The sequence below is a fragment of the Impatiens glandulifera genome, chromosome 3 (assembly GCF_907164915.1).
Source record: "Impatiens glandulifera chromosome 3, dImpGla2.1, whole genome shotgun sequence".
Lineage (NCBI taxonomy): Eukaryota > Viridiplantae > Streptophyta > Magnoliopsida > Ericales > Balsaminaceae > Impatiens > Impatiens glandulifera.
In genome coordinates, this window is record NC_061864.1 from 55,164,321 (window position 1) to 55,236,409 (window position 72,089).

General features: G+C 31.5%; 5 protein-coding genes and 1 non-coding gene across 8 annotated transcripts; 2 read left to right on the forward strand and 4 right to left on the reverse strand.

The window, feature by feature from the left end:
• Positions 1 to 402: 402 nt before the first annotated feature.
• On the reverse strand, positions 403 to 866 carry LOC124932863 (protein NIM1-INTERACTING 1). Its single transcript, XM_047473574.1, has one exon. It carries the CDS (start codon positions 806 to 808, stop codon positions 449 to 451), a length of 360 nt encoding a protein of 119 aa, XP_047329530.1. The 5' UTR covers positions 809 to 866; the 3' UTR covers positions 403 to 448.
• Positions 867 to 20,102: 19,236 nt separating this feature from the next.
• On the forward strand, positions 20,103 to 23,074 carry LOC124932431 (pyrrolidone-carboxylate peptidase). 3 transcript variants are annotated; one of them, XM_047473056.1, is made up of 6 exons: positions 20,103 to 20,261; positions 20,997 to 21,000; positions 21,321 to 21,662; positions 22,388 to 22,492; positions 22,576 to 22,623; positions 22,705 to 23,074. In XM_047473056.1, the coding sequence occupies exons 3-6, from the start codon at positions 21,393 to 21,395 to the stop codon at positions 22,939 to 22,941; spliced, it is 660 nt and encodes a 219-aa protein (XP_047329012.1). In that variant the 5' UTR covers positions 20,103 to 20,261; positions 20,997 to 21,000; positions 21,321 to 21,392; the 3' UTR covers positions 22,942 to 23,074. The 3 variants fall into 3 exon arrangements, with proteins under 3 accessions (XP_047329012.1, XP_047329013.1, XP_047329014.1); XM_047473057.1 differs by lacking the exon at positions 20,997 to 21,000 and having other exon boundaries at positions 21,323 to 21,662; XM_047473058.1 differs by lacking the exons at positions 20,103 to 20,261; positions 20,997 to 21,000 and adding an exon at positions 20,726 to 20,790 and having other exon boundaries at positions 21,323 to 21,662.
• A 1,896-nt stretch (positions 23,075 to 24,970) lies between these two features.
• LOC124932432 (zinc finger CCCH domain-containing protein 3) lies at positions 24,971 to 26,983 on the reverse strand. Its single transcript, XM_047473059.1, has 4 exons — positions 26,754 to 26,983; positions 26,595 to 26,659; positions 26,246 to 26,330; positions 24,971 to 25,281 (listed from the first exon to the last, which is right to left on the reverse strand). The coding sequence occupies exons 1-4, from the start codon at positions 26,881 to 26,883 to the stop codon at positions 25,148 to 25,150; spliced, it is 414 nt and encodes a 137-aa protein (XP_047329015.1). The 5' UTR covers positions 26,884 to 26,983; the 3' UTR covers positions 24,971 to 25,147.
• Positions 26,984 to 28,203: 1,220 nt separating this feature from the next.
• On the reverse strand, positions 28,204 to 33,382 carry LOC124929266 (shaggy-related protein kinase alpha-like). Its single transcript, XM_047469592.1, has 13 exons — positions 33,239 to 33,382; positions 32,787 to 32,939; positions 32,595 to 32,687; positions 31,320 to 31,379; positions 30,963 to 31,235; positions 30,080 to 30,154; positions 29,944 to 30,000; positions 29,703 to 29,843; positions 29,385 to 29,435; positions 29,000 to 29,095; positions 28,798 to 28,881; positions 28,556 to 28,658; positions 28,204 to 28,481 (listed from the first exon to the last, which is right to left on the reverse strand). Exons 2-13 carry the CDS (start codon positions 32,901 to 32,903, stop codon positions 28,396 to 28,398), a joined length of 1,236 nt encoding a protein of 411 aa, XP_047325548.1. The 5' UTR covers positions 32,904 to 32,939; positions 33,239 to 33,382; the 3' UTR covers positions 28,204 to 28,395.
• A 15,475-nt stretch (positions 33,383 to 48,857) lies between these two features.
• On the forward strand, positions 48,858 to 48,931 carry TRNAI-UAU. The gene has a single exon. It is a non-coding gene; the product is annotated as a tRNA-Ile (tRNA).
• A 5,220-nt stretch (positions 48,932 to 54,151) lies between these two features.
• On the reverse strand, positions 54,152 to 56,296 carry LOC124930411. The gene is made up of 4 exons (XM_047470757.1): positions 56,135 to 56,296; positions 55,660 to 55,792; positions 55,076 to 55,503; positions 54,152 to 54,826 (listed from the first exon to the last, which is right to left on the reverse strand). The coding sequence occupies exons 1-4, from the start codon at positions 56,294 to 56,296 to the stop codon at positions 54,152 to 54,154; spliced, it is 1,398 nt and encodes a 465-aa protein (XP_047326713.1).
• Positions 56,297 to 72,089: the final 15,793 nt, after the last annotated feature.

Genomic DNA, 72,089 nt, shown 5'->3' on the forward strand with positions numbered 1-72,089 from the left:
AATAATTTTCTTAGATTGGACTTTAACCTAATATTGCTCCTATGTGTCCTATTTTTTTTTTTTAATTTTCAAAAATGGGAAAAAAACCAGAGTTTAAGAGATTATTCTAGACAGGCCTAGAATGATTTTGAAGTCGTAACATTCTGAGTAAAAGCTAAAAAGTTAAAAACGTAAATTAATTTTCATAATAGTGATCTTCTGCCCTTAATCTTTTAGTTATTTAGAGTTTTGATTTTTGATATTTTTAATTTAAAAAGCTAACCCTCTAATATCATCTATAAAAATGATGATCAATTTCAATTTAAAGTGTTTATTAGTGAAAATAATTTTCAATTTCATATAAAATTATTAAAACAATTGAAGAATTTGAAATGAAGAACTATATTGAACACCTTATTTTTCCTTGAAAAGAGAAAATTATCATTGATGCTCATAAATCTAAATAAAATTACAAAGAAAGATTAAGATCTAGTCCTGCATGATGATTGTCTTCATCTTCTTTAGGTTCTTTCTTCCTTTTGGAAGGTCCTGGAGATTTAGCATTAATGGCAGCCATTAATATTCCTTCTTCTTTAAGCTTTTGATGATCGGTATCTCCTTCAATGAAATCCTGAGGTTCAAATGCTGGTTTCCAAGGTTTGATCTTGTTCCTTTCTTGTTCGTTTGTTTTGATAATGTGTTTACGTGCTTCTCCTGCTTTCTTTATCAATGCAAAGAACTTCTTCACTTTTTCTTCTTCATCTTCTTCTTCTTCCTCTTCTTCTTTGATATCATTTATCATCTTCCTCTTTTTGTTCTCTCCATCCATATTGCATTAGAGAGAGATGAGAGAAAGAAGATAAAGAAGGAATGTTATTATTATTGATTGAAGGTGGGTACTCTATGTACTCTATTTAAGGTGTGACAATATATAATGGTTGTGACCCACCTATTCATTTATAAGATTTCAAATAAGAATTGACTCCATTGTGAAATTAAGACTCTTTATTTGAAAGCCAATTGAGATTTTCATACATTTTGTTTAAACCTCACAATTTGATACTCTCTAGGATTAAAGTTATTCGAAATTAGATTTTGTTTTAGAATTATTAAACGCCGTCAATTTAATATCAACGTAACATTTATAAATAAATAAAGAATCATGTCAATAATCTAACTAATAAATTTCAGCGATTCGAGAGTTTTGACCATCGATTCTCTGAGATTCGGTAATCAAAATACTCAATTCGTTTAAATTCGATAGTTAAATTAGTAATATTGATATTTTATTTATTTATAAATGTCACATAATAATAAGTTAACGATTTTTAAAATCGTTAACTCATTTTTTTTTATATATAACATTAACCATAAGAATAAGAAGCCTAGATTTGAAAAAGATGTCTAAAATCACAATTTATTCAAATAAGGAGTCATAATTTGACAAAACGGACTATATGAATTTTGGCTTCAATTCTAACCTATATTAAAGTGAAAGTTTATAACATTAGGTGGAAGTAAAAAATTTAAAGGGAATGAAACATTGAAATGATGTATTATTGTATAAGTCACTTAAGTAATAGAACGGTAGTAATTTCTTTTTCTTTAATTATAATCTGTACATATCATCATAAAAAATGTAATATTTTCTCACCCATCAAAATTTTAATATTTTTTTTAATTCATCTATTTTTAATCTTTTATTATTAAACTATTATAAATAACATTTTAAAACTATTAATATATATATATATATTATATATAATTTTTATAATTTTAAATGTATTATAAATCATTTTTGTTATTATTTGTTTTATTTATAAATTGAACCATGAGACAAATTCTTAATTATTAAGATGATCCAACTCATATCATAAAATATTAATATTCAAGATAAATATAACTCAATAAACAATTAATATTTAACATTCATAAAAAGAAAAAACACTTAGAGATTCTAAGAGTTAATATAATATGACAGTATAAGAGAGAATATATAACGACATTATGAATTAGTTAACCATAATTGATTCAGTTTATAATACATTTGATAAGAAAATGAAATATGAGAAATAATTTTAAAAAAAAACTTTATAGATAGTTGAGTAAAAATATATATATATTTAAAATTATATATTTATATATTTTATTAATTTGATTTATTTATTTTCTCTATTATTATTCATTTAAAAAAATATTATTATTAAGCACAAATATATATATTAACAATAATGAGTAATAATTAATGAAAAATACAATTAAGAATTTTATATTTAATTTTTTATTCTTTTCAATATATATTTTAAAACATATATACTTATATATTTTGTTATTTGATTGAATATTGTACTTATTATTACTCTAAAAATTATATAAATAAACATATATTTATAAATTAACAAATAAAAAAGATAAATTATTAATTATAGAAAGATAAAAAATAAATTATAAATATATAAAATTAATAAAGAGAAAATAAATAAACATTTTAAATTATATTTACTCATAGTCACCCTTCTGCATCATTCTATACAAATCTTTAACTCCCTTTATTATTAATCATAATATATATACCACCATTATTTATTTGTCTTTTTGTTTAGAGAACTAAGCTTCTTTGATTAGTGAGAAGATTGAATTTATTATTATTGAGGAATATTCAATTTGATGTCTTTTTATTCTCTTTTAAAGTATATATATATATGCTATCTAGCTGTATTAGAAAAAGAAATGATTATTATATGTTAAAAGCAGTTATTCAAATTGAAGCTAAACAGTGAAACATAAAAGTTTTATAGTGTTATAAACTAATTAAGATGTTCATGAAAATGAAAAAGATAATCTTAAGATTAGGAGGACTATATGATCAACTTTGATTTCACTTCCACTAATTTGTTTTGATTTGATTATTTTTATTTGTTAAACTTTTCACAACTCATCTCATGTTATAATTTGATTTGTATTGGTTTAATATTGACTCACTAGTAGAAGGATTAAAATTTTCTCACTATTTAAAAGGAAAATAAAAGAAATATTTTTAGATGTATTTTATTGTTGTAATTAATTTTTAGTAATCTCGCATTTTTACATGTGCAGGGGTTACTAATTATATGGGTTAGTAATTATATAATTTATTATGATAGTTCAAATATAAAAGTCGATGTCCAACCCATTAAAAGTTTAAGTTTGATTTTCACTGGATGAAGTGAACCTCGTTTTGAAATATGTATATGTTTGTATTATTGTATATTGTCGGTACGTATAACATATCTTTAATTAATTTTTGTAATTTTTTCTTTGTCCATATTCACCTCATTTATGTGAGGTCCATATCTTATGTTTGAAATATGTATATGTTTGTTTATTGTTAGTATAACATATCTTTAATTAAATTTTTAATTTTTTTCCCATATTTATCTTTTAAAGATTAGGGAAATGATTAAGTCATTTAATATATGATTTTTTTTTCAATTATTTACATGCATTTGTTAAACAATTTAGAATATAAATAAGTTTTAGATTCCATCTACCTTACAAAAAAAGTTTAATAACATTTGATTTTGCAACTATAAGGGTACAGATGACCTTGGAAATGAATAATGGCCTCTAGTTTAAGTAATCAACTAGGTGCAATGAATGTTGGTAATGTTGTTGTATCAAAACAGGATTCTTCATTGATCCATCATATATTTATTTGACTTGTCTTCCAAATTCATTGAAATGTTTTGAAAAATTATTATCAAATTAAAACAAATATGTTTTATTTTAAATAGTCTATTTATAGACTGAATTCATATATTTCAAACTATATGTTATATTACCTAATCAAGTCTTATTTACCTATTATATAATATATATTATATATCATATATGGCCTTCAGAGTTTGGTGGTTTGAAAATAACTATTATGAGATAACTCATTTTTTTTTTTTACTAGAGTTCAATTTTTTTAAGGGAGTAATATATTTACATAATGAAAATCAAATCTTAAGTCATTTGATTTCTTAGCTATTAATATTTTTAATTGAGTTACTCAGGTGGTATATTTCTGTAAATTGAAATACAATAAAATTAAAATGAATAACTGCTCGTTTCTATTCTGATCAATTTTATGGCCAACTATATTCTACCAAATATAATATATAATTAGATGTCTATCATTATCAATAGTTAGATTTCTACTTTTTAACTCTTTCTTTAACAAATTATATAATTGGGAATGATAACCTAATAATGATCCTTCCCTCAAACTTAAAACCTTTTTTATTGAGATATTCAAAATTTTAATTTCTGTAAAATTTTAATCAGTTAGTTATTCTTTAAAGATGTATTATCATGATAATAAACTTAATTAAGTAAATCTGAAAATTAGTGTTAAAAATCATGTTATTTAATTTGTTACTAAACAAATCGTGAAATAAATTAAAATTTTTTAAAAATTATGGGCAATTTAACATTTTTATCGTAAAAAAAATCCTTCGGCCCACCGATCCTTTAAATAGATTCGCCTGCCCCTAGCTTTAGGCTATAACCACACTCTCGCATGGGCATCGAATTCAAGCGCAAGAACATGCACACTAGAGCTTGGGATCTAGATTTAGAGAAGAAGGCTCTTCCTCGCTAGGGACTTTGAAATCCAATCTTCCTGATTCTTTGTGAAAACGTATTCATTTTCACATAACAATAAGGGTGCGACTATTTGGAAGAGAGTAAAAAAATCTGAAATTCTAGGAGCTTATCCACTTATTCTATTGATCGATCATAGGAGAAATGCATATTTATTGTTAAAATAATGGGTTAATATTGTATAATATTTATATATCTAGGGTGTTATGTATTAAGGCATATATATATTAAGGCCTAGATACATTAAGTTTTAAGCCTCTTATCTCTATATATAATCTCCATCTATTAGAGAGGCTGAAATATATGAAAAACCATATTATTGAATCCTTTCATTCGTAACATGGTATCAGAGCTATGGAATTAGGGTTAGGGATTCTTTTTCGATTTTCCCTTCCTCTCTAATTACTATTGGGTTTGTTCTTGAGGATTGCTTGCATTTATTCGCCATATCGGAAGAAGGTAAACCTAGTTCCAAAAATAGCGACGGTGGTGCTAGTCGGGGATATCATTTAAACTCGTCCCTTGTTCTTAGCCTCGTGAAATTGGATGGGTCGAACTATCTTGCATGGTCGCAAGCTTGTTTACTTTCGATTCAAGCCAGTAGAATGCAGAAATTCATTAATGGAAAGTCTAAGAAACCCAAGGATGATGATCTAAGATTGGATGATTGGGAATCGGACAATGCCATGGTGAAAACGTGGCTCTTTAATTCTATGGAACCAAATATTCGGAAGAGCTATCTATTTCTTGCCACTACTCAAGAAATTTGGAGCATGATAGCTAAGACGTACTCCCATTCTGGAAATTGTTTGAAGGTTTATGAGATTCGAAAGAGAGTTCGGGAGTTATGGACGGAGTTAGATCATTATCGTATCTTTAGAATAGAATGTACGAAAGATGTAGAAGCCTATCAAAGGATTGTAGAAGAAGATCGTCTGATTGACTTCCTAGTTGGGCTAGATATCTACTATGATCCCATTAAGGCAGAATTGGTCGGGAAAGTTCCACTCCCTAATGTTTCGACTGCCCATGCTCATATTCAGGGGGAGGAGACTCGACGACATATTATGGTTCCTCAATCGGAACACTCTGATCGTTCTACTCTTGTTGCTACCCATATTCCTATTACCGCCCCGTCAGTATCACGTCCCGTTGTTGATGTAAGTCCACCTCTGTGTGATCACTGCCAGAAGACGGGGAATACTCGTGAAAGGTGTTTTCTCCTACATCCTCACATTCGTGGCCGTGGTCGTGGTCGCGGCCGAGGTCGTGACTCTGGAGGACATCGTCAGTATAATGCTCACCTTTTAGTGGAGACACAAATTTATGGTATGGATACTCCTCCACCTATAGCGGAGGTTCCTTTGACAGTTTCAGAGACGAGTTCTATTCGCAACTTGCTAGCCAACTCTTCTGCTCCTTTCACATCCTATCATCTTGCCCATTCTGGTATGGCTTCTGCCTTAACAACCTCACAGTCTTCTTCTAACTCTTGGATCATAGATTCAGGAGCCTCTAACCATATGACAAATTCTTCTAGCTTGTTTAGCTCTTATTTATCTCAACAAAATACAGTTCGGGTTACAAATAGATCCCGTATACTTATTCTAGGAAAAGTGTCTATTCAGCTTTCTTCTAAGTTACCTTTAAACTCTATCTTACATGTTCCATCATTCACTTCAAATTTGTTATCTGTTAAACGTATTACAGAGTCTCTAAATTGCTCAGTAACATTCTTCCCTTCTCACTGTGTTTTTCAAGATATAACAATCGGTTAGACGATTGGTGGGGGTAAAGTTTGCAATGACTTATATGTCTTAGAGGATGTGCCTACTTCTTCCCCGATGGTCCCCAAGTATCAACTAACTCTCCGTTAGAGTTTTGCATTCATGGCATAGACGTTGTGGTCATCCCTCATTTGGTGTATTAGAACATCTTTTTCCTACTTTAACTAAGAAATGTAGTAGGTCTGACTTTATGTGTGAACTATGTGAACTTGCGAAACACAAATGTTCTAGTTACCCTATTAGTAATCAAAGGAGCATGATTCCATTTTCTGTCATTCATTCTGATGTTTGGGGCCCATCTCGGGTTACTGGTCGTTCCGGTTATAGATGGTTTGTCACTTTTATTGATTTTCATACGCGTCTCACATGGATTTACTTACTTCGTCACAAAAATGAAGTATTTGAATGCTTTAAATTATTTCATGTTATGATTCATGCACAATTTTAAGTTGTTATACAAATCTTACGGACCGACAATGGTACAGAGTATACTAATGGGGATTTTGAGTCTTACTTATCTTCTCATGGCATTGTGCATCTTACTACATCTGTCAAAACTTCTGAGCAAAATGGGATAGAAGAGAGAAAGAATGGTCATCTTTAAAGGTTACTAGGTCTCTTATGTTTACTATGCATGTTCCTAGTTTCCTATGGGGAGATGCAGTTTTAACTGCATCATATTTAATTAACCGTATTCCCTCTACTATTCTTAAGTTCAAGACTCCAATATCATTTCTCCCACATACTTCAAAACATCCTCTCCCACTTCTTGTCTTTGGATGTGTCTATTTTGGTTATAACTCTACTCCATCGCGTGAAAAGTTAGATCCCCGGACTCTAAAATGTGTCTTTATCGGTTATTCTCCAACTCAGAAAGGGTACAAATTCTATCATCCTCCTACTAAACGAGTGTTTGTTAGTCATGATGTCACTTTCTGGGAGTCAACTCCTTATTACACCTTTAGCTCATGTTTACCTCTTTAGGGGGAGAGTTTAGAAAAAGAATAAATAAACATGGAGTCTTCTTCCACTCCCATCGACCCTCTTATTTTTCCAAGACAGGAGAAGAGGGAAGCACCTTCTAGTGGAGAATCATGTTTACAGGAGGAAAGGGAATCACCTTCTAGTGGAGAACCATGTTTGAAACCTAGTAGACTGGATGGACCGAATTTGGTGACATACTCACGCAGACAACATGGAGATGCTATATTACCCCCTAAATTGTTTAATCTGGAAGTTAGTCCTACAGTTGCTCCTTCTTTCTATACAAACGGTAATCCTTCTCTTTCTAACCTTGATCTTCCCAAAGCTGCTAGAAAAGGTTCTAGAAAATGTACTTAGCATCCTAATTCTAACTTCGTTTCTTATGATTCTGTATTTCCTTCCTATTGTGCATTTGTTTCCACTATGTCTTCTATTCCTATTCCTTAGCGTTAGCATGATTCTATACTTGAACCAAAGTGGGAATGTGCTATGGGTGAAGAGATGAATGCTCTTAAGAAGAGTGGCACATGGGATCTTGTGACTCTTCCTTTTGGCAAAAAAACAGTTGGATGCAAATGGGTGTTCACTATAAAATATAAGCCAGATGGGTAAGTTGAAAGGTACAAGGCAAGACTGGTTGCGAAGGGGTACACACAGACACTTGGGATTGACTATCAGGAGACGTTCGCTCCCGTCGCGAAGATGAACTCTATTCGGATCCTAATTTCTTGTGCTGCCAATCTAGGATGGAATCTTCAGTAGCTTGATATGAAGAATGCCTTTTTGCATGGCAACCTAAAGGAAGAAGTTTATATGGATGTCCCTCCTGGCTTCTCATCTCACATTATAGAAGAGAAAGTGTGTAAACTCAAGAAAACTTTGTACGGGCTAAAACAATCTCCTAGAGCATGGTTTGAGAGATTTCATAGTGCTATGATAAAGTTTGGGTTCAAGTAGACCAACTCAGACCATACAATGTTTGTTAAGAGACAAGGAGGAAAGATCACAATATTGATTGTGTATGTCGATGACATCATTGTAACGGGTGATGATGAAGATGAGATTAACTTAATCAAACAAAGGTTGGCGACCGAGTTTGAGGTCAAAGACTTGGGGTTCGTTGCGATACTTTCTTAGGATTGAGATAGCTAGATCGTCTTGTGGGATCTTTCTCTCCCAACGGAAGTATGTCCTTGATCTCCTATCTGATACTAGGATGTTAGGATGCAAACCTGCATACTCACCTTTTGAAGCTAATCATAAGCTCTTCGGAGGTGTTGGTACCGAGGTGGATAAGGAGAGATATCAACGGTTAGTCGGGAGACTTATATACCTTGTGTTAGATTTATTGGACTAATAAATATAAATAATGTGTTTGGGCTATTTTTATTTGGAATTCAATAAAAAGAAAGTGATCATTAAGTATTTATTATTTTTTATTGAATAAGTCACATAATTAATATAATTAATATTACGTAACGGTTATGTGTAGAAACCGTCAAATTTATTTATTATTTATGATGGTTAAATAATAAATAAATAAATAAATATAATATAAAAGGGTTGTGGTTCCCGATTCAAAATAGCCAGTTTTCTTTCATCGTAAGAGAGAAGAAGGGAGAAAACCGCTTGTAGAATCGGAAGAGCAAACCCAAACTCAAAGATCTTCATCATGAATTCAGGTACGCTTCCGCTTGTTTAATCAACTTATGGACTTAGAGAAATTTATGTATTAGGATTGTGATTCATCCATGTTAGATATCATGTTAGATATTATCGATATATAAGATTATAGATTAAAGCCTGAAAAAAGGAAATCTAATATGTATTTGTTTAGAATCATGAATTTAGGAGTAAAGAAAATTCCTACAGTTGGTATCAGAGCATGTTAATTTGTTGATATTAAGATTTTTTTATGATATCATATTATGATTAAATCATGAATTCAGATATCGTAGATGATTTGAAGAAGAATGATTTTTAGGGTTTGCTATTCTGTTTATTAATTTTTTTTTAAATAAATAATTAATTAAGGACTAAGTCTAACCGTTATTATTTAAATAATAAATTAAAGATTAAGTTTTGAAAAGTTCATAAATTTAATTATTTATTTAATAAATAAAGATTTTATTATAAATAAATCACGTAACCTATAATTAAGTAAGGATATATATATTATTAAATATATGTATTTACAGAAAACTGTAACCGAAATATATATTATTGAATATATATAAAATAGTTAATTATTATGTGATATATATTTATTTATTTGGAAAATAAAAAAAATATAATTAAAGAATTATATATATATTTTTTTTAAAGAATTATATTTAAAATATATATACAGGTTATGTATCTCTTTCATAATATTATAACGTAAATAAAATAATATTAAGAAAATAATTAAGAATTTAAGGAATTAAGAATTTAATTAATAAATTCAATTCGGGTTTTTTGAGATTTAAGGAGTTTATTATTCTAACCAATCAATTGAAACAACATATTACCAAAGTAATCTATCTTGTGAATGTTGATTCGGTATATAGATTTTAAATGATTAGTACGTCTGTAATTCATGCGGATATTATATCGGTCCAAAGATAGATTAATATTGTCGGGCCGAATTACAGAAGTACCTGTGATGATGAATATGTGACGATTATTCGGTTCCATGTGAACAATAATTCAATCCAAAGATAGAATCATTGTTTGACAGGATTTATTGTCAGTATTTGATCATTGCACAAAATATCACTTACAAGTTAATATTTTTGTTCAAAGACTAAATATTAATGTTGTGCTAGATATTTTTTTTTGTTGATGGAAAAATCTCAATGTGAATTTATTAATCAAGATGTGAAAAATGTGTTCATAGTATTTTTTTTTTTGTTTAATTTCAGTTAATGCTTCCGCATCTACAATATCTGCCAATGTCAATTCTATTCATATACTGAATGGAAATAACTTTAAAGATTGGAAGGATAATGTTTTGATTATCCTCGGATGTTTGGATCTATACCTTGCGCTTCGGATTGATCGACCCATTATTACGGATCAAGGTTCCCTTGTTGAAAAACAGGACCTTGAAAAATGGGAAAGATCAAATCGCATGTGTCTAATGATCATTAAGCGAGGAATTCCAGAAACATTTAGGGGTGATATCTCTGAAGTCACTAATGCTAAGGAATTCATTGAGGAAATTGAGAAACGTTTTGCAAAAAACGATAAGGCTGAAACAAGCACGCTTCTTGCGAGTTTGACCTCAATGAAGTATAAGGGAAAAGGAAACATAAGGGAGTACATAATAGAAATGTCTCACCTTGCTTCGAAACTAAAAGCACTAAAGTTAGAGCTTTCTGATGAATTGCTCGTGCATTTGGTTTTGATCTCTCTTCCTGCACAATTTAATCAGTTTAAGGTCAGTTATAACTGTCAGAAGGAGAAATGGACTCTTAATGAGTTAATTTCATATTGTGTGCAAGAAGAAGAGAGATTGAAGCAAGATCGGACTGAAAGTGCTCATTTGGCTTCATGAAGTAATTTCAGAGATAAAAAAAATAAAAGGAAGAACCCTAAAGAAGCTGCAGGTGGTCCCGTGCAAAAGAAACAACAAACTAAAGAAAATGAGGAATTTAGTTGTTTCTTTTGTCGGCAATCCACACACTTGAAGAGGGACTGCACCAAATATCACGCATGGCGTGCAAAGAAAGGTGAATCTCTTACTTTAGTTTGCTCTGAGGTTAATTTAACTTCAGTACCGAGTCACACTTGGTGGGTAGATTCTGGTGCTACTACTCACATTAGTGTTTCTATGCAGGGTTGCCTGAGCTGCCGAAAGCCAAGTGATGATGAAAGATTCATTTTTGTGGGCAATGGCAAATCAGTTGAAGTTGAGGCTATTGGGAATTTTAGATTATTATTAAGAACTGGTTTTTATTTGGATTTGAAAGACACTTTTGTTGTACCGTCTTTTAGACGGAATTTGGTTTCTATTTCTGTTTTGGACAAATTTGGCTATTATTGTTCATTTGGAAATGGTCAGTTTAGTCTTTCTTTAAATTCAAATATTATTGCAAATGGTTCTTTGTCGGTTTATGATAATATATATTTACTTGATACAATTGCCTCATATAATGAAACTTTGCATACAAGTAATCGCGGTACTAAAAGAAAATTAACAACTGAAAATTCTGCATCAATTTGGCACAAGCGTTTAGGTCATATATCTAAACAAAGAATTGAAAGGCTTGTAAATGATGGAATTCTTGATTCTCTTGATTTTTCCAATTTTGAGGTTTGTATTGGATGTATTAAGGGAAAGCAAACAAACGTAAGGAAATTGGGTGCCAACAGAACTACAGACGTCTTAGAACTCATTCATACTGATATTTGTGGGTCATTCCCTACGGCTTCTTGGAATGATCAACGATATTTTATTTTGTTCATAGATGATTATTCAAGATATGGCTACCTTTATCTCATTAGTGAGAAGTCCCAAGCACTGGACGTGTTTAAGGCATACAAAGCTGAAGTAGAAAATTAGCTTGGTAAAAGAATTAAAGCTATCAGATCTGACCGTGGTGGTGAATACTATGGTCGATATGATGGATCAAGAGAACAACGTCCAGGACCATTTGCTAAATTCCTAGAGGAATGTGGAATTGTACCTCAATACACTATGCCAGGTTCTCCTCGCATGAATGGTGTATCTGAGAGACGAAACAGAACTCTTAAAGATATGGTAAGAAGCATGATTTCTCATTCTACTTTACCGGAATCTCTCTGGGGAGAAGCAATAAAGACTGCAGCATATATTCTCAATAGAGTTCCAACTAAAGCAACAACTAAAACTCCTTATGAGCTTTGGACCGGTAAAAAGCCAGTCCTCGAGCATTTTCATATTTGGGGATGTCCAGCAGAAGCAAGGCCTTATAAGCCTCATGAAAAGAAATTGGACTCCAAAACAGTTAGTTGTTACTTTATTGGATGTTCTGAGAAATCAAGGGGTTATAAGTTTTTTGTTCCCACGAACAGAACTATTTTTGAGACGGGAAATGCAGTGTTCTTTGAGGATATTGAGTTTTAGGGGAGAAATACTAAGGAATTTGTATTTGAAGAGGAATTTGTTCAAATTCCTATAATTGCTATTGATAATAATCATGAATTTATTTATGATATTAATCAAGAAGCAATTCCAGAACTTCAAGACAATAATATAAATCTTCCCATTGAAAATGAGGTAAACATTCCTGAAGAACAAACTCAACAACCTCAAGAACAAATGCCATTACGGAGATCCACGAGAGAAAGGAGAAATGCTATTTCGGATGACTATATTGTATTTCTCCAAGAACATGATGATAGCGTTGAAATGATGGAAGATGATCCTATCAACTTACATCAAGCAATGCATAGTTCTAATTCTCATAAATGGATTATTGCCATGAATGAAGAAATTAAGTCTATGGAAGACAATGACGTTTGGGATCTAGTCTCATTACCTGAAGGTGCGAAACCTATTGGTTGTAAATGAATATTTAAAACCAAAAGGGATTCAAAGGGTGATGTAGAAAGATATAAGGCACGTCTTGTTGCAAAGGGTTTCACTCAAAGGGAAGGTATTGATTTTACAGAAACCTTTTCCCCTGTTTCGACAAAGGACTCTTTTAGGACGATCATGGCATTAGTGGCGCATTTTGATCTTGAGCTACACCAAATGGATGTTAAGACTGCGTATCTAAATGGAAACATTGATGAAACAATTTTTATGAACCAACCAGAAAATTTTGTGGTGGGAGATCCAAACAAAATGGTTTGTAAACTAAAGAAATCCATATATGGTCTCAAGCAAGCTTCTCGTTAATGATATCACAAATTTCATGAAATTATTATCTCGTTTGGTTTTGAGAGTAATTTAATTGATGATTGTGTATACCACAAATTTAGTGGGAGCAGACATATTTTTCTGATTTTATATGTTGATGATATATTGCTCGCTAGCAATGATACAGGCTTACTACATGAAACTAAAAGATTTATTTCAACTAAGTTTGAAATGAAAGATCTTGGTGATGCCTCTTTTGTATTAGGAATTCAGATACATCGAGATCGTTCTCGAGGTATACTTGGATTGTCACAAAAGAGTTACATTGAAAATGTACTAAAGAGATATGGCATGCAGGATTGTAAATCAGGAAACACCCCCGTTGTTAAAGGAGACAAATTTTGTCTTCAACAATGTCCTAAGAATGATCTTGAAGTTAAAGAAATGCAGAAAATTCCTTATGCATCTGCAGTAGGAAGTTTGATGTATGCACAAGTCTGTACTCGACCAGATTTGGCATACATTGTCGGAATGTTAGGCAGATATCTGAGTAACCCTGGTATGGATCACTGGGTAGCAGTCAGGCGGGTTATGCGTTATTTGAAAAAACTAAAGACTACATGCTCACATATAAGAAATCGGACCAACTGGAGATCGTTGGATATTCAGATTCGGATTTTGCTGGATGCCAAGACAGTCGGAGATCCACTTCAGGTTATATCTTCATGCTTGCTGGAGGAGCAATCTCATGAAAAAGTGTTAAACAAACACTCATTGCTTCTTCCACTATGGGCGCTGAATTTATAGCATGTCATGAGGCATCCAATCATGGAATGTGGCTGCGGAATTTTGTCACTGGGCTAAAGATTGTGAAAGGAATTGAAAGACCACTAAAGTTATTCTGTGACAATAAATCAGCAGTCATGTATTCGAACAACAATAGGAGTTCAACTAAGTCAAAGCAAATTGACATCAAGTTCCTAGTTGTTAAAGAAAGAGTTCAGAGTGGTCATTTATATATAGAACATATTGGTACAAACTCTATGATTGCGGATCCGCTAACTAAGGGATTACCACCCAAGGTCTTTTTGGAGCATACTGCTTAAATGGGTGTTATGTTATTTGAAGATATTCAGATTTAGTGGGAGTTTGTTTCTATATATATGTATGTTATAAAGACTTATTGATTACTGCAGTTTATGGATAATAAAGAATTTTGTTACACTCTGTTTATAGAAAATTTTGATCTCATTAGGGACCAGTTATAAGTTGATATGATGGATCACACTGGATGTCATTTCTATGCTACACATCCGTACTATGATCTATGTCATTTAATTATATTGATATTCGTGATCATTGATGGGTTGAATTACGAACTAATGTAATTAAACCGCTTTGGTTCAATGTTGATATGATTAATGGACGAGATTGATTTGGAGTAACTTTAAATTATGATAGCCACATTATTTGGGCATAAAGATGAACACATGTAATTATATATATTGTCCAAGTGGGAGATTGTTAGATTTATTGGACTAATAAATATAAATAATGTGTTTGGGCTATTTTTATTTGGAATTCAATAAAAATAAAGTGATCATTAAGTATTTTTTATTTTTTATTAAATAAGTCACATAATTAATATAATTAATAGTACGGAACGGTTATGTATAGAAACCGTCAATTTATTTATTATTTATGATGGTTAAATAATAAATAAATATAATATAAAAGGGTTGTGGTTCCCCGATTCACAAGTCGCCAGTTTTCATTTTCTCATTAACCTTCATCGTAAGAGAGAAGAAGGGAGAAAACCGCTTGTAGAATCGGAAGAGCAAACCCAAACTCAAAGATATTCATCATGAATTCAGGTACGCTTCCGCTTGTTTAATCAACTTATGGACATAGAGAAATTTATGTATTAGGATTGTGATTCATCCATGTTAGATATTATCGATCTATAAGATTATAGATTAAAGCCTGAAAGAAAGGAAATCTAATATGTATTTGTTTAGAATCATGAATTTAGGAATAAAGAAAATTCCTACACCTTGCTCATACTAGACCTAACATTACATATGTTGATGGTGTTGTGAGTCAATACATGCAAGATCCTCGCGAGACTCATATGGATGTAGTCTATCGCATTCTGAGATACTTGAAGACAACATCGGGTAAGGGCTTGTTGTTTAAGCCTCAAGGTCACCTAGATGTTCAAGGATATACCGACTCAGATTGGGATGGCTCTTTAGATGATAGACGTTTTACCTCAGGTTATTGTTCCTTTGTTGGAGGTAACCAGGTAACTTAGCGCAGCAAGTAACAAGCGGTGGTAGAAAGGTCTAGTGTCGAGGCAAAGTACAGAGTTATGGCTCTTGGCGTTAGTGAGCTCTTGTGGACTCGGTCACTTCTTGTAGAACATGGTTTCACACCAATTGGTCCTATGAAGATATTTTGTGATAACAAGGTTTCTATCTCTATTGCTCATGATCCGGTTCAACACAATCGAACCAAGCATATTGAGATTGGCCGACACTTCATCAAGGAGAAGATTTCCAGCGGTCCCTTTGTACCCCGTATGTAAAAACTAGCGATCAACTAGCCGATATTTTAACTAAGGGTCTTAGTAGTAGAGATTTTGTTCCCATTATAAGCAAGTTAGGCATGATGAATATATTCGCTCCAACTTGAGGGGGAGTGTTAAAATAATGGGTTAATATTGTATATTATTTATATATCTAGGGTGTTATGTATTAAGGCCCAGATACATTAGGTTTTAAACCTCTTATCTCTATATATAATCTACATCTATTGGAGAGACTAAAATATATGAAAAACTCTATTATTGAATCCTTTCGTTCGTAACATTTATCGACATTTAGCTTTCATCCAAGCTTTCATCCCTCGTTAAGTGTCGCATATCTTAATCCTAACGAGTTATTTTAGAAAGTCCCAAGATCCGAAATGGAGGAATTATTTCTTTATCCAGGATAAAGAAAAAAGAAGGAGAACACGAGAGGAAAAGCAAATATCACGGTTTAACCCAACCCGATTTCGGCTCAGTAATGTTTGCCTGCCTATTTTACTTCTTTGTTTCTTTTTTTTTAAATTTTTATTTGATTTTCTAAAAATAAATAAATACCTATACAAATAAAATTTAAAATTTCAATTAGGGCATGCTTCGTTTAAATTTTTTATTTATTTTATATTCTTGTTCTTATGTATAACTCAGAGTTTTACAACTTCAAATATTACAAAAATAAATTCATGGAAAAATCTTATACATGATTCTAACATATAATGTGCTAACATTGAATTTTGAAATTCTTTCAAGTTTTGCCATAGTCTGTTCACTCGTCTAAAATAGGTTTAACTTTGACTCTTTTTTAGCATTTTCTTACCTTGCACCATAAATAAATTAGAAGTATGATTAGGAACATATTGGATGTCTGTCTTTTATAAATAGACTAAAAATAAGCTCTTATTTACCATAAAGTAGGACAGGGTTTTATTATTAATTAAAGTGTACAATTATCTTATGTTTTTGAAAGACCAATAGTTTAGTTGTAAAGATGTCTTTTCAAAGTTTCCAGTCCTTTTTTTTTTTTTTTTTTTTTTTTAAGTAACAACTCTAAAGAAAATTTCTGAAACATTTTTATTTCATAATTTCTCAAATAAATAAATTAGGTGACGACTCTAAAACAACCAATATACGTCCATTCTACGTCGAGGCGAGACTGACTAGATCCGAGTCAGTCTCTCGGCGTCGATTTATTTAACATTTTAGAAATAAACTCAAATCCAAGTATGCTATTTTAATTCCTCGTTACCGAGATATGAGAAAAAGATAAATCATGAAGCAAAATGCAATTCGAGTAGATTTTTCGACGAACTAATTTGTAGGCATATAAAAATTAAATTATCTTAATCATAGTCAATCTACAGCTGAAGATTTATTAATCATAACTACGTGTATTTGAAAAATTGATGAATGATTAGGTGAAAAGACCAAGTTAATCAATCGCATGCTCCATGAATGAGTATACTGTCTATATATTTATATTTTAAATTTAAATTATATTGGAGAATTCTTATTTTAGTTTAAAAATAGTTATTATAGATATCAAATCATGATTGTTATTATTTCGGAAAGATTATTCTTGTTATTATTGGATTAAGACATTGTCCACCAATGCTAACTCCAATATTAATTATTAATAAATTAATCCAATATTCTTTACATATGAACAATCAATATTATTATATCATCACCCCCATTGTTAAATCACAATTAATTTGTAAAATATTCAATTAATCTCTTGAAGTTTAAAGTTGACTTGTCATCTAAATATAAATAGTATTTAATCATTTTATTTTTGAGGTGGAAATATTCCATCTGTCTATAAAAGATGCTACAGACAAATTAGTTTATTAAAAAATATCATTGAGTTATTCTAAACTAAAATTTGATCTAATCCTTATCTAAATCTTGAACAAATAAATAGAAAATTACAAATAAGTTTGTTAATATTAGGAATAAAAGTTGAAATTCACACCAAGTGAATGTTTGAAAATCGATTAACTGAATAATCAAATTTTATTTTTTAATAAATTCTTCTGAAGATAAATTCTAACTTAAAAATAAAAAATTAAAATTAAAATTTATGACATAGAGAGTTGTTTGATGTTGATTTTTAGGATTTTTATGAATTTTGTGGAGAAAACTTTATTTGATAAAAAAAATGTGTTATTTGAGAATTTTTAAGATAAATTATTAAAATATCATTTTATATTTAAAATTTAAAATTTATTAAAATTATTTTAATATTTTAATTGATAATTTAAGTGATTTTAAGGTTAAAATTATATTTGATATAATAGAGAATTGTTTTTAATAAAAAAATGTCATATCAAATGAACAAATCTAATTCTAGACCAAAACAAAAGAACGAATTTAAGTTTTCTCCACCCCAATTAACATTTTCATTGGAATTAAGAATGAAAATTTGAAACTCTCTTACGATAATCTAATCGAGTACAAATTTGATCTTTTCACCTTTAACATTTAAAGAGCTTCAATTTGTTTATATATCAAACAAAGTTTGTTTTCATCCTTTGTAGTGTCACTAAGTAAAATTTATTAAATCAATTTTATCTTTTAAAATAATAATAATATAACTAAGTAAAAAAAAAAAAACTTAACTAATAAATTACATATCTAATATTAACCATATTTTATTGTTCAATTCTTACCATGACTAATTGAGTTGGTTGCAATTTAACTTCACGGTTAATTTGATATTAGTTTATAACTTATTTTTGTCAAATGTATATTATGTTAATTGACCTCATGTTAATTAGCGTGGTTTTGAGTTTTTCTTTATAAAATTATCATAATTATTATTAAAATTATTAAAATAAAATAAAAAATTATATATATTATATATTTTTCTAATATAAAATAAGTTAAAATTAAGTCACTAAGATAATTCGAGGGACAAGTAAATAGTTTATAAGAGATAAAGATTGTGTTTTATTCTCACTAGTTATAACCACCTCTTAGGCCTTTTTAGATAGGATTATTTAAATAACTTAATTTATTTAAAAAATAATAATATGGGATAATCTTGAAGAGATATAAAATTTTTTCATATAAATGAGTTAAAAGTATTGATATATAATGATAAAATAAAAATATAAAATAAAAATATTTTTATATTTTAATTAATATATTAAGTAATTTGAAAAAGAGATTAATGTTTTTTTATTTAAGTGAAATAACTCAAACCGAATAAGACTTGAATAAGGCTTTGTATCAAATCATATTACAAATTTTATTTAGATCACACATTTTCTATCAAATTTTTTTTTTAATAGGACAAAAATTTAATAAAAACAAAATTTTGACAATTCCCACCTTGGAGAGCCGATTACTAACTTCAAGCTGAAGTACCTATTTTTTTTAAATTTTATTAATTTATTTATATTTAAATTCATTATTATTATTATATATATATTTAAATTACATTTTTATAAATGTGATATATTTAAATTATTGTTTTTATAAATTAAATTATTTATATTTTGATATATATTTTAAATTATTATTTTAATAAATTTGAATTTTTATATTTTAATATATATATATATATATAAATTATTAATTTATAAAACTTTTTAATAAAAAAATCAATAAATTCACCAACATCTAAACTTATATTTTAGAAAAAGATATTCTTTATTGTTATAACAATATATTTAAATTATTATCTTTCATAAATATTTACTTAATACAATTTTTTTTATTATTAGTAGTATAATTTAACATTTTGATTATGTTATTTATTCATAATTATGAAGTATTCTAATTAATTTTTTATTATATTGTCTCTTCACAATTAATTTTATTAGTATCTATTATATTTTTTTTATAAAATAATAATTTAAAATATATCAAAAATTAAATAATTAAATTTATAAAAATAATAATTTAAAATATAAATAGTTTAATTTATACAAATAATAATTTAAATAATTTAAATATATTAAATTTATATAATTTAAAATAATAAAAAAATTAATTTTTAAATAATAAATTATGTTAGTTTAGAAATGAATTAATAAAATAAGTTAGGTGAAAAATTAAATAAAAAAAAGTGGGAGAGAAAATAAATGAAGTCTATCCAACAAAATTTTTAACTTATATTTATAACAATTTATTTCGTTCAAACTATTATATATTATTTGTATTTGGTGCAAGTTGTTATTAAAAATAAATAAACTTGATGATCACTATTATTTGAGCACGATTTAATTGGTTATTTTCTCTCTCTTAAGTTTTTTTTTTTTTAATTTTTTTTATTAAAAGCAATGAAGAACAAAATGCATACTATTATCGGGAGGCATCTTTGAGACTCTCTTGTTTGTCGTCTGTATAAGAGAGAGAAAGTGAAAAGAGAGATAAGACTGGTGGTGGTGGGTGAGACTGAACCCTTCTTTTTCTTCTGCTCGGTGGCTGCCTCAAACTCTCTCGACGACCCACAAAGAAGAAAAAGGTTCATTCATCAGATTAGTAGTTTCTTTCTTCAGATCGTCAAATTTCTCTCATACCCTTTTCTCCAATTTCATTTTTTTATTATTAATCATCGATTCTTCTTAGAGAATCTACAAGGGTTTTTAAAATCCATATCAGATCATCACTTATTTTCGGATTCCAAGTCTCCGATTTTGTTTATTGAATCTGAATTTTGATCTCTCAACATCATAAACTTTAAACTTAGCATATATGAATCTGTTTGCATGTCAATTATCCATTACAGAGAAACCAAATTGAGCTGATTGTTGAGAATTAGGGGTAAAGATGAATTCTGATGAGTGTTTTTAATATATTTATATTCTCTTGTGTATATCACTTCAAACCCTCTTTTCAATTCTATAACTTGGAGAGATCTGTTGTTTCTTTTTCTGTTTCTTGTTTAAATGAATTTACATGTTGATGCTTTATTGCTTTTGATTTCAGTAATTATTTGAATTTGGAGGAACTATTAACTCAATTAGGTCCTTTCATAGCTACCCCAGCTCTAGGTTAGTTCTTACATGTCTCTAATTATATTAATTAGGTATTTAGGTTTAATTTGGCTATGTATTTGCATTATATTTGACTAGGTTAGTTTAATTAGGTTTGTTTGTTTTGGTTTAATTTAGTTGTTTTTTGCTATTTGTATTATGATGGTATGGTTGCTTATCGAATTTTGTTGACTATACTGTTTACAATTGTTGTTTCGTGGGAGAAAAGTTTTTCTAAGTTGAAATTGATGAAAACATTACTCATGAAATACCATGTCACACAAGAGATTAAGTGGATTGACTATGATTTCAATTGAAAATGAATACTTGGATAAGTAAGAGTACGATGACTTGTTGAAAATTTTATTTGAATCGGAATGTTACATTTTGATTTTCTTATGTAATTCATGCTTAAATACCATTTTGATATTGTGAGAATTTATTTTGAAATGAAATTGGCTTAGGAGAGCAATCTAAACAGGGCATTAGGGCTGGCCCTGTTAGGGGTAGAGATGAATTCTGAATAGTATTTTTTTGTTGTTTGATGCAGGAAGTTGTTAGATATTTATATTCCAATTAGATTCATAGTTGAATCGATTGATTGACTGAATAGTTCATAGATGGGATCAGAAGCGCCTCCTGCAGTTACAGTTCACGTGACGGGTTTTAAGAAATTTCATGGAGTTTCAGATAATCCAACAGAAACAATTGCTAATAATTTAAAGGAATATATGAAGAAGAAAGGGTTTCCAAAAGGTTTAATTCTGGGAAGTTGTAGTATTCTTGAGACTGCTGGACAAGGAGCCGTCGTACCATTGTACCAGACGCTTCGATCTTCTGTTAGCACAACGAAGGAATCTGAATCGTCGAACCAACAGAGAATCATTTGGGTGAGTTTTTTTATCCATGATTCCAAAAAAAATGAAGTTTTCTATAATGGATAATGCATTCTTTTGTTAGAAGTGTTACATTAGCATTGAGAAATGACCAGATTAGTTCAGTACAAGTCATGACATGTATCATGAAAACACAATATCACAAAGTGTCTGAAATATCCTCAACAATACACAATTCCAAATACAACAAAAGAATTATTTAAATAATCTTGTTTGATATGAGTTATGAAAAGTTGAATTATTGAGGGAAAAGACTTCAAACATATTAATAAATGAAAATTAATTTTTTAATTGGTTGATAAATTGATTGATGAATGGATATGTGTAAGGACGGTGAGTTATTTAAGATTATTTAAATAACCCTTACCAAACAAAATGGAAGTAAAAAAACAATCTTTACACCTAAAATAGATCCCTTTTGTAATTCAACCAATTTATGCTCAAATATGGAATAACCCATCAAAGCAACATATAGATGCTTGAGTTAGGGTAAGACAAGACACAAATAACTGCACTTTTGATTTAGCAATCTTCAATTCTTTCTTCTCCACACTCCGGTGGTGAAACTCGCTAAGATTGATGTTTTTTTTCAATTGCTAAAGATTGAATATTGTTTGTTTGTTTGTTAAAACGGAGCTGAATAGAAGTAATTTGTTGTGTTCTTGATTTAGCACTTTTGATGGTTATTGATCCTAGTGTTTTTGATATATATCTTTCAGATACACTTTGGAGTTAATAGTGGGGCTACAAGGTTTGCCATAGAAAAACAAGCTGTCAATGAGGCCACTTTCCGTTGCCCAGATGAGATGGGATGGAAACCTCAAGTATGTCGTTCAATTTTCTTTTTACATGCTGCTTGTAAAATGTTATATGATTTTAAAATTTAATCATAAACATATTATTGCAGAAAGTAGCCATTGTACCTGCGGATGGTGCGATAACAGTAAAACGAGAGGTAACAACATTCGATGAAGATGGATAAAAGAGTTTTAACTATGAATGTCTTTTCAATGAATTTACGATTTTATAAATGCAGACTACACTTCCTGTCGAGGAAATGACAAAGTCATTGGCGAAAATGGGTTATGAGGTAGTTACATCGGATGATGCGGGCAGATTCGTTTGCAACTATGTGTACTATCACTCGCTCCGATTTGCAGAGCAAAACGGGGTAAAATCTCTGTTTGTACATGTTCCTCTGTTCTCGACGATTGATGAAGAGACACAAATGCAATTTACTGCTTCACTGTTGGAGGTATTGGCTGCTTATTAATATTAAGTATAATTGTAAGTAAATCTTTACTTCTTCTTCATTTATGTTTGATGACTGTGTGCCCAATAATATAGTAAACCTGTTGCAAGATGAATGGAAACAGTGTGTTATATATAAAGTATCTTTATTTGCATTTTTGTTGATTGTCAATAATGGTTAACTTTTTCGATTTAACTCTTAAAAATCGTAAAAAAATTACGATTTTCAAAAGATTATAATGATTTTAGTTTTAGGTAAACTTTTAAATCAGATAAATTCTTAAAAATTTAAATTTAGAATATGATTTTATAAGTTTATAAATTATTTTAACTTTATTATTTCATACAAATTACAATGTTACATAAAGTTCAAACAAAATTTAATTAATTTTAGTGTTATTTTATTTATTATTATTTTTAATTAATTATATTGTATAAATAATATTAATATATAACTAATATATTTTTAAAATAAACACTTATGCTTAATTAAATTTTTTATTTTACTAATTTAGAAATTTTTTTTATTTTACAAGTTTATAAATATTCAACTATTTGAGTGAAATTAAATATATTGTACATTAAATTTTTATAATTTTAAATTTATGTTTTCAAGAGTTTATTAACTATTTCAATTTTATTTTCAATTGAAAAAAAATTTATTAGAACAACGTTATTACTTATTCACGTGGAATAATTGATTTTATAATTATATATATATATATTTAATATTATTAAGATTAATTTTATACTTAATTACAGATAATAATAACATATAATTAAATGACAACTATTTTAAGAAAATTCTTAGAATTTTAATTATAGCTGCAAGTTATTATTTGTTTATCTCTCTGGTCCTTTTTAGGCTGTATTGTTATCATTATTTTTTTTCATCTTTAAAACAATCATAATTATTTTAAAAATAATCTAAAAGAATAATTTGATTATGATGAAAAAGTAATTCTTATATACTAATTTAGATCACATTCAAAAAGTAATTTGATACCAAATACGCTATTAATATAAATCATAATTTAAAAAATAATCTAATCTTGTTTCTAAAATATTCTTTCAAAAAAAAAAGAATACTTTGTTCTAACTTGTGTAATTTTCAATTAGATTGTGTTATTTCTTATAAAAATAACAACTTTTCAATTAGCTATGCAATGTAATTTTATATATTCCAACTTTTTAATTTTTAAATCATTGGTTTATTTCTTATAAAAATTATTACAACCCACATTTCCTTTAGGCTTTCTTTGCTGAATTTTTGTAACACAATAAAATAAATCTCATTACAACTAGACATACCTACCTAGAAATAAAAAAAAAATAGCGACCAATTCTTTTTAGTTTATATGATAAAATCTTTAATATTCTATTTTAATAATTTAAACATAAATTCTTTTTAATATTATTATATTATTTTTTCTTAGGAAACCAAACATAATAGTATGAACTAATACATTTTTTTTGTGTTTTCCAAATTTTGTTTTTTTTATTTGGTTAATATATACCATCTTATTTAAAATATTAATTAAAAAATAAAACAAACGAATCTTTATAAAAAAAATGATAGTTTATAAGCCAAACGATCCTTTATAAATTCAATTCAAATTTATAAAACAAACTTGACCTAAAATAATTGTAATTATACGGGTTGGATCCGCTAACTGTCTGTCCAAAACCGATAATTTCGGGTCACTTAGACACCTGATTTTCCGGGGAAGATTCAAGTCTGGTTCGAGTCACTCGAGACCCAAAATTTTGCCATATGCCCATTTACATTCTGAGCTTGTTCTTAAGTTTGAATTTTTTTTAAATTGTTTGATAATGAAAAAATAAGTTATTTAAGTTCTAAATTTGGTTGTCAATTATTGAAATGTTGTTTTGTATTTAAAAATTTTATTTAATAAAAAATAAAATAATTTTTTTTTTAATATTTTAGTTGATTAATAGTTAGAATGACAGTGATTTGGTAAAAAAAAAATTGTAAAAACTGTTTGATAAAAGAAAATAAAAAGCTGGATTAATTGAGATCAACAAGTAAACAGATTTAACAAAAGACTAGAAACATTACAGAAGTTAAAAAAAACCCACATATTTAAGCCACAACGAGAGACTAATAAGTACAAAAATGTGTCTGCACTAAGTAAGTTGTTTATTAAAATCTCAAAAATGACCTAAAATTATAATAATATAAACTTGACAACATATATAATATTTGATCATCCCCAATCAACTAAAGGAAGAGATGAATACCCATTTTCAGGTAGTGGTGGTTTAAGAGATGGAGGTAAATTGCCCCATGAAACTCCTAATTTCTCTACCATAACATCTCCTTCTCTAGATGATCCTTCACCTTAATCAACATACATTCAAAATTGTTACCAAAACTACAAAACTTATAATATTGATTGAATCGAAGGTCATGATAAATATTTACCCGCAACAACAAGATTAATCAAAAAGAGTTATCAATCAATGAATAGAATGAAATTTCAGCATTTCTTAGGATTTGGGCAAAGATAAGGAAATAGAAGAAGCTTGGACCAAATGGTCTTACCAATTCTCGTTTAAATCACCTTAATTGAAGTGGGTAAACACAGATATGAAGTTTCAGAAATAGCACATCCATTTTTTTACTATATGAAATCAAGGTGTTTTAAGTGAAAATTAAAGTTGAGACCTTAACAAAGTGATAAACTTTATATTTCTGATTCATTGCAGCTCTAAGGGTAACTTCACTATCATTTGTCCGGTTCATAATAAAAGTAAATCTAACAATTAGAGTCCAATAGGATAAAATGAAGCTAGTTCTAGGAATCTTTCATGAAAAAGGGGTAACTTCAAAAAGCACTATGGAATTTCAGCATTTCTTAGGATTTGGGCAAAGATAAGGAAATAGAAGAAGCTTGGACCAAAGGAGCTTACCAATTCTCATTTAAATCACCTTAATTGAAGTGGGTAAGCACAAATATGAAATTACACATATAACCCATATCTCTTTTTACTATATGAAATCAAGATGTTTTAAGTGAAAATTGAACTTGAGATCTTAACAAAAGGTTAAACTTTATATTTCTTATTCGTTGCAGCCCTATGGATAGTTTCACTATCTTTTGCCTAGTATCATAATAAAAGTGAATCTAACTATTGGTTTAATCTTTTATGAAAAGGGGTAACTTCAAAAATCACTATGGAATTTCAATACTAGTTATTTTCCTCACAAAGTTCCATAAAGTATAACCTAAACCCATGAGAGATCATCAATAAATATAAAAAACATGACTAAACAGAGAGTAGATCCAGACATAAGCATTTACCTTGAGAAACTGAAGTAGGATTCATAGTTTGCAGGTTCTGCTTTGGATGATAATACTTGCATAAGTCTCCATACTGGCATGATCCCTTTTATCCATAAGAATAACACATATCAATAAGCTCATGTGACATGTTTCTGATAATAATGATACTTTTTTTCTTGCATCTAGTTGTTCTTCATTAGGTCACTAAGCAATCAATAAAAGAAATGAGAGGAAACGCAAGGAAACAGGTTCACCTAAACCTAGCTATTGATGGAAAAATCAGTTCTTTTCATGAATAATTCTGCTGAAAGTTGAATTTAAGGAGAAAGAATCATGTTTGTAACAAGGGTAAGTGGGTATTTATTACTGTTCTCATAAAACGGTGGCAGACTGCATTTCCGATGGATGTTTCTGGATTGACGAGATTCGGATCTGAAAAGGGAAAGTGTAATTAGTAAGGAATGTTGAGTATGAAGATTTGTGAATCAGAAGGAAGGTGGAGAGGATGAAGGAGAAAGAGCCAAACCTCGGAATGAATCGAACCAAAATGCTTTAGCACGCTTGTGCTGGATGCCTTGAAGATGTCGTTTGCGAGCAGAGGGAGTGTCTTGGAATTGCTTGTCGCAGTAATCACAGTGGTATTTACCTAACGGCATTGATGCTTCTGTGATTTCTCCGGCTCCGATCGAAAGAGAAAGCAATTGGGAACAGCAAAATTATACCTATTTGATATTTCTCTCAATTCAATTTGGCGGTAACCATGGCTATGTTTTATTGGGTTTTGGTGGTGAGAATAAGAATAAATATGATTTTTGTTTTTAGGTAAATTAATAAATATATAATTCTTTTTAATGTTCAATTATTATTTGATTTGATAAAAAAAAATTGTGTTATATAGAATTTGAGTTATTACAATTTTAAACATAATTTAGTAATATATATATATTTTTTTTTAGATTTATGTATTTTTCAAATTTTAAAAAGTAAAAATTACCTCCAAATAAGGGGAGAAAGGGTGATATAATCGATGGTTGAAGTAGTGTGAGAATTGGGTGTCCATGGTAACAAAATTATAATAATAATATTTTCATTTTGTTACATAAATATAATAAGTTTTTATTATTTTAACAAGGAGAACAAATATTAGATTTTTTATTTTATTACAAACAATGAGAACAAATATCTGATTTTTATTTTATTACCGACTCCGAATCCGATATTTATCTATACTTCTATCATCATCTTCGATTTATTGGGTACCCGATCTCTAACAGATACCTTATTACCCGAACTAATATGTATAACAGATACATTATTACCCGAACTAATATGTATAACAATGTTATCCCCTCTTTTAGCCTAACGGCAACAAAATGTGGATATCCCCGGGCTTTTATAAGATCCTGAGTTCGAGCCTATCAGAGATATATGCTTAACTTGCAATGTAATTGCAAATGTTAAAAAAGAAGAAATATAATTATATTAAATGATAAATAGTTTTACCATTAGTAATATTAAAATTTTATAAAATAAATAAAAACATTATTTATCTAATTGTGAGATTAAAATGGATAACAAATTTATTTTTACTAGATTAATGAAGAAATTATAAAATGTATATTAAAAAATAGTTAAAAAGTAAAGAGAAAAAATTAATAGTAAGAAATGAGAAAATATTTATTTATTAAAAAAATTACAGAGTAACTTGTTTACAGTTAAAAAGATGAAATTTAATTAGAATGGGATAAAAATAAAATAAATAATATATTTATTGGGATAATCTTATAACATGAAAAATCTTATTAAGCCTCAACTAAAAAAAATACATTTTTTTTTATATTAACATAATCACACTCCCATCCCGAGTACCCATTGGAATAAACAAACAATATATACACACAAAAATATTACATGATGGGATAAATTTAATAATTTTAGATATTTTTTGAACAAAAATAATTTAAGTATAGATTAGGTGATACATAATATCAAGCCAACATTTCAAATAAACAGTTATACAAACAACAATTTGACTTCAGGTTCCATTTTTATTTCCTGAATCTATTTTTACACACACAGTAACAATCAGCAAAATGACCTCAGTGAGATATTACATATAATAATAAAATTAGGATAATAAAATACAAACAAAAGAACTAGCAAGCAAATTATAACCCAAACAAGGAAGCACATTGCTTTCTAGCATGTCCTGGAATCAACTTTACCAACATGTCAACTGGTACTCCTTTCAGTTCTGTTGCAAAAAAAAAAAACATTCATCATGAACATGCTTGGAACAAAAAAAATAAAATAATGATAAGCTCGTACCGCTGGGTTTAAAGTTAAATAAAGGCGGAAGGAAGCTTCCGTTAGGCAGGCGAGTGTTTGGATCTCGTAGCTCGTCGTAGAATGGATGAGTTAACACATCCAACTGCCAGAGATAGAGGAAAAGTATTTGTCATATCTTTTCTTCAACTACGAAACCACTTTGATATAGAAAATAGTTGTTGAAGTGGTGAATAGTTTGAAAATAAAAATTATGTTTACAAAGAGAGCCAAAGTTTACTTACAGCTGTAGACCGGAGGTTAGGAGAGTATTGCAACACTCGTGAAACAAGGTCAACAGCTTCGGGAGGCATTCGTTTATGGAATATCTAAAAAGTCCAAATAAGAATAAACCATGTATCGGCCTTAGGATGGAAATATATATCTGAAGTGAACTATTTTTTTTAAATAAAAATGGGGAAATCTGTTTGGACGATATAGATATACCTTGTGCCATGGATGAGCTTTAATCTGGGGAAATTTGAATTCTGTATAGTTAGGATTCATGCATTTGATTTCCTCCCGAGTTGGAGTACCCAATATCTGTAAAATATTTAAAATATGACATACAACAATAAAAAATAAATAAATCTTCAATTTACCTAACAATAACAACTATCATTCAAAAGTAACTGGGTCATAAAACATAAATATTTTAGTGAAGAATTAAGATTAAGGAGGTGCACAATAACTAATTTAAGTCATTTTTAAAAGTAAGAGCACAAGACAAATTGAGGAAACATATATGGCAGGTTCATGAAGTAAAATGAACTTGTATCCAAAAATAATAATAATTCTGCATTAAGAAACTCATAGAGAAAGATATATTTACCTTTATAATTTCAACAAGCTGATCAACCCCACTCTCACCTGGAAACAAAGGCTAAAACAACAAAAAGGAAAAGGATTTTTAGGCTATGTTTGCTTAGGGTTGGAGAGGATTGAGGGTCCAATTTACAACATATTATTTGTAAACTACTTAAAATATAAGGAATTGAAAATGGAAATATAGTTTCAATGGAAATATGAATTCCATCATTTCTACTTCAGAAATGCAATTTACGATTTTTCCATATATAAGAATTGAATTGCTTTCCAAATTCAAACATAGCCTTATTTTGCTTCCAAGGTCCCTGCAAATTTCTAATACCTGTCCAAGAAGTAATTCAGCGAGAACACAACCAGCCGACCAGACATCAATTGCTGTAGAATACTCGGTTGCTCCAAATATAAGTTCGGGTGCTCGATAATACCTAGAACAGATGTAGGAAATATTGGGCTCTCCTTTTACCTGAAAGGTCAAGGTAGTATTGTATTAGCTCATACTACTACAATCAGAGACATACATAAGACGGAGATGTAAAAATATAAATTTTTCAAAAGAAAATTACCAGAACTTTAGCACTACCAAAATCACATATCTTTAGCTGGTGACTATGAGGATTAACCTATAACAATATAACTTGAAACATTAAGACTCTACATTGAAATAATACATATATGAATGTAAAACATAAATGCACATACAAGAAGATTTTGAGGCTTAATATCCCGATGGCACACTCCAATACCGCGATGAATGTAAGATAGAGCCCTGAATATCTGCACAATACAATCAAACAAATTATAATCTCTCTATAATGAACTTGGTACCAACAACAAGGCCTTGTTTAACCAGCATCTCAACCTGAGTCACTTCTTCCATCAAATCATCTACTAAAATATTCTTATGCTACATTGAGTTAAAACATATTTGGAATTGAAAATAGGGGGTCCAATTTCAATTATGTTGTTTGTTTAAGGAATTTAAAAGAGGAATTGGAATTAGTATTGGAATTCTCATAAATGCAAATGTGTATAATTTGTTTAGGAACAATTCCACTCTAATAATCTGCAAATTCCAATTCAAGTACCCTAGCGCGATTCAAGCCAAGGCCATTCTTCCAATTATTTGTTAATTAGTTGGAAAAGGGGTTTAAATGCAGCTAGATGCTTATAGACACTTAAAAGACGAAAATTAAGGAAAAAATTAAATAAATCTCTTAAGAATTACAATTCAATGATTTCTCCATATATAGGGAATTGTCCAAACATAGCCTTACATCTTTCTTCAAAATATTAAATGCTAAGTATATTTTGTTCATTTAACCCAAATAACCCTTTTTTTTTTATCAAATAAGAATTTTTCCAAACCAACTAGGCCCTAGTCTTCAACATTTTTTCTCAGCTTCTCAAGGTCAGTTAACAGTTATGTCAATGTATGCCATGAACTCAACATTAGAACATCCAGAAACATTAATACTAATAAAAGTGAAATTGGAGATTCATGATAAGACAGAAAATAATTATTACAATTTATTGCATCACAAAGAACTAGGTTACATAGAGAAGAAAAAGAAGAAGAACGAACCTGATATGAGTAGAGTTTCACATAAAGAAGTGGCATCCGTTGACTCAGCTTCTTGTAGTGCTTAATTACACGATGAACCGTCTCAGGAACATACTCTAACACGAGATTAAGATACAACTCCTCCTTGTTCGTTGTAGAAAAGAAACAATGCTTCAAGGACACCACATTAGGGTGATCAAGATTACGCATGGTCTGCAACTCTCGGTTCTTATATCTTTTATCTTGTAGAACTTTCTTTATAGCCACGGTTTCACCAGTTTCTAAGCATTTAGCCTGTATGCATAAAATGTTTAAGACACTAAATACTTTTCGATCACTATGTTATAATAAGTTAAAGTAATCCAATTAAATCCCTACCTGAAAAACAACTCCAAATGTTCCCTGTCCAACTGCACGCTCAGCCATGTAGCTAATTGTCTATAAATTTTAAGCAAACAATCAAGTTAAAGAATGTAATAGAAAAAAATACATGTACAAACTGACTTTTTTTGGGTACTTTTAGGCTTTAGCTAGTAATAACTGTAGGGATTGAGGAGGAGAATGTCGTAGAAAAAGAGGACAGCGACGATGTTTAGAGACAAGACAATGTAGACTGAATCAAAGGTAGCAAGTGTTTTAAGAGGATAGCTTTGACCTTTTGATAAGGAATGAATATGATTTTTTTCTAGAAAAAATGACTAAATAAAACTTGAAAATGAACAATATAGGTCCCAATATGATATAAATCAGGTAAGAGGAGAATTGTAAGGAGAAACCATAATAGGGAAGAGGTGATCGAGAATCAGTGGAATTGGCGGTAAAAGGTTCCAGTTCGGCGAATTAAGATTGAGACTTGACAATTTAGATTGGGTTGATTTTTTTTGAGTAGAATTGATATTATGTGATCATCATTGCTGTCCTCCTTAGAGGTTATCTCAACAATTGTTTAGTCATTTCTCTTTTTATCTTTCCCGTTTTTCTTTTCTTAGACCAAGTTTTTTTCTTCCATGAATGAGACTAGAACAACATCTCATTGCCATGACACACTACTATCAATGTACTTTAAGTAAGAATCAAACTTGAGACATCTACCTGACAAGTTTAAAACTCTCACCACTTGTTTTCATGTTCTTTTACTTTATCATTGTTTGGATTACAAGACACGTCTTTGCAGGTTCGCGACATCTTTGTTAATACAAACTTTAAATAAATAAAAAATTAGTAGGAAAAATATGCAAAACATTAAGGTAACATATATATACTAACCAATTAATTATATAATATCACTAAAAAACAAATCCAATTGGCCGTCAGTCATGGCCAATTCCCAATTTGTCGAAGACTTGTTGATGAACACTTACTCTACATGATGAAGCATCTTTTATGCTTCTTTGTCGAAATATTGTAGATTTGAAGATATAAGTTGGTTGAATTACAAAGAGATCTAGTTTCGTGAAAGATTGTTATATACTTTCAATTTTACACTGTCTTTGTATTTGCATTTGTTGATTGTGTGTGTTTGTTCTCCATTACCCAGTCTATAATTTTTGTATCAATTATATATTTACTTCTCTTTGTAACTCCTTTGAGTATAATGAATGAAGGACTCAACCAATTGGCTGAGCCATGAATAATAAATAAATAAAAAGATACCTGCTTGGGCTGGCCATTTCTTCCACCAATAGTAGTTACTATTATATGTCCAGTCTCTGCCCCATTACCATCAACAACAGCAGGTTCCATTTCCTAGATTTCGAAACAGATAGCTAGAGCCAAATCAATAACAGATTCAACATACCAATTCAGTTCCTAGAAAAGATGAAAATAACAACAAATACAACATACCTTGTCATCTCTAATATTCAGGTCATTCATCTCATCTGGTAGTTGATCTGTTGCAACAGTACGAACACTAGAATCTCTCATAAGAGAGGACGGTGCAACAACACCCACTGAAGCCATTAACCAAAATAAACTATCTTACCGACGACCTCTTATCTGAAAAGAATCAATAATTATATTCTGATGGTTCTGGGTATAATGAATTAATGAAGTATGAACATAAATGGAAACTAATAAAGAGAAACCAACATGCAAACATAACAGATCCAAATGTCTATAAATGAACATGATAAAATAAACACCTGAGGATCAATCTCTTGGAAAATCACCTCTCTACCCCAAAAAGAAAGGGGAGAGGGAAGACGCACAAATCCCAATCAAGAATTCTCGATTCAGAACCAAAAACCCTAGAACGAAAATCAGTAAAAATGAGCACCGGGAGAAAGAAATAATACCTATCCACAGACCGCCGTCAGTAAAACGGCAGTCGTCGGTTTCCGATCGTGACGGTGATTTGTGGAGCTTGTAAGACCATCTGTAATCACGAGAGAGATAGAGAGAGAGAACCCAAATGATTACAGGCATACAGAGAACATCTTTTCCGGTATTTGTTATACTAATATAAATAAAATATAAAAATAATACTTTTTTAATATATATCTTTATATTTTTCTTTTTAGTGTCCCGTTTTTCTTTTTATTACTCAAATTTGAGTTGGTGTTATATTTTGTTCGGTATAATTTTATTCTGAATTTTTATGATTCAAATAATACTAATTTGATGTTCATACCCTTTGAATGTGTTGGTGATGTTTTTTTGAGTTTATGTCGGTTTCTTTAGCGGCAAAGTAGATGAAATTATCGATTTTTGAGTTATTTTTAATATTTTCAATAAAATGTTAGTTGATTTGATCTTTTATATGAACTCTCGTATAGGTAGGGACGGATCTAAAATTTAGAGTTAGAGTGTGCTTAAATTTTATATAAAAAAATTATATATATAAACGTAATATAATGTTTAAATAAGTTGATATCTACCAGATTTTAAAAATAAAATAATTTATAATAAAATATATTTCTATATTTTTAACTAAATCTCGTTCAATGTAGAGTGTATAACAGCCAACAAGAAAATCATTGTCCATTTTATTGAGAAGTTCGTCTTCATTTTCTACATTATTGAAAATGTTTGCTAATAGTAGTGGTAGAAATAAGTAATGTTAAAACAAGATGAATCGTAACATAAATTTATGATTGTCCACTTTTGATCAATTGTTGATACAACTCAACAAGTGTAAAAACTTTCAAATTTTACATCACATCAACTTTATAATGTATCAATTTTTATTTTAAAGTAACGATGTCTTTATCTATGAAATTTTCAAGATAAACTTCGTTGCAATCTTGCAAATATCATCACTATTAAATGAGTTGAATTATTTTTTTTAGTCTAAAAATTAACAGTGATGCTAAAATGAAAAGTTTTCATGCTTATACATTTAATCAAACATACACACCTCTTTTGGGAATTAGAAAAATAAATACTTGAAAGAAATAAAATTAAAAAACTGGAAATCAATGCAATAAAAATTAATGAAAATACAATTTAGAATAATTATTTATAAATTACTTTGGAAAAAAGTTAAGAGGGAAACAATAGTATGGTTGTAGAATAAAGGAAGTTATATATATCAAATATAATTTTTTATTATATATATATATATATATATATATATATATATATATATATATATATATATATATATATATATATATATATATATATATATATATATATATATATATATATATATATATATATATATATATATCATATAATTTAACATTGTTAGGGTTCGCTTAATCCTACCTCGGTTCATGCTTCAATCTCTCTGTCTATTAGTATTCTCATAATTTGTATTAGCTTCTTATTATTTCATCATATATATATATATATATTTATATAATCAATTATAATTTGGAGAACTTTTTTCAGTGTTGTTTATTAACCATTAACTAAGGATAATTTTAATTGTCATTTAGAATATTTAATAAAAATTTTCCCAATACATTTTCATTGATTCATTCGGTTTGCTCTATTTCAACACTTATGGTTTAGAAACTCAAATGAGTTCGTTTTTGAATTGACCTTTAAAATTACAAGATTGTTGGATTTTATCGAAAATTTTAATTTTGTAAATTGTTTCTACAATTTAATATATCATAAATTTTACTTTGTAGTTTTATTTTGTATTATTTACTAATTTTTTTTTATATGTAACTCCTCATGAATAAAATTAGAATTAATTCCTTATAAATATATATTGAATTATTAAATAAAATTATATTAAAAAAATAAATTTAAATACTAAATTTTAATTAAATCATTTAAAGATTAATAGTTATGAAAAAAAATTAAATTAAAAACAAAATGCATCTATCACTTTTATTTTTTTAATGTAGAAAACTAACCTGATACTTCATAATTATGAATTTCACTCTCCTTAAAAGATGGTCTAAGTAAGAATCGAACCGTGACATTTGATCTCTTAAGAATCATTTTTTACTACAATTACCTTTGTTTAGTGGGTAAACATCTATATTAAATTTCAGAATCAAGTGAAGTAACTTAGTGATTGAGTAATGCTTCTAAATGTGAAAATAAGAATTGAAAAAACGTAATGATGATATGAGGTCATTTCCCGATCTTATTAACTAGAACAATATTTATTTACATAATACAAAATAGTCATTAAACTATTAAAATAATAAAAAAAATAGAAATAACTCTATAACTAAAACTATTTTTTTTATAAGTTATCTAATATAACTTATTAAAATTCATACACATTCTAATATGTGAACATAATTTATACTTTTTTTTAATACACCTCCTTCAAAATGATTTAAGGTTCATCTTGAACAATAAAATCAGAAAACAATTAGGATATAATTTTTTTTTTTAATTAATTGGGTGAGTTGGTTTAGGTGTATAACTGAAAAGTTGGGTAAGGTTGGGTAAGGAAAAGATTAAGTTTTGGTACAGCTTGATCTTGTATGTAGACATTCTTAAGAAAAATAAAACTATTTTTGAATTTATCTTCAACAATATGGCAATTAATCTCCAAATTTTTGTTCTTTCATGGAAGATTGAATTTTCAGTGATGTGTATAGAAGACATATTATCACACCCCAAGTTGATCGACAAAGAGATAATTTGTTAAAGATCGTTTAAAATATATGAAATCCATAGCAATTCACATATAGTAGAACCAATACTTTTATATTATACTCCAGTGCTTGATCTCGAAACAATCGCTTGCTTTTTTGTTTTTTATGAGATGAGTGAATTCCTAGTATGATGCAAAATCCTGTAAGGGACTTTCTCTGCTTATTTTACAAATTCTTCAATCTGCATATAAAAAAGCCTAACTCCAAACACAAGTTATTATTGAAAGAATAAAAAATGTCTAACGATGGTGAACCTTTTAGGCATTGAATCTAAGGGATGTTTGCTAGTGAACAATGATTGGATCATTTATGAATTTCCTGAGTTGTTGTACATTGTATGTCAAATTAGGTATAGTAAAATGGATGCTTGCTAGTGAACAATGATTGGATCATTTATGAATTTCTGAGTTGTTATACATTGTATGTCAAATTAGGTATAGTAAAATTCATATATATAAGATGTCCAACTAACCATCTATATTTCTCAGGAACTTGGAACTTTCAACAACTCACAACATTTTTCTTAAAGTTTAACACCTTTAATCATAGGATTCTTTTATTGTTTATAACATATATTCTTTGATTAAAAAATAATCTATCAGTCCTAACAATTTCAAAACCAAGCATTTTTTTTTGGCTTTTTTAAGATCTTTAATTGAAAATTTATTATTAAAAGTCTTAATATTCTCAATATCATTTAATTCATTTTCACATGTCAATATATCATATGCATACATCACTAACACAATAATTTCTTTAACAATATGAATGATAATAAAACATTGATCATTTTGAGATTGTTTGAAACTAAATTCAATTATTTGGTTTGTACATTTCAGGTTCCATTGTCTTGAATTTGTTTCAAATCACTTAACAAATTTACAAACTTTTCCTTTTTCTAATGATTTATAAACATCTTCATTAATTTGGAGGGTTTATATAAATATCTTCATTAATGTGTCCATTAAGAAAAATATTATTGACATCTACATCGCCAATTATTTGTTCCGACTAAAGATATTATAAGTCTAACCGTTGCTATTTTAACAACTAGTACATACACATCATGATAACTAATCCTTTTTTTTTTTTTTGACTAAAATCCTTAACAACAAGTCTAGTTTTTAGTTTATTAAGTGAACCATCTTAGTTAAGTTTAGTTTTATAAACTTATTTTGACCCAAATATTTTTTTTTCTGTTAGAAATTTAATAATCATCCAAGTTCCTTTTTATTAAGTGCTTTCCGTTCATTAGGTCAAAAATGTTGTTTGTTAACTTCTACAAAATATTTAGACTTAATTGCTTTTTAATTGTTTTTATAAATTATTAATAAACTTAAAAGTATTAGAAGGATAATGATACTTAGAAATCTGCATGATGTAATCTTTACTCCATGCTGGTTTTGTCCTAACTCTCTCACTTTTTTTAACTTGATTAAGTTCATTGTTTTTCTAAATTATCACTAGGACTTTCTGTATTGAAATCACCTTCTAAATTTGAAGAAAGAAGATTCTCAATCTAATTTGTATACTGAGATATTGAAGTTTCATTTCTTTCCGTCATTGTTTTGTTTTCAAATACTGAGATGTTGGTTTTTTTGACTCCATCATACTTTCCGCTTCATCTTCATAAAACTGTATCATCATAAAAAGATATATAATTATCAATATTTGTTTTTTACCTTTAAGAATTTTTAAAGGACTATTGAAGGCAACTTGTTAATCAGGTGAGTTGCCATAAAAATAGAATAATGTTAAAACTGTAATGGAAGATGTACATGAAACATAAGATGAAACATAAGAGACCTAGCAACCTAAAAAAGATGCTTATGTTTTCTTTCTACCACCCTATTTTATTGGGGTGCGTTGAAACATGTCTTTTGATGAAAAATACATAAAAATTTAAACAAGTTCATCCATCTAATATTAACAAATTCAGAACTATTATCTATTCTAAAAGTTTTAACAATGATATTATAATAATTTGTGAGTAGTCCACGAAAATTTTAAGTGTTGACATATAAGATTTTTACCTTTTAAAAGAAAGGTCCAAGTACATCTACTAAAATCATCAACAAAAGTCAACATATATGTACAATTAATATATGAATCCTCTTTGTATGGACTTATCCATCAACATGAATTAATGCGAAAATGAATTACTTTGGTATTACTATTGTCAAAAGATAAACGACGAGTCTTAGATTTATTGCAAATATTGCACTGTTTAGAATTAAAAACAATTCCAAGAAAATATGTTTTATTACTTAATTAGTCGATGTCCCATTCTAACATTAATTATTCCAGAATCAACAACAATATTACAAGTAGAACTATCAACATTATTATTTCTATCATTAATGATAATATTAATTTCTAAGAGGTTCATATTATTATGTAAAAATCATGTTTGGATCGGGATCGCCGAAATAGACTATGGTCTCGCAACGTTGAACGTTTACACACACACCGTTCGATAATAACCTTGTTAGAGGTTGATTATCTCGTTTCTACTCTACACAAACCATCACAAACTCTTGAACCAAGTTCAAGTGCATAATTGTTTGTTTCGATTTGAAGCAACAAATAATCGGTTTAGAGGATAATAAGGAAAAAGAGACACAACACAAGGTTTATGGATGTTCGGAATAAAACTCCTACGGCACCCCTTCTTCTCAAACTTTGAGAATGATATCCACTAGAAGATTTGATTGAATACAACACTCGTATACAACCCAATCAGACAAGTAGGACTTAGACACTACATGTTTCTAAACTCCTAACACACACTCTTTGTTGAACATAAACGAATTCTGTCATTTTACAATGCTAACAAACTCACACAGAATATGTAGTATTGTAATACAGTTTTGAGACTCTAACACACTTGAAGACTAATTAAACTTTTAGAGCTTGAGAGAGTTGATCGGTTGTGATTGCTTAAGGTTGGTGCAAGGATTGATCAAGAACTCCATAAGCCAAAAGTCGTGCTCAGCCGATTGTCCTTTGTTCTCTTAAATAAGAAAATGTCAACGGACATATTTTGCATCTTCAACTGATATATTTTCTTCATAGGACATATTTCTTGATCTTGATTGGTTGAGGTTCAGAGTAAGTACATTGGAGGAGATATTCTTTGATTTTGTCTTTAGTTTGATCATAATAAGCCAAAAAGACATTAATTGGATTATGATTTCCTAGAAACGTGCATCATAAATAATTTGTCTTTTGGTGCTTTTGACAGTTTGGATTGTGTTGAAAAATAACTGTTGCCAAGAAGTCTTCCTCAGACTTGCACAAAAATGGAAATAAAATACTAATGTAGCATAAAGCTAATATCTGTAGCTACCGGAAATGTGTTTGAGTTTTGAGACGCGGTAAGGATAATACCGGATGCACTTCTACGAAGAATCGATTTATAAAGTGTCGAAATGCAGACTACTGACTCCTCTTTGGCAGAAAACCGACTTCGTAAAATACCGATTATGCTTTGGCAGAAAACCGATTTCGTAAAATACCGGTTACGCGTCTCAGAAAACTGATATGCAGAATATCGGTTGCACTTTGGTAGAAAACCGACTTCGTAAAATACCGGTTATGCGTCAGAAAACCAATATACAGACTACCGGTTACACTTATTCATAAAACCAATATGCAGAATATCGGTTACACTTTGGCAGACAACCGACTTTGTAAAATACCGGTTATGTATCTCAGAATCGGTTGTGCTTTGGTAGAAAACCGACTTCATAAAATACCGGTTACACGTCTCAGAAAACCGATATGCAGACTACCAATTACGCTTTGGCAGAAAACCGACTTCGTAAAATACCGGTTACGCGTCTCAGAAAACCGATATGCAGACTACCGGTTGCGCTTTGGCAGAAAACTGACTCTGTAAAATACCGATTATGCGTCTTAAAAAACCAATATGCAGACTACCGATTGCGCTTTGACAAAAAATCGACTTCGTAAAATACCAATTACGCATCTTAGAAAACCAATATGCAGACTACCGGTTACGCTTATTCATAAAATTGATATGCATACTACCAGTTGCGCTTTGGTAGAAAACCGACTTTGTAAAATACCAGTTACACATCTCAAAAACCGATATGTAGACTACCGGTTATGCTTATTCATAAAATCGATATGTAGACTACCAGTTACGCTTATTCATAAAATCGATATGTAGAAAACAAATAATTGAAGTAACCGATCTTCTTAAATTCTAAAGTATAAAATCGAGCCGACTTAAGAAAATACCGATCAAATTTTCTTCCGGTTTTAATCTGCACAAGATTAATTCAGTTAAATTCTTATTTAATAGTTAATTAATGCTAATAATTAATTATCTATTTTTACTTATCAACTTCTCCCTTTTTGATTATGTAATCTAAATATTCAAAACCTTACAATTTTGTAATCGTTGGCTGGTTTTCTTAAGTTGATTAGCACATTTAAATAGTTAATTAATACTATTTTTACTTATCAATTTCTCACTTTTTGATTATTTAGAATCAATATTCAAAACCTACTGTCTATTTCTTTAGCAATTTCTCCCTTTTTGATTGTTTTATCCTAAAACTATCAAAACTAGCCAATATGATTAGAAGCATTTTTACTAACCATGTCTAATAATCAAAAGCAAGGAAGAGCAATTAGTAAAAAAATTGAAACATTCAACCAAAATAGTAAAATATGTTCATGATGAAAGAAGTGAATGGATAGAAGACGATAGTGAAGGAAGGAGGTTTAGCGTCTCCCTTTCGGTTTCAGTTTCAACATGTCGTTTACGAATCTTTCCATGAAGCCCTGACTTGGTTGACCTAAGACATTAATCTCACGATTTATTTCCCCTGAATGATCAAGTATGTCGTCAATTGTACTCCCATCACCTCGTCGTAACCGTCAATTGGACCGAGCACTGCATGGAACTTCTTGATGAGGTGCTTCAAGTGGAGGCCGAGAGTTCATAGGTTCAGTCGTCATTTGAGATAAAGTCAATTGATCTTCAACAGCCTCAGTTCGGTTAGCAACTTTAATCTTTTTAGCAGCCTTAGCTCGTTTAACAACCTCAATTTGTTTGGCACCCTCATTGACTGCGTTTTCCTCGTCTTGAAGGCATTGAGCCTGGGCTTCTTGTTCTCTAAGCTTCTCAACATCAACATCATTTTGAGATTTTTCCATCTACATAATTTGCGAGGAGATAAGTTCAATAACCGACTTTTTTTCTGTTTGAATGGTGAAAGTCTTATGAATAATGGGTTGCATCTTTCCCAGTTCTTGCCGCAACTCCTACCTCAACTTGACCAGTTCTTGGTTGTGAGTGCCCGAGGAGGATGTTTGCATTCTCTCCATTTGATCCAATCGAGCTTGAATAGATTCTTGCCACGGAGCAATTGCCTGCAATACAATCTGTCGGATGTCTTGCCTATGTACTTCCTTAGATTCAGATCGAGTTGACACATGGGATATAATGGGAAAGACTTGGATAGGTCGAGCGTGATGTGAGCTAACTTGGATAGACATTTCTGGACGAGCCTATTTTTCAACGTTTTCATCCCTATTCTTATGACTATGATCCGATGCTCCTTTAAAATTAGAAGACTTACCCGATTTAGATTGAGCAGGGGTAGGCTTCTTTGCAGGTGGAGTTTCAATTTCCTCTTCAATGATTGGTTGTTCTGGGGGAGGAAATTTATTTCCGGTCGGCTCAGGATTCTCGATTTGATGATGAGACGCAAGACCTTTGTCAACCGCAGATAGAGGATTATAGTTTGTTGTATCCTGCCTATCCTAGTTTACATCTTCATTAGAGGTTAACCCTAGTAGACATGATTCTTCTACGTCAGCCGAAGTAATTTTCTACCTCTCAACAATTTTTTCTCATTCCTGTCTTGACATTCCACCTTACTTTTCTTTAATATAAGGTCCCCGTACTTCATATCCGTCAAAGAGTTCCTGTTCTTCAGAGCTGGTCCATCGTCGTTGTGATGTTCCACCTTCTTCAACCAACATTTTCTCAGTTCATATGATTTGAATTTCTCCTTGAGGAGGAGGATCTCTTCAATGAAGTCTAGAGGCTCATTCTCGTCATCATGATTTAAATCAGTTTGAGGGTAGGGGATACCGGTCTCCTCCGAGTTTGACATTGACCTGTTATCCACATATCTTATAGTGGTAGATAAATATTCATCCATAATGGCCTCCAAAAGTTCAATTACTTCCCCGTCTGCCTTCGTAGTGGCATCCAAAGGATTAAAGTTCTCCTTGCATTCTTTAAGGAAGGGAAACAACGCTCTCCCTCTCGCATATGCTTCCATGAATTCACTCCTTCGCAGGGCTTTAGTAACTGATTTGGTCTTGGACATGAAGAATATCGCCTTTTCTAAAATAAGAAGTTCAGACCACTTCTTTTCCTTAGCGACTCCTGGGAATACCTCACTAAAGCTCGTTCCAAGTCTTATGCCTGTCCATGAGTAGAACAGATCAATTTTTGCACTGGTAGTGGTCTCAACTTCTTCAAGAATAAGTTTAATAGTATCCTGAGCCTTTGGAGATATGTTGAGGGGCGACTCAAGAGTAGGCGGTGCGATGCCTTTGTTTGGCTTGCCTATAGTTGGATCTATATCTAGATCAAAGACTTCTTCTTGTTCAGGTTCTAGAACCGGTTCTCTAATTTCAAGTCTCCTCGAAGTTCTCATTGCAGAAAAAGAAGAGAATGCTTCAACATGAGTCCTTTTTAGAATATGTACATTTAGAGGAAGCACAATGTGTAGAATTTCCCCTGAAAATGTTTGAGTCGAAATAAGTTCTTTAAGGACGACCGCTATAACTGTCTGATCATCAGTAGTTGAAGTGCCCATAACTATAGTTGAAATCTCCTTCTAAGAAGCTTGATCAACGTTTACTTGACCGGTTGTAGCTTCCTTTGGCTGGCCAGTTTTTAACATGTTTGACTGATCAGTTTCAGACATAATGGACTGATCGGTTTCAGATACAACATTTACACGATCGGTTTTAGCGTCTTAGAAAACCGATATGCAGACTATCGGTTACGCTTATTCATAAAATCGATATGTAGACTACCGTTTACACTTATTCATAAAACCGATATACAGACTACCAGTTGCACTTTGGAAGAAAACTGACTTCGTAAAATACCGGTTACGCGTCTCAAAAAACCGATATGAAGTCTACTAGTTGCGCTTTGGTAGAAAACCGACTTCGTAAAATACCGGTTACGCGTCTCAGAAAACCGATATGTAGACTACCGGTTGCGCTTTGGCAGAAAGCCGACTTCGTAAAATACCGGTTACACGTCTCAGAAAATCGATATGCATACTACTGGTTATGCTTATTCATAAACCGATATGCAGACTACCGATTACGCTTATTCATAAAACCGATATGCAGACTACCAATTGCGCTTTGGCAGAAAACCAACTTCATAAAATACCGGTTATGCGTCTCAGAAAACCGATATGCAGACTACCGGTTGCGCTTTGGCAGAAAACCGACTTCGTAAAATACCGATTACGCGTCTTAGAAAACTGATATGCATACTACCGGTTACGCTTATTCATAAAACCGATATGCAGACTACCGGTTACGCTTATTCATAAAACCGATATGCAGACTACCAGTTGCGCTTTGATAGAAAACTAACTTCGTAAAATACCGGTTACACTTCTCAAAAAAACGATATGCAAACTTCCAGTTATGCTTATTCATAAAACCGATATGCAGACTACCGGTTACGCTTAATCATAAAACCGATATACAGAAAACTGATAATTGAAGTAACCGAACTTCTTAAATGTTGTAGTATAAAATCGAGCGGACTTAAGAAAATACCAATCAGCTTTCCTTCCAGTTTTAATTTGCACAAGATTAACTCAATTAAATTCTTATTTAATAATTAATTAATGCTAATAATTAATTACCTATTTTTACTTAACAAATCATTTTGCTACGATTTTATTAGATTTAAGGTCTTGCAACAAACAACATTTGTTATTGAGAACACATTTTATCCTATTATATTTCAATTTTTTTGAAACAATGATCAAACTATAGTTGAAGTCAAGAACATAAAAAAACATCAAAAGTGTGATTTCTTTTGTTAATTCAACTTCTCTAGTATAATTTATTAAAAGGTATCATTTGGTAAATATAATGAAATTTGCTTAACCATTTTAGTTATTGTAGAAATAATAGTTTTATCACAAAAAAAACATGATTGCTAGCTCCTAAATCAATAATCCAAAAATAGTTTTTGATTCTGTTTTGATTTTAGTTTAAAATTGTGTGATTTTTACCATTAATTTAGTATTAGAATAGGTTAAAGACAAACATGAACTATACTTGTTTTTTAAGAAGTTCCAAATTTTAAAGATCCAATATCATTAATTTTTTGAAATCAATTCATAAAATTTGTCAATGTTTCCATGGTTACTACAATTAATATTCCTTGATCTCCTTATTCTTTTTTTTAAGATCAAAGGGTGTTGCTGCGATGTTACTGAACTTCTCTCCTTTTTGATCTCCTTTGTTTCTTTTCCACCAATTATGGACCTAAGAATTTGAAAACAACTATATTTTAAGTGTCCATTCATTCCACAATTAGCACAATATTGTGAGTTCTTGAATTCATTTCCTCTATTTTTCCTTGAACCATTCAATGTATTATGTTTTTGTAAAAGATATTGTCGGATGTTTATTTGGTTCATGGCTAACATCACTAATCATTTGTCTTTGAACTAATAATAATTCTGAATAAATAATAATTCTGAATAAGCACGATTAATGTCAGGTGCAAGATTAAAAATAAGTATCTGATTCTGAATGTGTTTATTTAATTCATTTAAGCCCCTAAAAAATTAGGAGAGTCTTTTATGCCCTCCTCAACTTGACTAGAAAATTTGCAACATTTGTTAACCCAATCTTACAATTGCCTTGCGGACTAATACAACGATACTCATCCCACCATCTATTCATAGTAGAAAAATACTTTTTAAGAAGGGAATCACCTTTGTAAGCATGCAAATTTGGTGTACCCCAATTTATAAATAATATTATTAATTTATAATAATATTAAAATAATAATTTGAATTTTTAAATTCAAAATAACCCAAGAAGAGATTAAAAATCAAATTAGGATTAATTATTGTGATAATTAAACCCTAATTAGAAAAATTAAATAAAAATTCAAAAATAATTTGAGGTAAAAATATTGTATTTATTTTACCCAAAATAAACCTAAAAAGAGGTTGCGATAATTTAATTATGATTTTAAACATAAATTATCTATAATTTATGGATTAAAATAATTAAATAAATATCTCAAAATATCCAAAAATAAAATAAATGAACATAATTTTTATTATGTTGTCAAAAATATTTTTTTGTATTAATATTGTGAAGAAAAATGCAAGAAAGGGTTAAAAATTTGATTTCAAATAACCCTTTTATTGAAAATATAAACTGATAATCTTGTATGACAGAAATTATATTTAAATTTTGCAGTAGGATTTAGGGTCATCAGATCAATGCTGGATTTCATCCAGCGCCCAAAATGAAGCCACGCACCCGACTGTAGTGGAAGTACGTGCGTGCCCGGTTTACACCGGATCAACTAACAGGATCACTAATCCCATTAGTCAATCGCCCAACGACCAGCAGAACACCAACAAAATGCAACAAAGCGTTCCTTTTTAACAAGACAACGTCGTTTTGTTCTTCTTCTTCTTCGCGAACGCCAGAGGCTGCGCGCGCGACGCCGATGATCTTCCAGAAGGCCTATCTCTGCCATTACACAACCTTATTTCTCAATTCTTTCACCAACGTGCACGTCTCTACCTCGCCTTCAATTCCCCTAAGATCAATAGTCAAAACTTATACCCTAACTAGGCTGCCGAAGACGAAAAAGAATTCGAAGGATATAATTTCATAAGAGAAATTGAAGTGGGATTTGTCTATGATAATCGAGCTAGTTAAGTATAAATACTCTCTAGGTGTTAAGCTTCCAAGCCATGAAACAAAATACAAATATCACAGCTTGATTGAAGATCTTCCAAAATTTTCGGCGACTGATTATTTGAAGAATCTACTCTGGCGATCATTGGAGTGTTACCCAATCAATTGTAAGCTTCTAGACCTAATGTAATTCAAGTTATCCAATCAATTGTAAGCTTCTAGACCTAATGTAATTCAATTTATGATTTGAAATTGGATTTTTCCAAATTTGATCGGGTTGATCATATTTATGGTTAATTTGGGTTTTCTTTATTTGAAATCAATCCCTAGATGTTTTATAAGTTTTCTGTCAGATTTCATCAATTCAACCTAAATTGAAAAACACAAATTTGATTTGAAAGTCTGGAAAATTTAAATTTTGTGTTCTTGAGCTTTAAACTTGAATTTTTGATTCAAACAGTTGCCTAACATGTTTGTAAACATATTACGATGATTTCCAAATTATATATCAACTTCTCGATCATGTTTGATCTAACTGAAATTAAAAAAAAAGTTTAAATTTCAGTTTTAAAATTTGTTGTAGAGCTTGATTGATGTTCTTGTTTTGATTGTGTTCGACTATAAACATCATTTCAAAGCTATTTGAACAAGAATTAGGCCATGAGATGACCTAAATCAAAATTTCCCAAATTTTGCCTTAAACACCGTTTTGAAAAATCAATTGTTATAGAGTTTGATTGATCATGTTTAAGGTTAGGGATTATGATCCATACATTCATATGAGTTATTTGCTACTTACATATCATGTTTTCATGATCTGTATCAAAAGATACAAACCTACAATTCTTCATACCAAATGAAGAACACTCGCTTCCCAACGACCGAGTCTTGTAGGACCGGGGCCGAGAAGCAGTACCGAGAATCCTCGGTCCTAATCGAAACCAAGGACCGAGAAAATTAACCTAGGATCGAGACCAATAATCGATGTTCTTGAGTTAGGACCGAACCTTAGGACCGATATTCTTGAACAAGGACCGAGGAATCCGATCAAGGATTCTAACATGGGACCAAGAGGTCTGACCTGAGACCGAGACTCTCAAGTCTACGACCGAGAAATCTAGATCTGGGACCGAGACTCCCAAACCTAAGACCGAACAACCTGATTCCAGGATCGAGCCTCCTGAACCCCAGGGCCGAACCCTTTAGTCCCTTGACCGAGTGTTCCGAGCTCCGATCCAAACCACCCTTGATCTAGACCGAGCCCGTCCGGGACTAGATCGGTACAAACGAATCCAAGCCCTAGGAATTCGTTCCTAAGGTCTTTTTGGTTCCACTTTTCAAAATTCAATTTTTTTTGTAACTTTTGAACCATAATCCATTTTCAAATAATAACGAAAGGTTAAAAAATGATATTTAAATATTTTTGGGATATTTCCCAAACAAATATTTTGACAAAGGCCCCGTTTGATATTTAGTTTTAAAATTCTAATACTTTTATGATATTTTTCAGAATTTTACTCAATCTTATATCAAGAAAATCGCAGATACGCCCTTCTAAATAATTTTGTACAATTATTTACATAATTTAAACTTATCATTGTTTAGGACCCCCAAACTACTAATTAAATGAAATAAATATTATAAATAAAACTTTTGATAGTCAAACTTTTATTTTAAAAATAAAAACGTCATTTAATGGGAGCATATGACATAGCACAAAAGCCTTTTTTCCGAGCATAACCAAAAAACGAACCCCTTATAGAAACTCTGATAAATACGTTTATGCATGAACCTTTTACTGTTTTTTCTAAAATCATTTGGTGACTCTATTTTCAAATAAACTATCTTTTATTTTAGTTTGATTAATTTAAACTAGGTTTTAATCAAATTGTTATTTGATCCCCAAATTATTAAAATTTGAATTAAATTGATTATTTTTACATAGTTAATTTCAAAAGCAACCATGTAATATCAAAATCTTTTAAAATAATGTTTTCTTTTAAAGAGATGTCTGACACACAAACCAAGGTTGAAACGTATCGAACCTCGAGCCACTCTGCGATCCCCATATTGCCACGTGTCCATGACACATGCTAAGCTACTAACCAAGGATCTCCCGGGGGTTACAACATTGCTTTGGTGAGTTTATGTCTTTCTATAATTGGAAAGAATTTTGTTCATTCTTGACTTATATCGTCTTTTAACTATCTCTCATAGTTCCATGGTGGTCTTAGTATGAACAAAATTCTCCTTAGCGTTTGCATGTAGTGATCTTAGAATCCAAGAGGGAATAAGTGAATCTCTTTTGTTCCATTTGTATTGATCATTATCGTTATTTGGACAAGAAATCAAGTCATCGATAAACACTTGTTTGGACTTAGTAGTAAGTGCAATTCAGAGGCTTCTACTCCAACTAAAATATTTTTTGCCATGTAAAGAGTGAAGTCACAATCGCATTCTTAGTTGATTGTTGTTTTCCACATAAAGAACCTATTTTTCAACTTTCTAGGCTCAATTTTTTTCTATCTCTCTTTTGTTTTCACTTTTACTTTCACCGTTCGTCTTCATATTGTGTTTCTTTTTATCTACCTGTCTTGCCTAATAACTTCTCGTCTTCCCGGTTATAACTGTTGTGATTTCTTCTTCAAAATCCATCGTAATATATGTAGTATATGATGATCTAGATGAAGAACCAAAAGAAGAAAAAACTTCCTACCGCTTTGATACCATGTTAACTTTCAAAATCAAGTGAAGAAGTTTAGTGATTGAGTAATGCTTCTAAATGTGAGAAAGAATTGAAAAAACGTAATGAATATTACGTTTGCCATCTCCCGATTTTATTAACTAGAACAATAATTAACATAGTCTTGTAGCTCAGTTGGTTAGAGCGTTGGTCTTATGAGCCGAAGGTCGCGGGTTCGAGCCCCGCCGAGACTAATTTTCTTCATTTTATTAAAATAAATGTTTTAATTCAAAAAAAAAAAAAACTAGAATAAGAACTTTTTACATATTACAATATAGTCCTTAAACTATTCACATATCAAAAAAAATCCAATAACTAAAATTATTTTATCCTATTGAATAAATTATCTAATATAATTCATTACAACTTTTAAATGAACTGACTCAATCAAAACAAAATACATCTATATGTAAACATAATTTATATTTTTTTTTAATATCTATCATTTTATTTTAAAATTTATGATCATTTAAAAATAAAAAATGGATCAATTAATATATTTTTTATGTATTAAATTACATATAATTTATTTACTAATTATAAAAATATTTTTAAATTTTGTCTAAGATAAAAATAAATAAATTGAAAATAGTAACGTTGATATAATTTTTAAAAATAAAAATAAATAAATAAAATTGATCTATTTAAATAAAGTAATATTTTACTGAGACTACACTTAAAATATACATATAAAATATAAATAATTAAGTTTAAAATTTATTTCATAATAAGTTATAATATTAATAAAAAAATTATATTAAAATGTTAAAATAAAAACTAATAAGATAACTAAATTTTAATAGTAAAATTGGTTATTATGAAAAAAAAAGAAATAAACTAATTAGGTTAGTTTTGAAAACAATTATTGCAATCAAAAGATAGAAAATTCTTCAAGTGAGATTGAGATCAATAATAACACTAAAATATTGTCTAAATAAGAGTATAAACTTTGAAACAAAGCATGACATAATTCTTATTATATTGTTAATTAAGTTTGTATTGAAACAAAGCACATGACATAATAGTTGATATAAGGTATAATTGTATATTTTGGGTGAATTTTTAAAATAAATTTAAACATAGCTATTTTATGTTGGTTATTAATATCAAGATCTATTTTTTTTTTTATATGAAACTTTATATCTCCAATAATTTAGTATGGATATGTTTTTAAACTAATATAAATTTAATAAATAAACACTGTATGCTTTGTTGTTGTTTTTATTTCACCACAAAGTTGAAGAGTGGAGGTTGAAAATTCAAGTTGTGTTAGGAAGGATTTGGATTTTGAATTTGGAGCGTAGATCCTCTTTTATTTCGGTGAAAAATGAAATAAAATCAAAGGTGCCTTAAAAAGTCTGAGGTCTAGCAGAGCCAGCCTTGACATTTGTGGCCCTAAAGTCTGAAATTTATAAAAAAACATATATTTCCAACATCATCAAGTTATTATAACTTTGGTTGGATAAATAATTAATTTTCATTAAATTCAAATAAAAGTTACATATATAAAATTAATTAGTAAATAATAAAAGATAATATCTATAAAATCAAAAACAAAACTTTGAATGAAAAAATCCAACGATTATTCAACAGGTTAAAGATTCCTCAAATAACAAACTCATTTGAGTTCCTGAACGATGAATGTTGAAGTAGAGCAAGCCGACCGAACCAATGAAACAATGTCAGAATAATAATAACTACCAAATATTCTGAGCGGCAATTAAAATCATTCTTAACCGATGGTTGGTAACCGTCCTGACCCCCAACTTGAATATTTATGGGGCCTATGCAATTTTATTTCTTTTAATTTTTTTAATACATTTAAAAATGATATAGAGTTGTATAATAGATTAATATAAAATTAACCTATCTTAGTTGATTAATTATTCTCTTTATTAACATATTGTCTATATGTTTAATGTTCAAACCTTAAAAAAATAAAAACACATTTTAAGGGCCCTCTAAAGTGGGGACCTTATGCAGATGCATAAGTTGCATTATCCTTGGGTCTGTCCTGGTTGGTAAGCAACGCCGAAAAATGTAATATCAAATAAAAATGGATCATCTGCATATATGATCGAAATAGTGAGAATTCTATAAAAATAATGAGAGGATACTTGTAAAAGGTCCTCTATATGAAGATCAAATCCAGAAACTCATTATTGAAAAAATGAAAAAAAAACTTTAGATTTAATTATTTTGTCTCATTTGTTGCTAAGAAGGGAACGAACACGGACTCGAGAAAAGATCACTGACACAATCGAAGAGTAACAAACAACCTACCAATAAATTGAGAGTATTATTTGAATTATAAAAATCCAAGACGAAAAAATCGATCCGACTAAATAGGATGCCGAACCGAACAAAACGCAACAAACTCAAATATGAGTGAAAATAAATATGTGCGCCGTTAAATTCTAAAAAAAAGTCATCAAGGCCACGAAAGATCACCTTTCAACTTCTCTTAAATTTAGAAAAATGATTTTTTAAATTTGTCATAATTTAGTTGTACATAAATAATATTTTTTTTATTAATAATTAATTAGATTTAGTGATAAGTGGGGTTTTATACTTATCCCAAGATCAGTCCATTTTGTTGGGAAGTGCGTAAAAAAAAAGGAGACCGGAGAAGATGGTGGTGATTGGAGCTGAGGAGTTGAGAGGGCGAGTTCAACCACCACGTGATGGTGGTGAGAAGGGTGGATGTTGATAATTAAGTTTGGAGAGGTGGAGAAACACATGGACAGCAAACCAATCAAGTAGGATTCTATCACTAAGATAGCATTTAAAACTAATTATATTTTTAATTAATATATAACTATAATATATATATATATATATATATTTTAATATGGTTAAATATAACCCCATTAAATTTAAAACGATGTTACTTGTTAGTGAGGATTGATAGTAATTATATTTGATATCTTTAAGTATGACTCTTATCAATTCTATAGTGTTGCTTCATTCACAAACTGTATATTGAGATTTTGGACAATGGATCATATTGAGTATCTTTACTTAATTCCTTTTTATAATAAATTAATAATTAATAAAACTAATTGACTATTATAAATAAAAAATTAAATAATAAATAATATAAAAAATAATATCTACAAAATCAAAACAAATAATTAATGATTTTTTTTTATCAAAATATATGAACAATTTAAAAAAAAAAAATTAAAAAAAAGTTTACAATGAAAAATATCCAACTATTTAGGCATTTGTTGAATGCGACTCCAAAGACAAACTTATCTGAAGGATCATCTACACGCACCTACCGACATCAGCATATCACTCAATGTCATGTGCTGCAGATTTGCACCATATTTTGCCCTTCGTCTAATGCTTTTATTTTTAGTCTCGTCTAATAATGTCTACACTGTAGACGCATGTTTAGGCACAAAACATGCATAGTCTCTTAGATGTAGGCTATTAACATAGAAGTATGCTTATGTTTGGATTCATTCTAAAGTGTATTTTTTCACGTTTCAAAAAGGCCAATTGTTTCGGAGTAAAAACCGTCTATTTAGACAGGCGTGTGAGCCATTACACCGATGCCTTTTCCCATACCTCAACGAATTTCTGAAAATTATTTTTATTCCTAATTTTTTAAAGAGTAAATTAGTTGGCAACTCTTAATTGAGCCAATTATGTTTACTTTGCTAAATCCATTACTGGGTGTCTAATCTCAATCTCAGTTCGAGGTGAGACAACTCTTGAATGAGTGGTCATCTCACCTTGTTTTACGAGATTCTAGAGTAGATAAGTCAAGAGATTTAGTAAAGCAAATTGTCAAATTATTTTTAAAAAAACTGGAGTCAAGCTTACAATTTCAGTTCCCCGGCCATCCCTTATTTTCGGGATTCAAGAAGAATGTAAGGCATAGATCTTTGACCGTTGGAGTAAAATGTTTTTCTTTTTAAGAAAATTTTGATTTATAGGCGTACAAAAAGGAAAAACGACAATTTGTATCCCCTCTTGTGGTGGTCTATGAGTAAAAAACATTTGAGATGGTCTAGGAGATGGAGGAGCATTCATCATCGTTTTATTCGGACTCGAACGAATCACCTCTTACTATACTAAATGTTTGTTCAGACAATTTGGTAGGGATGAGTCAATACCGAGGAGAGGCATAGCCAGATCAATGGATAGTCCCATCAACCACAAATCACACACACTCTATCTCTTCTTGTGGTGGTTCTCTCGGAAGATAAAAGTCTTAGTGGAGTGGATTGATCTTGTGGAAGAAGGGAGGAAACAAAGAGAGTAGAAACCGAAAAAAGTGAAGGCAGCAACTCGAAGAGAAGAGCCACCTATATTTCCTTTGTAGTTTTAATAATTGTAAATTGTTGGCTTTGACTATTGGATCTTTCTAAGAACAGCTATGAAGATGTGAAACTCTGGAAAATAGATATTTGCTAAAGAAGAAAAAAGTCTTGAAAATCTTAAGTGTTGTATATTCAACCTTTACAAACAATCCTTATATAGGAGTAATTAGCCTAGAACCCTAAATTGTTTATACATACAGGCCCAAGCCCATTAATAATTAAATATACCATAATGGTATAAAAGACAATATAATAATATAATATTGTATATTGTATAATATAATAATATATCAATATAATATATTATTATATACACTAACAACAATAAAGGCCTACAACTTTCAATTTTCTGACAATCAATGCTTAAACTCACAATCTCCCCCATAAGCTTGATTTGGTTCGAGATTCTTCACGCCGAGCAGCTCTCGCATCTCTGCAAATTTGACTTTCGCATCGCTGCTCTCTAGTGCTTGCGAACTCTACAACGATCTGTCGATTCTCGACGCATTCATGGATAAAATGGAACATAGTGTCGATATGTTTGCTACGTCCATGAAACATCGAGTTCTTCATTAATGCTATTGCGGACTTGTTGTCAACATAGAGGGTTACCGGCCTCAGCTCGCATCCGAGCACCTCGCTCAACAAGTTTCTTAGCCAAAGTTCTTGACACGACGCTGCAGTAGCTGCCATAAACTCCACCTCACATGAAGATAAAACAACAGTTCGTTGCTTCTGAGATTCCCACGTGATCAGATTCCCGTTGAGATAAAACACCATCCTTCCAGTACTTTTTCTATCGTCTGTGTCATCGGCTAGGTCGCTGTCAGTAAAACCAACGAGTTCTTCAACTTCTCGTCCTCTTCTTAACTGAATCCCATAATTCGTCGTTCCCTTCACGTAACGAAGAATGTGTTTTACTGCCTATTGGTGTAGAGTGGTAGGTTTTCCCATGTATCAACTCACTATGCCAACTGCATAGGAGATATCAGGTCGAGTGTGCGTCAAGTACCTGAGACACTCGATGATACACATATACTCCTTCGGATCCTCTATGCTTCCTTCCCCATCATTTCCGAGCTACAACTTTGCTTCCATTGGATACTTACTCGAGTTACAATCCTCCATTGCAAACTGTTTCAACACCTTCTTCGCATAAGTTTCCTGTTTCACCTCGATGAAATCTATCTTCTGGTCCACCTCGATACCAAGATAGTACGAGAGTAGCCTGAGATCACTCATCTTGAACTCCTTCATAATCTGGTTTTTGAACACCTCAACACCCTTGATGCTTGATCCTGTCACAATCAAGTCTTCGACGTATATGCCAACGATGAGTACTTCTTCTCCATGGTTTCTCGTGTACACAGCCTGATCTTGAGAACACTTCATGAAACCTAGACTCATAATTCTCTTGTTGAGGCAAGTGTTCCATGCCCTTGGTGCTTGACGTAGTCCGTAGAGAGCCTGGTATAACCTGTACACCTTGTGCTCTTTATTCTTGATGATGAAGCCTTCATGTTGGGCAACATAGACTTCTTCTTCGATGTCACCATTGAGAAATGCTGATTTGACATCCAAATGGTGAATCTCCCATCCACGGTGAGCTGCGATGACAAGAATTAACCTAACTGTGTCAAGTTTCGCCACCGGTGCAAATGTCTCCTCAACGTCAACGCCTTGCTTCTGCACATAGCCTTTTGCTACCAATCTCGCTTTGTGCTTGAGGATGTTTCCTTCGCTGTCTCTTTTCAACTTGAAAAGCCACTTTAACTCGATGGTCTTGTGACCGGGTGGTAAGTCGGTGAGCTCTCATGTCTTATTCTTCCTGATAGACTCGAGCTCATTGTTCATGGCTTCATTCCACGACTCTTCGACTACCGCCTCGTGATATGTTGTTGGCTCATCGGTGGTGAGCAACAACAATTCATTAGGATCCATCTCTACTAGTGGTGCCTCCACATAGACATCTCGTAGGATTCCGAACTCCACGGGATTTTGTACGAGCTTGTTATTGTTGTTGCACCACTCCCACTTCTTCTCTTCCTCGAATATAGAGTCTCTACTCACATAGATTTCCCCGTAAGATGAATTAGGAAACTTGTGCGCCTTGTTTCCGTCTTTGAACTTCACATTTCCGGTAATTTTCTCGTCGAGCTCATTGAGCTTCTCTCGATGGCCCTTCATATGGTTGCTTGCTCCATTGTCAAGGTACCACACATCGATGTGATTACACTCATCGCCACTTACAGGGAGTTTCTCCATGAATTTCTCTTCACTGAACAACACCACATCTGGTTCCTCCTTGGACGGTTCTTGCATGAACTCTTCAAGGTTTATCTTCTCGTCTCCCTCAGCAAACATTAATATTGGCTCCTCGTCATAGAAGTTAGCGAGGTTTGCATCATCTTCTTCGGGCAAAGCTTTCGTCACTACCTCAACAAACATTAATGTTGGCTCCTCATCATAGAAGCTAGTGAGGTTTGCCTCACCGTCAAACCTATTGTTATGGCACTTAGACGCGTAGTGCCCATACATTTGACAAGCGTAACACTTCACTGTGCTCTTGTCTTTGCGGGGCTTGGTACCTTCTTGTCGAGGTGAGCTTTCTGCACAACCTCGCCCTTGACCTTGCCCTTGCCCTTTGCCACGACCTCGGTTATCTCCACCGTTGCCGCTACAACTCGATGATCTAGAAGAAAAATCGGCTTCTCCGTTTTTCTTCATTCGTGACATCCATTCATCATGCGTGAGCAATAGATGCTCCTCCTCTTGGTCTCCGTATCCGCGAAGTCTCTCCTCGTGGACTTTGAGACGACCGACAATCTCTTCGACGGTCATATTCTTGAGGTTACCAAATTGCTCGATCGCTGTAACGATCTGCATGTATGTTTGTGGTAAGGCTCTAAGGAACTTCTTGACGACAGAGATCTCTTCTACCTTCTCTCCTAACGAGCGGATACCAGTCACAATGGATGTCAATTTCATGGCAAAATCGTCCACCGATTCCCCATTCTTCATTTGAATCGTCTCAAATTGTGTCTTCAAGGTTTGCACTTTTGCCTCCTTGACTCTCTCCACTCCATCATGCATTGTCTTTAGCGTCTCCCACGCTAGCTTAGCAGAATCCTTCTCAGCCACCATGAGAAGAACGTCCTCAGGGAGTGATTGATAGATGGCGGCGAGAGCCATTCTATCCATCTGTTCGTCGACATCTTCGAGCATCACGGCTTCCCACACTCCTTGTGCTTGTAAGTTTACCCGCATCTTCAATGCCCAAACCGAGTAGTTACTCTTCGTGAGTAACGGATAGGAGAGCGTCACATTCCCTTCTCTTCCAATCTTCATTGCCGCCGCATCTCTGGTTGATCTTGTCGACGACATGTTCTTCAATCTAGCTCTGATACCAAATGTTGACTTTGACTATTGGATCTTTCTAAGAACAACTATGAAGATGTGAAACTCTGGAAAATAGATATTTGCTATAGAAGAAAAAAGTCTTGAAAATCTTAAGTGTTGTATATTCAACCTTTACAAACAATCCTTAGAGTAATTAGCCTAGAACCCTAAATTGCTTATACATACAGGCTCAAGCCCATTAATAATTAAATATACCATAATGGTATAAAAGACAATATAATAATATAATATGTTATATTGTATAATATAATAATATATCAATATAATATATTATTATATACACTAACAACAATAAAGGCCTACAACTTCCAATTTTCTGACAATCAATGCTTAAACTCACATAAATGCCTTTACTTACATCTGGTACAAACGACTGAGTACACATGTAATGTGAGGATAAGGGGTGTATACTTTATTATTTTTGATTTTGAACTTACCCCACACATTAATACAACTTTTTTGATTACTAAAATCAGATTTCAAAAATTGAGCATTTATTTATATTTTAGGACATGTGTGCATCTTGGTAATTCTGAGTTACCATTTTAAAATTACATTTTTTTCCCTCTAACCCTTTCATGCATACACGTTGTGTTTTCTTTACAACGCCTCCTCCTCTACGTGATCCAATCACATGTCGATTCACCAAAGCTAAAAAATATGTGGAACTAAGACCAAAGAAACTTGCAATGAAGACAAAAATGTAAGAGATGAAAACTATGTTCAAAGTAATGATGAGCCATATGGATACTCTAACAACTGGAGTTTGATCTACTCATGTAGACAAACTTAAGCCTAACCCTGATCCTAAAATCGTTCCAACTCACATTCCTACCTAAAATCCTAATCCTAAAATCGCCAAACCACCACATGTCGAGCTCATCCCTTCCAAACTCCTAGTTTCAGAATTCCTATGGAAAGCGAGCAGTCTTGGTATGGTGATTCTGATGATGAAGAGGGGATGACCTTTCTAATCAAGTCAATGCTGCGACTCTAGGGACGGACCCAGGATTTTGAACTGGGGTGGGCTTGAAAAAAATTTAGGATGGGCTTAAAATAATAACGAGAAAATTTTGAAAAAATAAGGGTATAAAAGTAAAGTTTACCATTTTTTTTAATAATTAAATAAAAAAACAATGAATTATATTAATTTTTTTTAAGAAATTAAGGGTGATATCATATTTCTACCGTAAAAAATATATATATATATTTTTTTTCGGGGGGCTTCAGCCCACCCGAGCCCCTACATAGATTCGTCCCTGTGCGACTCCTAAATATGTTGAGATCCATGACCTAAAGGTCCCGATTGTGCTAATGCCATCCGTCTATGTCAATGACTACAACAAGATGATGACAAAAATGAAAGCTATTCAGGCTGAGATGAAGATATAGCTGGAGCAAATGGAAAAAGGAAAGACTCCCAATCTGATATACGATTGAGAGAGAGGTTTGAGGGAATTTGAGAAACCAAACTGCCGCATGATCTTCAAATGCTAGACATCTGGAAATTTGCGAGAAATGAGGACCCAACAATTTTCATGGTAAACTATCTATTGACCATGGATCCTATAAGGCTAGACAATGACACTCTACTTCGTTTATTTTCCCGATACTTAAATGACACTGCCTTAAGGTTTTATCTAAAGAATCGTATTGCTTATATTTAGATGGTTAAGGATTTGGGAGACACTCTCACTCAATGATTTAATATGTACATTGTCTAGGACATGCCTGAAAAAATCCGAAACACGTCAAACAAAGCGATCACAAAACTTTTATAACCTTTTTAGGACGATGGCGCTCAGCGATTACTACGCCTTTTAAAACAGACTTACAAGCGACATAAAACATTGACTTTTACACACTTATTTTGGAATCATTGAATTATATCCCGAACTCAAAACTATCACTTTGGTGATAAATATTCAAAGCCAATCTCTAATTGATGTTTGTGCTGATTTATTGAGCCTGAGGAAGTCAAGCAGAGTCTCTTTGTCTATGGCTGTGTGAATGAGTGAGATACATTGACTCCCTCCCACCGAGCTACAATAGATCGAACTCAATATCGAAAACATGAATGAGAAATATAGTGTAAGTACTATTTCTAAGACCATCACTAGTATGACTAAGCTAATTTGTGTTGGTATGAATTTAGATGATGCTTACGCTAAAAAAATCTAGAGGCTGGGTTTCTTGATGTAGTCTAGTACCCTAAATGGGTGGACTACGTGGTTCCCGCGGCCACGAAAGATGGAAAAATCAGGGTTTGTGTAGATTATTGATATCTAACCAAAGCAAGCCCTATGACCAATTTCCCGCTTCCACATATTAATTTACTAGTTGACCACACGATTGGTCACACATTTCTATCATTCATGGATGGCTTCTTGAGTTATAACCAAATTGTCATCAGACCACATTCATTATTGAAGTATGCATGTTCTAGTATAGGGTAATGTCGTTCAGACTTAAAAATGCTAGAGCGACTTACCAAAGAGCTTCCAAAACAATCTTACATGACATGATCCATCGTGAAGTCGAAGTCTACGTTGATAACATGATGGTAAAATCTATAGATCGAGACAGACACACCTAGAACCTCTAGAAATTCCTACAAAGAATTATGAAGTACCAACTACGCTTAAATACGAAGAAGTGTACGCTTGGAGTAAAGACTAAAAAATGATGGTATTCCTAATCACTTAACGAGGAATTGAGGTCGATTCAAGCAAAATCGAAGCCATCACTACTATGCCCATATCTCGAAACGAACGAGAAGTCAAAGGGTTATTAGGAAAAATTCAATACTATATACATCTCATTTTCTATCATAAAATTACAATGAATCTACCCGATCTAATATGATGATCATACTTGATTACTTGACTGGAGATCACAAATATAAGTACTATTTTAAAACCGGCCCAATTTTCCCTTTTGAACTTGATCCAAACATTGATTTTTGAAAATACTCAAAATATGGATGATCCAAATACTTTTAGATTGACCAGTTTGGAAAATCTTGAATTTTGAGTATAATATTTCTATTTGACATATTGTATAAAACAACTCTTTTAAGGCTTGTTTAAGTCTGGTCTTGATTAAAGCACTTGATCGTGAAGATTTTCTGAAAAATTCATAACTTGAGTCACATGGCCTCAAAAATAGATTTCTACCTACAGTTAGAAAGCTAAAACACGGTCCGATCGAATGTCACCATTCCAAGCTATCATTCGACATTTAAGGTGGTCTACACATGCATATAAGTCGATGCAAGTGCATTAGTTTTAATACTAGAACAAACTGAAGGTACGTGTGACTTAAAAAATTTGTATCTTTTGAATTACCCAACTATTTGGGGGTAAATGAGCTATTGAAAAATGCATGGACCTACGACCTGTTTTGATATTGGTGAGAACCATGAAAGTTGTAACTAATTGGATCACTTTTCCAACAAGTTCAAGGTTAGCTCTTGGCATGACCTAAGTCGTTCAGGATGGCTTGACAAAGTTTATATTTTCACGAGACAACTAAAATCAAAATTCCAAAGAAGGTCAACTTTAAAAATCACAACTTGGACTACAAGTCATGAGACTAGGTGATTCAAGTTGAAAAATGAAGCTTGACCGGTTACCTACGTAGGAAATTTGACCAATACTCACCCCAAACCCGAGTTATAGCCCAATTGACTCATTGAGCCGATTACAAGTTAAAACCGACTTATTGAATGCCTAAGGGTATTTAAACACACTTCCTCATTTACTTAAATCATAAAGTGATGGAAGGAGAGAATCCGAGAGCACGACGATCACGATCTCCGACAAAACTCGTCTTCTCGGATGAAGAAATTTTGCAACAAACCGAAGTCTCTATTACATCTTCTTCCAGCATTCTTCTCTATCTAAGGTGATTTCTAAACTTTTTTTGTAATCTCCAATCATCAGATCAATGTATGCTAGTAAGTGATTCATACATCAGTTTCTAGTCATACTCTTGTTTGTTTGAATCAGTTTCCTAATTTCATAAATGTATTGTGTTTGAATGTTTGATTGAGTTGTCTTAATTAATCCTCATCTGTTCGCAATCCCAGGTTAGTCTCATGTAATTAGCCTAGGGTTAGAGACAAAGCTATGTTAGTTTAAGTTAATCCTAATATAATTGGAATTCGCCGATCGAATGTCGTGATTCTCCGTTGCAGGATAAGTTCATGAGCTCCTTTCATGTTTTGCCTGTGTTCGGAGGTTTCAATGAAGGCAGAGGTGGAGACTTATTGTCACTAGGGAAATGATCTTGAGTTCTCCTAAACTGAAACGACGACGGAGAGGTTTACAAACAAAATTCTCTTTTGGATTTCCAATTTGTAGAGTAGAACTAATCCAATACCTCGATCGATTCCAACCGGGGCGGAGTCAGGATAAAAAATTACCTGGGGCTGACTCCAACTTGCATCTCAGATTTAATTTTCTATACTCCGCTTTTTTTCAATAAAATTTTCACGATTATTCGAAGATGGAGACTCATCATACTCTCTCAATGCACACGTTTGCAAAGTGAGCCGCCGAGTGTTTTCAATAGTTGTTGTAAGCCGTAATTTGTTATTTTGTTTTTAATCTGAATACTATGCATTTAGTACTTTGTCAATATGACAAGGATATTCATTAGATTATCAAGATATTCAACTGCCCTATTATTTGGTGAAATATTACATCCTATATGCATAACAAAATAGCATTTATCCCTATCATTAACTCGCTTTCAATATTTGAATTCATCTATTGTAAATGTAGGCTTTTAGGGTTGCTTATGTTCAAAAAAGAAACATGGGAAACAAAAAGCAGCATCTTTTAAAGAAGAGTATTCTAACCAAGTAAATTTCTTAAACCAATGACTTTGGAACCGTCGATTTTGATTTCCAAATTTGGTCGGCGGGTACTCATCCTTAATAGGTTGATATGACCTCATCTTATATAAGCTCGTCTAATTTCATCCATTTGATTAAAATGATATTTCTATATCGGAATACGTAGTGCTGGATCAAGTTTAAGAGAATTTACATCAACATCAATTCTAGGAGATTTGTTAGGTTTTTGAGTAGGGATATCAAATTCTTTATTTAAATATTGAATAAAACCAATGTAACTATTTTAACTTGTTTATTAATATTAATTTATATTTTCTTATAAATTTAAAAAATAATGTATAATTATTATATAAATATAATTTTAAAATAAATAATATTATTATATGATTTATATTATTTTATATATAATTTTTTATATATTATTTATATAAATAAATCTTATTTATATATTAATTAAAATTTATGGATTATTATAAATATTTGTATATTAGAAAATATTGTTAGTATAAAATAAAATAGTTATGAATTAATTTATAGATAAAAATTATATTTTAAAATATAATAAATTAAAGTTATTTATATAAATAAATCTTATTTATATATTAGAAAATATTGTTGGTATAAAATAAAATAATTATGAATTAAATTTTAGATAAAAATAATATTTTAAAATTAAAGGTGAGACTAGGGTTTGATCTGTTAGGATTTGTATCTCCCAAATCTGACCAGCTTGAAAACAATCTGTAAAAACACAAGAAAGAAGAACACAATAACACACAGATTTATAGTGGTTCACTCAAATTGAGCTACATCCACTTCAGCCACCACCAGATTTACTATGAAGAAGAAGAAGGAATACAGAGTTGAAATCCTTTCACAACCAACCTTGCCTTGTACCTCATGGTTTTATCACGTTCTTCTTTAATCCTGAAGATCCATTTGTTGTGAAGTGCTTTCTTTCCCTTTGGTAGCTCAGTGAGCTCCCAAGTCTGATTCAACATCAAAGAGTCCATCTCATCTTTCATCGCAGAATCCCACTTAACCGATTCATCAGATTGTATTGCTTCCTCATAGCATTCAGGTTCACCTCTATCTGTCAACAAGATATAGTTTAGAGATGGAGACCACCTCTCAACTGGTTTTCGATACCTTGATGATCTTCTCAACTGTATAACCGGTGTTTGCTAATTTACCTCTGAGGCCACGTTCTCAACGATTTCATCTTCAACAACACATTGTTCTTCTTCAACAACCGGTATATATTCAGCTGAAAATTCTCTCAAATCGACTGTACCAGTCTCTTCCAACTTGGAATCACCACCTGATGTCTTCCCAACACAATCTTTGTAGAGAACCTGTTCATTGAAGATAACATTTCTTCTACGAATGATCTTCCGATTTTGATTATCCCAGAAACGATAACCAAACTCGATATCACCATAACCAATGAAAAAACATTTATTAGACTTTGGATCAAGCTTGCTCCTATCACATTCATTAATATGAACATATGATAAACATCCAAACACTTTTAAATAAGAAAGGTTTACCTTTTTATTGCTCCAAGCTTCTTCAGGAATTCTGAATTCAAGAGGAACAGAGGGTCCCCTGTTTATCAAATAGGCAGCAGTATTAATAGCTTATGCCCAGAAGGTTTTAGGCAGCCCTGCATGCAATCTCATGCTTCTAGCACGCTCGTTCAATGTTCGATTCATTCTTTCAGCTACTCCATTCTCAGCACAATACTTTTTGAAATCTGAATTGATATATTCACCTCTGTTGTCGGATCTCAAGCACTTAACTTTCTGATTTGTTTCATTTTCAACCAAAGCCTTCCACTTCTTGAAAATAGCAAATACTTCAGACTTGTGCTTCATAAAGTAAACCCATACTTTTCTTGTTGAATCATCTATAAAAGTCACATAGTAGTATGATCCGCCAATAGAAGAAACAGGTGCAGGTCCCCACACATCAGTGTGTACCAACTCTAGTCTTTCTTTTTTGGGCTCCTTCCCAGTTTTTAAGAAACTCACTCGTTTCTGTTTTCCAAGAATGCAATTTTCACATAACTGATGTTCAAGAGACTTCAGTTCTGGAATCTGTCCATTCTTCAAAAGAATTTTCATCCCTTTTTCGCTCATATGGCCCAACCTGCAATGCCATAGCTCACTGTTCTTCGAGTCATCAATTACAGCAGCAACTGTTTCTCTGCAAGTTGAAGTCGTGTATAACGTTCCAGTTTTGTGACCTCGAGCAACAACAATTGCTCCTTTAGTCACCTAACATGCAACATTTCCACAACTAAAATTGTGACCTTTTTCATCAAGTTGTGTAACAGAGATCAAATTGCGCATTAAACCTGGAATGTGTCTCACCTTATTAATCTTCCAAATAGAACCATTTGCCATCTTCAATTTGATGTCACCAATGCCAACAATATCCAATGGCTCACCATCTGCGAGATAAACTTTCCCACAGTTTCCAGCCACATAATTCTCCATTAATTCTTTGTGAGCAGTGGTGTGGAAAGACACTCCTGAGTCCAAAACTCATGAATCTATCGGGCTATCAACAGACAGAAGTAACGCATCAGTGACAGATTCTGTAATAACGTTGGCTGCATCATTTTTATCATCACCGTTTTTCTTCGGTGCTTTGCAGTTCCTCTTCAGATGACCCTGTTTACCACAATTCCAGCACTCAAATGTCCTCCCAGACTTGGACTGACTCCTCCTGCTCCTTGACATAGATCTGCTCTTACCTCGGTTGAAATTTCTATCATTACCTCTGCCCCTGTTTTCCACATTCAGAGCAGAACCTTTGAACGTTTCACCAGAATCAATTTTACGAACCTCTTCAGCAAGAATACGATCTCTAACTTCAACAAATTTCAGTTTAGCATTTCCAACTGAATTACTAATTGCTGCCCTCATAGGTTCCCAACTATTTGGTAGAGATGCTAACAAAATCAGGGCACTAACTTCATCCTCAAAATCAATCTCAACAGATAGCAATTGATTCACAATTGTATTGAATTCATTCAAATGAGTAGTGACAGAAGTACCATCAACCATTCTTAAGTAAAAGAGTCTTTTCATTAAGTGTACCTTGTTGTTAGCAGATGGTTTCTCATACATATCAGAAAGAGCTTTCATCAGACCCATGGTGGTCTTCTCCTTTGCTACATTGTGAGCAACTGTCTTGGCTAGCGTCAATCGGACAACTCCCAAAACCTGTCTATCAAGGAGTTTCCATTCAGCTTCATCCATCTTCTCTGGTTTCTCACTCAAAGGAACATGAAGCTTCTTTCCATAGAGATAATCTTCAATCTGCATTCTCCAGAAGGCACAATCTGTCCCATCAAATCTTCCAATCCCATGTCCTATACTATTCTCACTTGCCATTGTTTCCAATGCTCAGATCTAGCCTAGTTGCTCTGATACCAGTTGTTAGGATTTGTATCTCCCAAATCTGACCAGCTTGAAAACAATCTGTAAAAACACAAGAAAGAAGAACACAATAACACACAGATTTATAGTGGTTCACTCAAATTGAGCTACATCCACTTCAGCCACCACCAGATTTACTATGAAGAAGAAGAAGGAATACAGAGTTTTTTGCCTCACACTTTATCTCTAGAATTCTGTCTACCAAATGTAAACCCTTAATAATTACATATTTATAGGGTAAACATTTAGGTAATAAACCTAAATAACTTTGGTCAGGCCCAAGCCCAAAACCAAAAAAAGATAAACCCAATAAACTCTAATTAACAATGTAGAGTTTAGTATAAGTGTAGGCTCCATAACTTAACATGATCACCTGACCTCATCTTCACAGTTTAGTTATCTAACCAACTAGGCTAAGGATTATATGTCAAACACATATATAAAATATTTTATTTTAAGATTTTAATTTAGGTGGGGCTGGAGCCCACCCTAACCCATGTGTGGCTCCGCCCATGATTCCAACAATCAGAGGTAATGTTTGATAAAGCTTTGTGCGATACTGGAGCTCGCGGAGAGTGAGAATCAAAGCTCGAATCAACAATGAGACGAAGCGTGGACAAACTGTTCTTCTCAAACGATGTAATCGAAAAATAGAGCATGCCACTATTCTTCATCTCTCGGATGTTGTCTGCTATTGGACAAACATGTCGCAACATGAGAAGGCCACCGGGATGCCTCAAATAGAAGAATTTCAAGCAAATCCCTACGCATGACCAAAACTCTGGGAATCAGCGAATCTAGAGAAGTCTTGGGAGGAAGACGACGAAGCTTGAGGCGTATGTTTCTAATTTCTGAATTCCTGAACTTCCATCTAGTATTCACTTTGGCTCTTCGAGTTCTAATACTTTTAAAATTCACCCTGAACTTGTAATTTCGAATTTATTAAATTAATTTGAAATTATTTAACCCTTAGACTTTCTTCCTACTTCCAAAATGACCATTGGATTATTTCAACGTCCAATTTTGACCATGAACTTATAATTTTGAATTATTTTAAATAATTTAAAGTTATTTCAGACTCTAGAGTATTCTTTTACATCCAAATTAACCCATGAACTTCATTAATGTTCAATTTTGGCTTTAAAGTTACAATTTCAAAATTTTAAATTTTTTAAAGCTTATTTGGTTTCTTTTATACCAATCAATCTATTTGTATGAATAGGAGCCTCTAAATCATTTTAGAAAAATCCAAAAAATTTAAAGTTATTTCAGACTCTAGAGTATTCTTTTACATCCAAATTAACCCATGAACTTCATTAATGTTCAATTTTGGCTTTAAAGTTACAATTTCAAAATTTTAAATTTTTTAAAGCTTATTTGGTTTCTTTTATACCAATCAATCTATTTGTATGAATAGGAGCCTCTAAATCATTTTAGAAAAATCCAAAAAATTGCAAGATGGTCAAATATATTATTTCCTACAATAATATTAATTTTACATAATTTTTGAATATGTTTAGAAAATAGCCTATATATCTTTGAAAATTCATATCTCGAATTGTAAAAGTCCAAAAATTATAAAATTTTACAACATGTCTATAAAAATATTTCTGACCTCCAAAAATATTTCAGAACTTTTGAGTCACGTTTGAAAAAAAAAATACTTTTTTTCACATTGTAATATCTGGAGTTTTATAATTCCAAAAATTTCAAACTCGAGTACAGCGTGCTCCTAAAATTATTTTTGATATGTATAAAAATTTTTAGAAATTTTTAAACACTTTAGAGTTTGACTGTTATAGTGTCATAAATGGGACTCTAATACTTCAAAATTTTTAATGCGAATTTTCTAACACTCTTGCACTCCTTTTTCTTACAAGGATCCACAATTTGAATCCTAACAAAATGACATGTGAATTTTTCACTTCACATTCATGTTATTTTATCTGATTGGGACATGTTTCTGACTATGTTATCTCAACCTTGTCTAAGCTTAGTGGATTTTTAAAGTCATCTCTAAACAAAGGAATATGGATAACCCCTTGGATTAAACACAAGATAGGATAATCACAAGAACACACAATAGTTATGAACTCAGAATTCATGTGTGCAACAATCCTCTTTGCGATCGAATTAAAAACGTTCCGTAGACAAGTTTGAAAATCTGGGATGCTCTTGTGCTACTTTTGAAAAAAAGTAACGTGAAGGAAATTAATTTTAGGGTGATCGAAAAATTAAGTTTTTAAAAAAATGAGGCTTTATAGACAACTCCATAACTTATATCGAATCTGATAGATATTGAGATATTTAATGGGAAGTGTGTCATATACCTTTTATAATTTCTTCGATTTTAATTATTCTCACGATTAGAGAGTCGCCATCTAATTTAAAGAAATTAGGAAATTAAGAGAAATGAGTTCAACATTTGGTTACGTGTGAGAAAGGATTGTTTAGACGCTATGTCCCACAACGCTCCGAAGATCTCTACTAATTAATTTTGATCATTTATTAAATTTCTTACGCTTTACAATATTTAAATATTTTATGATACCCTAGGATCAAATAAGCCACAAGCCAACAAAAACCAAATAAAGCTAAAAACAAGAACAAGACAAAATATATATGAAAAATAAACACAAATGACCATGGTTAGCCTCCACGGTCGAAAAACCTGATTTCGGTTGAGGTGTGAGCCTAGATCGGTCGTGGGTGGAGAGAAATCATTAGGCTCGGTCACAGTCATCCCCTCGGCCGCATCATGTAGCAAGCGTAAATCCTCGGTCTTCGGGTGAAATAAACATGGGTCCTCGGTCATCGGGTGTGGCAAGCGTCGGTCCTCAGGTGCTACGATCATCGATTCTTGGTCCTCAATTGTAGAAAACATAAGTCCTTGGTCCTTGGGTAAAGAAAGCATCGTTCCTCGGTCCTCAGGGTGAAACGATCATAGGTCCTTGGTCCTTGGGTGCAATGAGTGTCGGTCCTCAAGTGTAGCAAGCTACGGTCTTCAGTTAGTAGCCTATCTTCTTGGTCGAGTAGCGTGCAACGACTCTTCCTATCGATCCTAGAGTGTATCAAATGTTGGTCCTTGGTTTATCATGTGAATAAACACCGGTCTCAACTTTTAGCAGCATCGTGTGAAGGCTCTCGGTCATGTGTGTGCAACATGTTCTTATCAGGTGCAGGATTCAACGCCTTCAGCTCCTTGGTCGGGTGTAGAAACTACCGTCTTCAGCTCCTAGGTCAAGTGCATACCCTCGGTCTCAGCGTGCAACGGCCTCTAGTCGGACCGAGACGAGCAACGAGTCTCCATCGGGTGCAGAAAGTAGCCTTAATAGGCTAACTACTTGGGATACAATGACTTTTTTCGGTCGGGTGAATTTCAGCAGCGCACTCCGGGTTAGTTTCATCGGTCCTAAGAGTCAAGAAAACTAGCCAGATGTGGAGTCTATCTAGATTTCTTAGTTTTGTGTGCGCAACAACATCCGGAAGCGCTAGAAGCATTGGTAATGCCTCGATCTCCACGTGTACAAGGTTTTAGGTCGACTAGCATCCGCATGCGCTCTAGAGTGCATTTTTTATTTGTTGGATGCAGCGACCACTTGCTCAAGGGTTTGTTTTCTCGGTCCTATGTGCCGCTAACAATAGAAACCTACTGTTCTTCTGACTTTTTGACCTAACCCTAGCTAACTAAGTGTTTGGTGAACAAGAACGATCCCAATTTGCACGCAAATTTATAGAAACATTAATAACATATGAATAAACAATTATATAAAATAAAAACCTAGATCTAACCTTTATAAAAAAAATGAAAGCAAATAATTGAAGGTAGATTCAAATTTATTTTTTAGGTTTGTTTTTATAGGTTCTTTGGAAACGTTTTCAGTTTTCCAATCCAATATTAAATCCTAATTCTTCCAAGCCAAGCCAAGACGTTTGAAACATTTATTAAATGATTCGGTCCTTGGAAAGTTTTAGTATACGAAGGAGGGATTCGCAGATCTTCCAGACGTAGAGCGCACAGGGCTTTGAACCAGATTCAAAGTAGGATTCGACGTTTTTGACCGATGGCCTTTCAAATGTCTACTTCTTGAGCCAATTTTAGTTTTGAGAAATATTTTGGGTCAAAGACCCTTGTTTTGCTTTTTTTTTTTTTGTTTAGTTTATTTACATGTTGGTTTAGTTTATATATTTACATACGGTAAGCAATAAATTAAAAACTAAGCTATATATCTAATATTCTATTACATATTGGAATTGAAAAGGCAAAGACAAATCATTTATTAAGTTTAATGACAAATACAAAGGTGGGGATCAAGAACTTACAAATATACAGTCGTGTTTTTGATCTAGGGAGATTAGAAACTTAAGACATAAGCAAAACTTGTGACTGATTTTACAAGAATCCATGTTTACTTAGGGGATTATTTAGAGAGCATCCTAGAGAGTTTCGATTTTTGCAGAGCTTGGTCATTGTACAAGTGCACACGTATGTGTATTTATAGGGAATTCAAGGGAAACCCTAGGGCACACGGCCTATTTAACTATTCCCTTTAAGTATGTCACAAATATTTAAAAGGGAGCATTCTCCAATTGACACTCACAAATGTAAATTATTGGCCAATATGATTAAAGATTCATTTAATGAATGATGTAATTACTTGGTCATTTGAATTTTTAATTCAAAAAGACCAAGTCTTCTTGCCCTTCCTCCATGCTCAAGGTTAAAGGCTTGTAGGTGCTTCCATCACCTTCTTTTAATGGAAAACTTAAGGAATTCTTGGAAATCCTTGTCACGTTTTCTCCTTTTCCTACACAAAATTTTATTAAGCAAAAATAATTGAAAGGGGAAACATAATATGATTATTCCTATTCTAAAAGAAATAATCCTATGTATTCCTAATGTAAAGGAAAACATCTCATTACCATTAAAAACAAACTTAGTCTTATACCCAAAAATACTAAGTTGAAAAGCAATAAATTTAGTCTTACACCCAAAAAGATTTTATTTAATAAAAAAGTTAATTAATTGAAACCTAATTAATCTAACAAACCAAAATAACAAATTTAAAAAAATTATTTGAAAAATTCGTTAACAGAATATAAAAAACGTTTTTATGTTAAGAGTTTTATTAATTTTGTTTTATCTTATGTCTAAAGTAATTTAATTAATTTAAACTCTTTTACATAATAACTTATTTAATCAAGAGAATTAATTAAACAAATTATTTAAACATTCAAAATCTCGTTATTACATAAAAAAAAAACATTTTTTCTTTTCTTTTATCTTTATTTTATCATTTAAGGTGATATTACATGGTTTCTACCTTAAATAAATTAAGTATGATAAAAAACTGTATTTTCATAACTTAGGCTAATTATCACTTAACTTTATTAGAATCCAAAATTAACTTTTTTTGAAAATTCAATTAATTTAAAAATAGTTATTTATAAACTATAAAAATTGGGAGAGTTTGAAAAATGAGTGTTTACACTCTCAAACAACCATTGACCAATTATGTTCGAGTAGAGACTATCCATTAGGACATGCACATATGACATAACATCGTAGACCCTTTCCTAATGCGTAACCAAACACTAGATGGACAAAAATATCATGCTCTCTCTACGACTCGCGAAGCGGTTGATGATGATTTATAAGTACGATATCACGTACAATGTACATAAATCCATCAAAGGAAGTGTAGCTGCTGATTTCTTGACCGACGGATCCATAGACGTGGAAGGCGACGATGACGAGATGATTTTTTCATAAAATGAGATCATGTCGATCGACATAGACACTTGGAGACTCATGGTCGTTTGCACATCTAGCAAGCAAGGCTACGTCATCCACATTCTATTGATCGATCAATCCAACACCTACCATTCAACATCCGTTAAGCTTGACTACCCATTCACAAACAACGAGACCGAGTATAAAGCACGCATAGCTGAAATTAAATTGGCGCACGAAAGGGTGCCCAAATTATATAAGTAATTGGGGATTCCAATTTAGTGATTTCCTAAGTAAGCGAAGAATGAAAAGTAAAATGCAAAAATTAGAAGTCAAACCATAGATTTCTCACAACACTCAAAAGAAAAATTCAAGAGCATAATATTTGTACACACTCCTAATAGTCAAAATAATTTTTTTTAACTCTTTACCTACTCTCGTTGCTATGACATAGATTCCCGAATGTATCAAGATCAAACTTGTCAAGATTTAGTTAACACGCAATTAAGTCTATGAGAAGTGAATTGTTTTCAACACTGAGGTTGTGAACCGAACGTGGTACGAGCCTCTCCAAAAATACATGAAGAAGGGGAGTACCCGTCACACTTTACAAGAAAGAAACACGAGCCATACGCCAATACTCCACTAATCATGGGATGATGTTAGGAAGGCTCCACAGACGGTCTTTTGACGAACAAAACATGCTTTGTGTATATAAAGTTAACAAGAATCATTCACGAAGTGCATTATGGGACTTGTAGTCCACACTTGAATGCCATGGCACTATCTAAAAATTATTCTTTGACTTGGATACTAATGACAGAATCTAAAACAAGACTGTATCACCTACGCCCAAAAAATGCCATCGAAGGATTTTTTTTACTATTGACATTAAATCTCTTCACACTCTTTCCCAACACTTCTAGTACTTCTAGTAGAAGATAGGATGAAAACCGTCCGACCTAGGCTTTAAAGGCTCCCATGGACAAAACTACATTTTTAACCTAAAGTCTGATGGGAGGTGTTGTGAAGAAGTCCGAGCATACCATTCACTATGTGTGTTGCCGAAAGAAAGAGCCGCACAATCCTTAACATTTCACATAACATGCTGAAAGGTAAAAAGATGATGCCAGATTTATGTTAACTTAAAACATACTCTACTTCTCTCCAATACAACATGACATCTCCTTAGCCATTTTCCACTTGAGGAATCGACATCATTAGAAAGCTTCATCATCATGCATATAATGGTCAATAGTTCATCCTAGTCACCATCAACTATTTTACCAAATGAGTAGAGCCAACTCCATACAAGATCCTCAAATCTTCCCATGTAGCCATGTTCATCAGAAACAATATCATTAGTCAATACGGGGTCTCACACGCTATTATTTCTCACAACGACAATCATTTACAAGGTGAGTTACTAAAAGTAATGGACGAATTCAAGATTGAACAACACAAGTCTTCGCCCATCAACCGCAAACTAATAAAGCAATCGAAGTAGTTAGCAAAAATGTGATCACTATTTTTAAGAAAACTATCAAAACGTAC

Excerpts from the sequence above, each read along its gene's own strand:
- LOC124932863 (XM_047473574.1), bottom strand. The coding sequence starts at position 808 with ATGGATGGAGAGAACAAAAAGAGGAAGATGATAAATGATATCAAAGAA.
- LOC124932431 (XM_047473056.1), top strand. The coding sequence starts at position 21,393 with ATGGGATCAGAAGCGCCTCCTGCAGTTACAGTTCACGTGACGGGTTTT. Across the intron at positions 22,493-22,575 it reads AGATGGGATGGAAACCTCAA|AAAGTAGCCATTGTACCTGC; the intron begins GTATGTCGTTCA and ends ATATTATTGCAG. Across the intron at positions 22,624-22,704 it reads CGATAACAGTAAAACGAGAG|ACTACACTTCCTGTCGAGGA; the intron begins GTAACAACATTC and ends TTATAAATGCAG.
- LOC124932432 (XM_047473059.1), bottom strand. The coding sequence starts at position 26,883 with ATGCCGTTAGGTAAATACCACTGTGATTACTGCGACAAGCAATTCCAA. Across the intron at positions 26,331-26,594 it reads GCCACCGTTTTATGAGAACA|GGATCATGCCAGTATGGAGA; the intron begins GTAATAAATACC and ends TATGGATAAAAG. Across the intron at positions 25,282-26,245 it reads TCCTACTTCAGTTTCTCAAG|GTGAAGGATCATCTAGAGAA; the intron begins GTAAATGCTTAT and ends ATGTTGATTAAG.
- LOC124929266 (XM_047469592.1), bottom strand. The coding sequence starts at position 32,903 with ATGGCTTCAGTGGGTGTTGTTGCACCGTCCTCTCTTATGAGAGATTCT. Across the intron at positions 30,155-30,962 it reads TGAAACTCTACTCATATCAG|ATATTCAGGGCTCTATCTTA; the intron begins GTTCGTTCTTCT and ends TGTATTGTGCAG. Across the intron at positions 29,436-29,702 it reads CTGAATTACTTCTTGGACAG|CCTTTGTTTCCAGGTGAGAG; the intron begins GTATTAGAAATT and ends TTGTTGTTTTAG.
- LOC124930411 (XM_047470757.1), bottom strand. The coding sequence starts at position 56,296 with ATGCTCGAAGATGTCGACGAACAGATGGATAGAATGGCTCTCGCCGCC. Across the intron at positions 55,793-56,134 it reads GAGTGGAGAGAGTCAAGGAG|AAAAACGGAGAAGCCGATTT; the intron begins GCAAAAGTGCAA and ends TCACGAATGAAG. Across the intron at positions 54,827-55,075 it reads GCAACAACAATAACAAGCTC|TTGAAAAGAGACAGCGAAGG; the intron begins GTACAAAATCCC and ends TGGCTTTTCAAG.